The sequence below is a fragment of the Oncorhynchus kisutch genome, linkage group LG24 (assembly GCF_002021735.2).
Source record: "Oncorhynchus kisutch isolate 150728-3 linkage group LG24, Okis_V2, whole genome shotgun sequence".
NCBI lineage: Eukaryota > Metazoa > Chordata > Actinopteri > Salmoniformes > Salmonidae > Oncorhynchus > Oncorhynchus kisutch.
Genome location: NC_034197.2, coordinates 42,137,951 through 42,210,039, shown reverse-complemented (window position 1 = coordinate 42,210,039; position 72,089 = coordinate 42,137,951). Strand labels below are relative to the sequence as shown.

Genomic DNA, 72,089 nt, shown 5'->3' with positions numbered 1-72,089 from the left:
AAATCGTGTGGAGCCATACAGGGCAATGCAGGCCAGCTATGAAGCTTTACCCTCTTCTACCCTCCTCTAACCTCCTCTACTATCCTCTACTATCCTCTACTATCCTCTACCCTCCCCTACTATCCTCTACTATCCTCTACTATCCTCTACCCTCCTCTACCCTCCTCTACTATCCTCTACCCTCCTCTACTATCCTCTACTATCCTCTACCCTCCTCTACTATCCTCTACTATCCTCTACTATCCTCTAATATCCTCTGCCCTCCTCTACTATCCTCTACCCTCCTCTACTATCCTCTACCCTCCTCTACTATCCTCTACCCTCCTCTACCCTGGGTGTAGAGGTTAGAGTGTAGGGGTTAGGGTGTAGGGGCTAGGGTGTAGGGGCTAGGGTGTAGACGTTGGAGGTTAGGGTGTAGAGGTTAGGGTGTAGGGGTTAGGGTGTAGAGGTTAGGGTGTAGAGGTTAGGGTGTAGAGGTAAGGGTTTAGAGGTTAGAGGTTAGGGTGTAGGGGTTAGGGTGTAGAGGTTAGGGTGTAGAGGTTAGAGGTTAGGGTGTAGACGTTGGAGGTTAGGGTGTAGAGGTTAGGGTGTAGGGGTTAGGGCGTAGAGGTTAGGGTGTATACTATCCTCTACCCTCCTCTACTATCCTCTACTATCCTCTACCCTCCTCTACCCTCCTCTACTATCCTCTACTATCCTCTACCCTCCTCTACTATCCTCTACTATCCTCTACCCTCCTCTACTATCCTCTAATATCCTCTACTATCCTCTACTATCCTCTGCTATCCTATACCCTCCTCTACCCTCCTCTACCCTCCTCTACTATCCTCTACTATCCTCTACCCGTCTCTACTATCCTCTACCCTCCTCTACTATCCTCTACTATCCTCTACCCTCCTCTGCTATCCTCTACCCTCCTCTACTATCCTCTACTATCCTCTACTATCCTCTACCCTCCTCTACTATCCTCTACTATCCTCTACTATCCTCTAATAGCCTCTACTATCCTCTACTATCCTCTACCCTCCTCTACTATCCTCTACCCTCCTCTACTATCCTCTACCGTCCTCTACTATCCTCTACTATCCTCTACCCTCCTCTACTATCCTCTACCCTCCTCTACTATCCTCTACTATCCTCTACTATCCTCTAATATCTTCTACTATCCTCTACTATCCTCTACTATCCTCTACCCTCCTCTACTATCCTCTACCCTCCTCTACTATCCTCTACTATCCTCTACTATCCTCTACCCTCCTCTACTATCCTCTACTATCCTCTACTATCCTCTACCAACCTCTACCCTCCTCTACTATCCTCTACTATCCTCTACTATCCTCTACCCTCCTCTACCCTCCTCTACTATCCTCTACTATCCTCTACCCTCCTCTACCCTCCTCTACTATCCTCTACCCTCCTCTACTATCCTCTACCCTCCTCTACTATCCTCTACTATCCTCTAATATCCTCTACCCTCCTCTACTATCCTCTAATATCCTCTACTATCCTCTACTATCCTCTACTATCCTCTACCCTCCTCTACTATCCTCTACTATCCTTTACTATCCTCTACCCTCCTCTACTATCCTCTACCCTCCTCTACTATCCTCTACTATCCTCTACTATCCTCTACCCTCCTCTACTATCCTCTACCCTCCTCTACTATCCTCTACTATCCTCTACTATCCTCTACCCTCCTCTACTATCCTCTACTATCCTCTACTATCCTCTGCCCTCCTCTACTATCCTCTACCCTCCTCTACTATCCTCTACCCTCCTCTACTATCCTCTACCCTCCTCTACTATCCTCTACCCTCCTCTACTATCCTCTACTATCCTCTACTATCCTCTACTATCCTCTACCCTCCTCTACTATCCTCTACCCTCCTCTACTATCCTCTACCCTCCTCTACTATCCTCTACTATCCTCTACTATCCTCTACCCTCCTCTACTATCCTCTACCCTCCTCTAATCTCCTCTACTATCCTCTACTATCCTCTACTATCCTCTACTATCCTCTACCCTCCCCTACTATCCTCTACTATCCTCTACTATCCTCTACCCTCCTCTACCCTCCTCTACTATCCTCTACCCTCCTCTACTATCCTCTACTATCCTCTACCCTCCTCTACTATCCTCTACTATCCTCTACTATACTCTACTATCCTCTACTATACTCTACTATCCTCTGCCCTCCTCTACTATCCTCTACCCTCCTCTACTATCCTCTACCCTCCTCTACTATCCTCTACCCTCCTCTACCCTGGGTGTAGAGGTTAGAGTGTAGGGGTTAGGGTGTAGGGGCTAGGGTGTAGGGGCTAGGGTGTAGACGTTGGAGGTTAGGGTGTAGAGGTTAGGGTGTAGGGGTTAGGGTGTAGAGGTTAGGGTGTAGAGGTTAGGGTGTAGAGGTAAGGGTTTAGAGGTTAGAGGTTAGGGTGTAGGGGTTAGGGTGTAGAGGTTAGGGTGTAGAGGTTAGGGTGTAGACGTTGGAGGTTAGGGTGTAGAGGTTAGGGTGTAGGGGTTAGGGGTTAGGGCGTAGAGGTTAGGGTGTATACTATCCTCTACCCTCCTCTACTATCCTCTACTATCCTCTACCCTCCTCTACCCTCCTCTACTATCCTCTACTAACCTCTACCCTCCTCTACTATCCTCTACTATCCTCTACCCTCCTCTACTATCCTCTAATATCCTCTACTATCCTCTACTATCCTCTACTATCCTCTGCTATCCTATACCCTCCTCTACCCTCCTCTACTATCCTCTACTATCCTCTACTATCCTCTACCCTCCTCTACTATCCTCTACTATCCTCTACTATCCTCTACCCTCCTCTACTATCCTCTACCCTCCTCTACTATCCTCTACCCTCCTCTACTATCCTCTACCCTCCTCTACTATCCTCTACTATCCTCTACCCTCCTCTACTATCCTCTACTATCCTCTACTATCCTCTACTATCCTCTACCCTCCTCTACTATCCTCTACTATCCTCTACTATCCTCTACCCTCCTCTACTATCCTCTACTATCCTCTACTATCCTCTACCCTCCTCTACTATCCTCTACCCTCCTCTACTATCCTCTACCCTCCTCTACTATCCTCTACTATCCTCTACTATCCTCTACCCTCCTCTACTATCCTCTACCCTCCTCTAACCTCCTCTACTATCCTCTACTATCCTCTACTATCCTCTACTATCCTCTACCCTCCCCTACTATCCTCTACTATTCTCTACTATCCTCTACCCTCCTCTACCCTCCTCTACTATCCTCTACCCTCCTCTACTATCCTCTACTATCCTCTACTATACTCTACTATCCTCTGCCCTCCTCTACTATCCTCTACCCTCCTCTACTATCCTCTACCCTCCTCTACTATCCTCTACCCTCCTCTACTATCCTCTACCCTCCTCTACCCTGGGTGTAGAGGTTAGAGTGTAGGGGTTAGGGTGTAGGGGCTAGGGTGTAGGGGCTAGGGTGTAGACGTTGGAGGTTAGGGTGTAGAGGTTAGGGTGTAGGGGTTAGGGTGTAGAGGTTAGGGTGTAGAGGTTAGGGTGTAGAGGTAAGGGTTTAGAGGTTAGAGGTTAGGGTGTAGGGGTTAGGGTGTAGAGGTTAGGGTGTAGAGGTTAGAGGTTAGGGTGTAGACGTTGGAGGTTAGGGTGTAGAGGTTAGGGTGTAGGGGTTAGGGGTTAGGGCGTAGAGGTTAGGGTGTATACTATCCTCTACCCTCCTCTACCCTCCTCTACTATCCTCTACTATCCTCTACCCTCCTCTACCCTCCTCTACTATCCTCTACTAACCTCTACCCTCCTCTACTATCCTCTACCCTCCTCTACTATCCTCTAATATCCTCTACTATCCTCTACTATCCTCTGCTATCCTATACCCTCCTCTACTATCCTCTACTATCCTCTACCCTTCTCTACTATCCTCTACCCTCCTCTACTATCCTCTACCCTCCTCTACTATCCTCTACTATCCTCTACTATCCTCTACTATCCTCTACCCTCCTCTACTATCCTCTACCCTCCTCTACTATCCTCTACCCTCCTCTACTATCCTCTACCCTCCTCTACTATCCTCTACTATCCTCTACTATCCTCTACCCTCCTCTACTATCCTCTACTATCCTCTACCCTCCTCTACTATCCTCTACTATCCTCTACTATCCTCTACCCTCCTCTACTATCCTCTACTATCCTCTACTATCCTCTACCCTCCTCTACTATCCTCTACTATCCTCTACTATCCTCTACCCTCCTCTACCCTCCTCTACTATCCTCTACTATCCTCTACCCTCCTCTACCCTCCTCTACTATCCTCTACCCTCCTCTACTATCCTCTACTATCCTCTACCCTCCTCTACTATCCTCTACTATCCTCTAATATCCTCTACCCTCCTCTACTATCCTCTAATATCCTCTACTATCCTCTACTATCCTCTACCCTCCTCTACTATCCTCTACTATCCTCTACTATCCTCTACTATCCTCTACCCTCCTCTACTATCCTCTACCCTCCTCTACTATCCTCTACTATCCTCTACCCTCCTCTACTATCCTCTACCCTCCTCTACTATCCTCTACTATCATCTACCCTCCTCTACTATCCTCTACCCTCCTCTACTATCCTCTACTATCCTCTACCCTCCTCTACTATCCTCTACTATCCTCTACTATCCTCTACCCTCCTCTACTATCCTCTACCCTCCTCTACTATCCTCTACCCTCCTCTACTATCCTCTACTATCCTCTACCCTCCTCTAACCTCCTCTACTATCCTCTACTATCCTCTACCCTCCTCTACTATCCTCTACCCTCCTCTACTATCCTCTACCCTCCTCTACTATCCTCTACCCTCCTCTACCCTCCTCTACCCTCCTCTACCCTCCTCTACCCTCCTCTTCTGACCTCTACCCTCCTCTACCCTCCTCTACCCTCCTCTTCTGACCTCTACTATCTTTTTAATAATTTAGTGGCTTTTAATTGGCGTGTGTGTATTTTCTTTATTCAAATAGTTAAATAAGGGTAAAATAAATAATACAAATCATGTATCTTATTTTTCCAACACAACTAATCACACGTGATTGCTCCTCCTGCTCTTCAACTTGTTGTTGCTGGAGTAAAACAGGTACTTTTAAAAAGACTAATCGTTGCTCAACAATTCTAAATGCAATCGCGTGTTAAAAACTGTTTTGCATCAGAAAGTGCTTTGAATGTTTTTTTCCTCAACTGGTAATAGAAGGAGCACTTCCCCGTTCACCATTCAAGTCCAGGCTATTGCCTCGTCACCCACCACTTTACAATGTGAGCTGGAGGCAGTATGCATTTAGAAAACAGACTTAATTGTTTGAAACCGGTGTGTTTTATTTCATATTATGAGACACGTCTTACCTTGCTTCAAAGTAGCCTATTGGCAAAATTCAACCATGGAAACATGGAGGCAATTATCTTTATAAAAACTTCATAGGCGGGAGCGTGAGTTTGGGGAAGCTTACAATTTAAGAAATGAGCGCATGGAACTCATAGCCTGTAGGCCAATGCAGCAGCAAGCCTTTAACTTCCATTACACTGGTACAGCGAGACCGGAAACACATGGATAAATACACAGGGGGTGGAGACAATAATGAGGATAGGTGAAACAGATCAGGGGGTGACAGCAGCAAGCCTTTAACTTCCATTACTCTTTCACACTGAAGACTGGTGATTGTCGAAGGGGAGATTGTTGGAAATATTTTTCAAATAGCATACTGTCAGGAACTATATTTTTAATATATTATAATTTGTAATGTATCTTAAAAAAAGTTAACTTTTCTACATTTCTGGGCAGCATGTTCAGGCGTGCGTGCTCCCTCAACATTATCAGGACAGAGAGACCAGACACATGCTCCCTCAACATTATCAGGACAGAGAGACCAGACACATGCTCCCTCAACATTATCAGGACAGAGAGACCAGACACATGCTCCCTCAACATTATCAGGACAGAGAGACCAGACACATGCTCCCTCAACATTATCAGGACAGAGAGACCAGACACATGCTCCCTCAACATTATCAGGACAGAGAGACCAGACACATGCTCCCTCAACATTATCAGGACAGAGAGACCAGACACATGCTCCCTCAACATTATCAGGACAGAGAGACCAGACACATGCTCCCTCAACATTATCAGGACAGAGAGACCAGACACATGCTCCCTCAACATTATCAGGACAGAGAGACCAGACACATGCTCCCTCAACATTATCAGGACAGAGAGACCAGACACATGCTCCCTCAACATTATCAGGACAGAGAGACCAGACACATACACCCTCAACATTATCAGGACAGAGAGACCAGACACATGCTCCCCCAACATTATCAGGACAGAGAGACCAGACACATACACCCTCAACATTATCAGGACAGAGAGACCAGACACATGCTCCCCCAACATTATCAGGACAGAGAGACCAGACACATGCTCCCCCAACATTATCAGGACAGAGAGACCAGACACATACACCCTCAACATTATCAGGACAGAGAGACCAGACACATGCTCCCCCAACATTATCAGGACAGAGAGACCAGACACATACACCCTCAACATTATCAGGACAGAGAGACCAGACACATGCTCCCCCAACATTATCAGGACAGAGAGACCAGACACATGCTCCATCAATATTATCAGGACAGAGAGACCAGACACATGCTCCCTCAACATTATCAGGACAGAGAGACCAGACACATACACTCTCAACATTATCAGGACAGAGAGACCAGACACATGCTCCCTCAACATTATCAGGACAGAGACCAGACACATGCTCCCTCAACATAATCGGGACAGAGAGACCAGACACATGCTCCCTCAACATTATCAGGACAGAGAGACCAGACACATGCTCCCTCAACATTATCAGGACAGAGAGACCAGACACATGCTCCCTCAACATTATCAGGACAGAGAGACCAGACACATGCTCCCCCAACATTATCAGGACAGAGAGACCAGACACATACACCCTCAACATTATCAGGACAGAGAGACCAGACACATGCTCCCCCAACATTATCAGGACAGAGAGACCAGACACATGCTCCCCCAACATTATCAGGACAGAGAGACCAGACACATGCTCCATCAATATTATCAGGACAGAGAGACCAGACACATGCTCCCTCAACATTATCAGGGCAGAGAGACCAGACACATACACCCTCAACATTATCAGGACAGAGAGACCAGACACATGCTCCCTCAACATTATCAGGACAGAGACCAGACACATGCTCCCTCAACATAATCGGGACAGAGAGACCAGACACATGCTCCCTCAACATAATCGGGACAGAGAGACCAGACACATGACTGTGATTAATACATGCATGAAATGAATGTAACCAAATGATGGGGATTAACGTTATATTTAATACTGGTGACATATGTAATGGGGAATTGATACAAATCAAAGGGCAAACAATTCACACGATGAAACAACGCTAATGATCCTCGATTCCTTTGTGGCGAAGTCTTGCTTTTTGTTTTGGGCATTTTATTTCCATTTCCTTCCCTATTGGACCCACCACTATGTCATGTTTTCCCCAGGTGGGCTGTTTAGAATGGTGTTGTCCCAGGTGGGCTGTTTAGAATGGTGTTGTCCCAGGTGGGCTGTTTAGAATGGTGTTGTCCCAGGTGGGCTGTTTAGAATGGTGTTGTCCCAGGTGGGCTGTTTAGAATAGTGTTGTCCCAGGTGGGCTGTTTAGAATGGTGTTGTCCCAGGTGGGCTGTTTAGAATAGTGTTGTCCCAGGTGGGCTGTTTAGAATGGTGTTGTCCCAGGTGGGCTGTTTAGAATGGTGTTGTCTCAGGTGCTCTGTTTAGAATGGTGTTGTCTCAGGTGTGTTGTTTAGAATGGTGTTGTCCCAGGTGGGCTGTTTAGAATGGTGTTGTCCCAGGTGGGCTGTTTAGAATGGTGTTGTCTCAGGTGCTCTGTTTAGAATGGTGTTGTCTCAGGTGTGTTGTGTAGAATGGTGTTTCCCCAGGTGTGCTGTTTAGAATGGTGTTGTCTCAGGTGTGTTGTTTAGAATGGTGTTGTCCCAGGTGTGTTGTTTAGAATGGTGTTGTCTCAGGTGTGCTGTTTAGAATGGTGTTTCCCCAGGTGTGTTGTTTAGAATGGTGTTTCCCCAGGTGTGCTGTTTAGAATGTTGTTTCCCCAGGTGTGTTGTAATGCTAGTCTATCTCCTCAGTGAGACCACTCATCTAGTCTGTCTGTCTCCTCAGTGAGACCACTCATCTAGTCTGTCTGTCTCCTCAGTGAGACCACTCATCTAGTCTGTCTGTCTCATCAGTGAAACCACTCATCTAGTCTGTCTGTCTCATCAGTGAAACCACTCATCTAGTCTGTCTGTCTCCTCAGTGAGACCACTCATCTAGTCTGTCTGTCTCCTCAGTGAGAACACTCATCTAGTCTGTCTGTCTCCTCAGTGAGACCACTCATCTAGTCTGTCTGTCTCCTCAGTGAGACCACTCATCTAGTCTGTCTGTCTCCTCAGTGAGACCACTCATCTAGTCTGTCTGTCTCCTCAGTGAGGCCACTCATCTAGTCTGTCTGTCTCCTCAGTGAGACCACTCATCTAGTCTGTCTGTCTCCTCAGTGAGACCACTCATCTAGTCTGTCTGTCTCCTCAGTGAGACCACTCATCTAGTCTGTCTGTCTCCTCAGTGAGACCACTCATCTAGTCTGTCTGCCTCCTCAGTGAGAGACCACTCATCTAGTCTGTCTGCCTCCTCAGTGAGAGACCACTCATCTAGTCTGTCTGCCTCCTCAGTGAGAGACCACTCATCTAGTCTGTCTGCCTCCTCAGTGAGAGACCACTCATCTAGTCTGTCTGCCTCCTCAGTGAGAGACCACTCATCTAGTCTGTCTGCCTCCTCAGTGAGAGACCACTCATCTAGTCTGTCTGCCTCCTCAGTGAGAGACCACTCATCTAGTCTGTCTACCTCCTCAGTGAGAGACCACTCATCTAGTCTGTCTGCCTCCTCAGTGAGAGACCACTCATCTAGTCTGTCTGCCTCCTCAGTGAGAGACCACTCATCTAGTCTGTCGTCTGTCTGCCTCCTCAGTGAGAGACCACTCATCTAGTCTGTCTGCCTCCTCAGTGAGAGACCACTCATCTAGTCTGTCTGTTTCATCCTGGGGAAGGTACTATTGTATTGGTTTAGGCCCCTTCCTACCAGCAGCCCCTCTAGTCCCTTAGTCTGTCTGTCTCGTCCTGGGGGGGAAGGTACTATTGTATTGGTTAGGCCCCTTCCTACCAGCAGCCCCTCTAGTCCCTTAGTCTGTCTGTCTCGTCCTGGAGAAGGTACTATTGTATTGGTTAGGCCCCTTCCTACCAGCAGCCCCTCTAGTCCCTTAGTCTGTCTGTCTTGTCCTGGGGGGGAAGGTACTATTGTATTGGTTAGGCCCCTTCCTACCAGCAGCCCCTCTAGTCCCTTAGTCTGTCTGTCTCGTCCTGGAGAAGGTACTATTGTATTGGTTAGGCCCCTTCCTACCAGCAGCCCCTCTAGTCCCTTAGTCTGTCTGTCTCGTCCTGGAGAAGGTACTATTGTATTGGTTAGGCCCCTTCCTACCAGCAGCCCCTCTAGTCCCTTAGTCTGTCTGTCTCGTCCTGGAGAAGGTACTATTGTATTGGTTAGGCCCCTTCCTACCAGCAGCCCCTCTAGTCCCTTAGTCTGTCTGTCTCGTCCTGGAGAAGGTACTATTGTATTGGTTAGGCCCCTTCCTACCAGCAGCCCCTCTAGTCCCTTAGTCTGTCTGTCTCGTCCTGGGGGGGAAGGTACTATTGTATTGGTTAGGCCCCTTCCTACCAGCAGCCCCTCTAGTCCCTTAGTATGTCTGTCTCGTCCTGGGGGGAAGGTACTATTGTATTGGTTTAGGCCCCTTCCTACCAGCAGCCCCTCTAGTCCCTTAGTCTGTCTGTCTCATCCTGGAGAAGGTACTATTGTATTGGTTAGGCCCCTTCCTACCAGCAGCCCCTCTAGTCCCTTAGTCTGTCTGTCTCGTCCTGGAGAAGGTACTATTGTATTGGTTAGGCCCCTTCCTACCAGCAGCCCCTCTAGTCCCTTAGTCTGTCTGTCTCGTCCTGGAGAAGGTACTATTGTATTGGTTAGGCCCCTTCCTACCAGCAGCCCCTCTAGTCCCTTAGTCTGTCTGTCTCGTCCTGGAGAAGGTACTATTGTATTGGTTAGGCCCCTTCCTACCAGCAGCCCCTCTAGTCCCTTAGTCTGTCTGTCTCGTCCTGGGGGGGAAGGTACTATTGTATTGGTTAGGCCCCTTCCTACCAGCAGCCCCTCTAGTCCCTTAGTCTGTCTGTCTCGTCCTGGAGAAGGTACTATTGTATTGGTTAGGCCCCTTCCTACCAGCAGCCCCTCTAGTCCCTTAGTCTGTCTGTCTCGTCCTGGAGAAGGTACTATTGTATTGGTTAGGCCCCTTCCTACCAGCAGCCCCTCTAGTCCCTTAGTCTGTCTGTCTTGTCCTGGGGGGGAAGGTACTATTGTATTGGTTAGGCCCCTTCCTACCAGCAGCCCCTCTAGTCCCTTAGTCTGTCTGTCTCGTCCTGGAGAAGGTACTATTGTATTGGTTAGGCCCCTTCCTACCAGCAGCCCCTCTAGTCCCTTAGTCTGTCTGTCTCGTCCTGGAGAAGGTACTATTGTATTGGTTAGGCCCCTTCCTACCAGCAGCCCCTCTAGTCCCTTAGTCTGTCTGTCTCGTCCTGGAGAAGGTACTATTGTATTGGTTAGGCCCCTTCCTACCAGCAGCCCCTCTAGTCCCTTAGTCTGTCTGTCTCGTCCTGGGGGGGAAGGTACTATTGTATTGGTTAGGCCCCTTCCTACCAGCAGCCCCTCTAGTCCCTTAGTCTGTCTGTCTCGTCCTGGGGGGGAAGGTACTATTGTATTGGTTTAGGCCCCTTCCTACCAGCAGCCCCTCTAGTCCCTTAGTCTGTCTGTCTCGTCCTGGAGAAGGTACTATTGTATTGGTTAGGCCCCTTCCTACCAGCAGCCCCTCTAGTCCCTTAGTCTGTCTGTCTCGTCCTGGAGAAGGTACTATTGTATTGGTTAGGCCCCTTCCTACCAGCAGCCCCTCTAGTCCCTTAGTCTGTCTGTCTCGTCCTGGAGAAGGTACTATTGTATTGGTTAGGCCCCTTCCTACCAGCAGCCCCTCTAGTCCCTTAGTCTGTCTGTCTCGTCCTGGAGAAGGAAGGTACTATTGTATTGGTTAGGCCCCTTCCTACCAGCAGCCCCTCTAGTCCCTTAGTCTGTCTGTCTCGTCCTGGAGAAGGTACTATTGTATTGGTTATAGACGCTATGTTCCCTTCATCCCTCTAATATCTCTTTACTGTACAACTATAGAAACTCACTGGTTTGGAAATCCATTACAAATTCACTGTGATGTGGTGATGCTCTTTCCTTTCTTCTCTGGTATTTTGAGTGTTTTTTGACATTTTGTTTATTGAGAGTCAATGTCTAATCTCTGTCTTTCATCCTCTCTGTCCTTCATTCTGTCTGTCTGTCTGTCTGTCTGTCTGTCTGTCTGTCTGTCTGTCTGTCTGTCTGTCTGTCTGTCTGTCTCTCTGTCTGTCTCTCTGTCTCTCTGTCTGTCTCTCTGTCTGTCTCTCTGTCTCTCTCAGGTGAGTCTGGACTCCCGGGTGAGAGAGGTGATTAACAGGAAGATACAGGAGCCTACGCCCTACACCTTTGAGGACGCCCAGCTTCAGATCTATACCTTAATGCACAGAGACTCCTATCCTCGCTTCCTCAACTCGTCTCTCTACAGATCACTGGTTCACCCAGGCTCCCGCACCTCCTCAGAGTCCTAGGTTCACCCAGGCTCCTGCACCTCCTCAGAGTCCTAGCTTCACCCAGGCTCCTGCACCTCCTCAGAGTCCTAGCTTCACCCAGGCTCCTGCACCTCCTCAGAGTCCTAGCTTCACCCAGGCTCCTGCACCTCCTCAGAGTCCTAGCTTCACCCAGGCTCCCGCACCTCCTCAGAGTCCTAGCTTCACCCAGGCTCCCGCACCTCCTCAGAGTCCTAGCTTCACCCAGGCTCCCGCACCTCCTCAGAGTCCTAGCTTCACCCAGGCTCCCGCACCTCCTCAGAGTCCTAGCTTCACCCAGGCTCCCGCACCTCCTCAGAGTCCTAGCTTCACCCAGGCTCCCGCACCTCCTCAGAGTCCTAGCTTCACCAGGCTCCTGCACCTCCTCAGTCATAGGTTCACAACATTCTCTCTCTCTCTCTCTCTCTCTCTCTCTCTCTCTCTCTCTCTCTCTCTCTCTCTTCTCTCTCTCTCTCTCTCTCTCTCTCTCTCTCTCTCTCTCTCTCTCTCTCTCTCTCTCTCTCTCTCTCTCTCTCTCTCTCTCTCTCTCTCTCTCTCTCTCTCTCTCTCTCTCTCTCTCTGCTCTTCCTCGCTGTCTCTTTCACTCCTCTCTACCTCACTCTATCTCTACCCCTGGTCTCTGTCTCTCTCCATCCACTCCCCCTCTGTCTCTCTCCATCCACTCCCCCTCTGTCTCTCTCCATTGCACAACCACTAAAGGAGAAAATATTTCTCCTTTTGTGGATTTTTCTAATGATTGTTGTAGGAATTTTCTGTAGAATTTTTTGAGTTGCCAATTCCTTTCACAGTTGTTGTTTTTTACGATGAACTCACTTCGTCATGCCATATATGGATTTCCTGACTGCACAGACACCCACAAATGCTTCCCTATTCCCTGTATAGTGCACTACCCACATAGGGCTCTGGTCAAAAGTAGTGCACTATATAGGGAAAAGGGTTCCATTTGACAAGCCAAGTTAACTGGAAGACACAGGGTTTTTTTTTCACAGGAGGAGACAGACACATTATTTCTGTTGTATTTAACAGCTTGTGGTGACAGCTGCTTCAGCATCAACTACTGATTATTTGGATTTACAACAATTTACAACAAATCTGCTTTTGCTTTGTATAAACTGTATTTGTATATATATATATATACTTATATATACTTATATACTTATATATATTATATACTTCCTCCTGACAAATGTCCTAATTTTGGAAGAGCGCTCAGATAAGAGAAACTCGGCAATAAGACACTGGAGTGAGTCAGACTACTTTCCAACGTTCACACAATGTTCACACAACGTTCACACAACGTTAAAGACAACGTCCCCCGTCCCCCCCCTTTTGCCGGACTGCCTGGACACTGCTGCTCTAATCCGATTCTGACTTTTGAACTCTCACCTTTGACCTGGCCACTGTCTCCCTCACCTCACTGCTATGATTGGCATTGGGTTGAGCTGTGGTTGGTCGATCAATCAGGGAGTAGAGGGGCTTCGAGACTTTCCATCCCAGGTGGGGGGGGGGGGGGGGGGGGGACAAGAACAAGTAAAAAAAGAAATAAAAAGGCTATTGAATTGTTAGCTGCTTTATGGGAAATGGAGTTTGAGGACAACAGATGTCTGTAGTTAGACAGGAGATGATGCCTGGGTCTTAACTTGATTTATTGTCAGTCAAAATGCTTTAAAGTTAGTATTATTAAATGTTATTTATTTAAACATTTTTTTGTTAAACTGTGATAATGATTTCACTGTACCTATATAAACAAAAACCCAGAGACACAAACCATCACATCAACACAAACCATCACATCAACACAAACCATCACATCAACACAAACCATCACATCAACACAACATCAAGTGCTTTATGTGACATGCTATTCCATAAAGGTAAGGAGTCATTTGAGTGTTTCCAGATTGAAAGGCCTTGCCATTCTGGCACCACCTGTAGGTGGTATACGGTACTCTCTCACAAACTCTCATTTTATTTAATTAGGAAAGTCAATTAAGAACAAATTCTTATTTACAATGACAGCAATGACAGGGGAACAGTGGGTTAACTGCCTTGTTCAAGGGGCAGAACTACAGATATTTTACCTTGTCAGCTACGGGATTCGATTCGATCCAGCAACCTTTCGGTTACTAGTCCAACACTCTAACCACAAGGCTACCTGCCGCCCCTGTTATGGTGGCTCCCTGTGGAGTTTACACAGTCCCACTAATAAACACAACTCACTAATACTGTCAGAAAGAGCTATCTAGTAGACACAGAAGTAAATCAACAGGGGTCAATTATCAAAACTGTGTGTGCACGTGTACAGGGGTGGTGTGTGTGTGTGCTAGCATGTGTGTGTGTGCTAGCGTGTGTGTGTGTGTGTGTGCTAGCGTGTGTGTGTGTGTGTGTGCTAGCGTGTGTGTGTCTGTGTGTGTGCTAGCATGTGTGTGTGTGTGTGCTAGCATATGTGTGTGTGTGTGTGTGCTAGCGTGTGTGTGTGTGTGTGTGTGTGTGTGCTAGCGTGTGTGTGTGTGTGCGCTAGCATGTGTGTGTGTGTGCTAGCGTTTGTGTGTGTGTGTGCCAGCATGTGTGTGTGTGTGTGTGCTAGCGTGTGTGTGTGTGTGCTAGCGTGTGCACGTGTGTGCTAGCGTGTGTGTGTGTGTGCTAGCGTGTGTGCTAGCGTGTGCGCGTGTGTGCTAGCGTGTGTGTGTGTGTGTGTGTGTGCTAGCATGTGTGTAGATTGTCTGTGTGTTTGGAGTGTTTCCAGGTATGTTGGACAGGTGTATCTTAGATCTCATACAGTAGACGCCAACATTTACTCCAGACCATATCAGCTCTATGGTGAAATAAGGGAAGGCAGGGTGGCCTAGTGGTTAGAGCGTTGGGCCAGTAGATTGAATCCCCGAGCTGACAAGGTAAAAAATCTGTTGTTCTGCCCCTGAACAAGGCAGTTAACTCACTGTTCCCTGGAAGGCTGTCATTCTAAATAAGAATGTGTTCTCTAACTGACTTGCCTAGTAAAATAAAAGGTAACAGACATTTCATTTACACTGTCCCTGGTGCATCTGAGTAACATTCTGTAAACTGAACTGGGAAGTGGCCCAGCTCCAGAGGAGTTAAAAACTGAACTGGGAAGTGGCCCAGCTCCAGAGGAGTTGTAAACTGAACTGGGAAGTAGCCCAGCTCCAGAGGAGTTGTAAACTGAACTGGGAAGTGGCCCAACCCCAGCTCCAGTTGGAGTTGTAAACTGAACTGGGAAGTGGCCCAGCTCCAGTTGGAGTTGATAACTGAACTGGGAAGTGGCCCAACCCCAGCTCCAGTTGATAACTGAACTGGGAAGTGGCCCAACCCCAGCTCCAGTTTGAGTTGTAAACTGAACTGGGAAGTGGCCCAACCCCAGCTCCAGTTGGAGTTGTAAACTGAACTGGGAAGTGGCCCAACCCCAGCTCGAGTTGGAGTTGTAAACTGAACTGGGAAGTGGCCCAACCCCAGCTCCAGTTGGAGTTGTAAACTGAACTGGGAAGTGGCCCAGCTCCAGAGGAGTTGTAAACTGAACTGGGAAGTGGCCCAGCTCCAGTTGGAGTTGTAAACTGAACTGGGAAGTGGCCCAACCCCAGCTCCAGAGGACTTGTAAATTGAACTCCCATCTCTGGAACAGTCAACTGAATGGAAATGGTGCTGTACTGAACGACCAGTTGAAGAATGGGGAGGTGTTGGGGAACGCTGTAAGTACGTCACTCATTGCTTTCAAGTCACACCTCCCCCCACACCAACCAAACGGGAGCAAACTGTTAGGCTACGTAGCTAATGTTCAAACCCTCTGTGGAGCTGTGAACTGAACTCCTGCCATCACTGGTGGGAAGGACTAGAGGGGCTGCTGGTGGGCAGGACTAGAGGGGCTGCTGGTGGGAAGGACTAGATGGGCTGCTGGTGGGCAGGACTAGAGGGGCCGCTGGTGGGCAGGACTAGAGGGGCTGCTGGTGAAAAGGACTAGAGGGGCTGCTGGTGGGCAGGAATAGAGGGGCTGCTGGTGGAAAGGGGCATAACCAAGGACTAGAGGAGCTGCTGGTGGGCAGGACTAGAGGGGCTGCTGGTGGGCAGGACTAGAGGGGCTGCTGGTGAGAAGGACTAGAGGGGCTGCTGGTGGGCAGGAATAGAGGGGCTGCTGGTGGAAAGGGGCCTAACCAAGGACTAGAGGGGCTGCTGGTGGGAAGGACTAGAGGGGCTGCTGGTGGGAAGGACTAGAGGGGCTGCTGGTGGGCAGGACTAGAGGGGCTGCTGGTGGGAAGGACTAGAGGGGCTGCTGGTGGGAAGGACTAGAGGGGCTGCTGGTGGAAAGGGGCCTAACCAAGGACTAGAGGGGCTGCTGGTGGGAAGGACTAGAGGGGCTGCTGGTGGGAAGGACTAGAGGGGCTGCTGGTGGGAAGGACTAGATGGGCAGCTGGTGGGAAGGACTAGAGGGGCTACTGGTGGGAAGGACTAGAGGGGCTACTGGTGGGAAGGACTAGAGGGGCTACTGGTGGGAAGGACTAGAGGGGCTGCTGGTGGGAAGGGGCCTAACCAAGGACTAGAGGGGCTGCTGGTGGAAAGGACTAGATGGGCTGCTGGTGGGAAGGACTAGAGGGGCTGCTGGTGGGAAGGACTAGAGGGGCTGCTGGTGGGAAGGACTAGAGGGGCTGCTGGTGAGAAGGACTAGAGGGGCTGCTGGTGGGCAGGAATAGAGGGGCTGCTGGTGGAAAGGGGCCTAACCAAGGACTAGAGGGGCTGCTGGTGGGAAGGACTAGAGGGGCTGCTGGTGGGCAGGACTAGAGGGGCTGCTGGTGGGAAGGACTAGAGGGGCTGCTGGTGGGCAGGACTAGAGGGGCTGCTGGTGGAAAGGGGCCTAACCAAGGACTAGAGGGGCTGCTGGTGGGAAGGACTAGAGGGGCTGCTGGTGGGAAGGACTAGAGGGGCTGCTGGTGGGAAGGACTAGATGGGCTGCTGGTGGGAAGGACTAGAGGGGCTGCTGGTGGGAAGGGGCCTAACCAAGGACTAGAGGGGCTGCTGGTGGGAAGGACTAGATGGGCTGCTGGTGGGAAGGACTAGAGGGGCTGCTGGTCTGAAGGACTAGAGGGGCTGCTGTTGGGAACGGGCCTAACAAAGGACTAGAGGGGCTGCTGGTGGAAGGACTAGAGGGGCTGCTGGTGGGAAGGACTAGAGGGGCTGCTGGTGGGAAGGACTAGAGGGGCTGCTGGTGGGAAGGACTAGAGGGGCTGCTGGTAGGAAGGACTAGAGGGGATGCTGGTGGGAAGGACTAGAGGGGATGCTGGTGGGAAGGACTAGAGGGGATGCTGGTGGGAAGGACTAGAGGGGATGCTGGTGGGAAGGACTAGAGGGGCTGCTGGTGGGAAGGACTAGAGGGGCTGCTGGTGGGAAGGACTAGAGGGGCTGCTGGTGGGCAGGACTAGATGGGCTGCTGGTGGGAAGGACTAGAGGGGCTGCTGGAACAGTCAACTGAATGGAAATGGTGCTGTACTGAACGACCAGTTGAAGAATGGGGAGGTGTTGGGGAACGCTGTAAGTACGTCACTCATTGCTTTCAAGTCACACCTCCCCCCACACCAACCAAACGGGAGCAAACTGTTAGGCTACGTAGCTAATGTTCAAACCCTCTGTGGAGCTGTGAACTGAACTCCTGCCATCACTGGTGGGAAGGACTAGAGGGGCTGCTGGTGGGCAGGACTAGAGGGGCTGCTGGTGGGTAGGACTAGATGGGCTGCTGGTGGGCAGGACTAGAGGGGCTGCTGGTGGGCAGGACTAGAGGGGCTGCTGGTGAGGACTAGAGGGGCTGCTGGTGGGCAGGAATAGAGGGGCTGCTGGTGGAAAGGGGCCTAACCAAGGACTAGAGGGGCTGCTGGTGGGAAGGACTAGAGGGGCTGCTGGTGGGCAAGACTAGAGGGGCTGCTGGTGGGAAGGACTAGAGGGGCTGCTGGTGGGCAGGACTAGAGGGGCTGCTGGTGGAAAGGGGCCTAACCAAGGACTAGAGGGGCTGCTGGTGGGAAGGACTAGAGGGGCTGCTGGTGGGAAGGACTAGAGGGGCTGCTGGTGGGAAGGACTAGAGGGGCTGCTGGTGGGAAGGACTAGATGGGCTGCTGGTGGGAAGGACTAGAGGGGCTGCTGGTGGGAAGGGGCCTAACCAAGGACTAGAGGGGCTGCTGGTGGTAAGGACTAGATGGGCTGCTGGTGGGAAGGACTAGAGGGGCTGCTGGTGGGAAGGACTAGAGGGGCTGCTGGTGGGAAGGACTAGAGGGGCTGCTGGTGAGAAGCACTAGAGGGGCTGCTGGTGAGAAGGACTAGAGGGGCTGCTGGTGGGCAGGAATAGAGGGGCTGCTGGTGGAAAGGGGCCTAACCAAGGACTAGAGGGGCTGCTGGTGGGAAGGACTAGAGGGGCTGCTGGTGGGCAGGACTAGAGGGGCTGCTGGTGAGAAGGACTAGAGGGGCTGCTGGTGGGCAGGAATAGAGGGGCTGCTGGTGGAAAGGGGCCTAACCAAGGACTAGAGGGGCTGCTGGTGGGAAGGACTAGAGGGGCTGCTGGTGGGCAAGACTAGAGGGGCTGCTGGTGGGAAGGACTAGAGTGGCTGCTGGTGGGCAGGACTAGAGGGGCTGCTGGTGGAAAGGGGCCTAACCAAGGACTAGAGGGGCTGCTGGTGGGAAGGACTAGAGGGGCTGCTGGTGGGAAGGACTAGAGGGGCTGCTGGTGGGAAGGACTAGAGGGGCTGCTGGTGGGAAGGACTAGATGGGCTGCTGGTGGGAAGGACTAGAGGGGCTGCTGGTGGGAAGGGGCCTAACCAAGGACTAGAGGGGCTGCTGGTGGAAAGGACTAGATGGGCTGCTGGTGGGAAGGACTAGAGGGGCTGCTGGTGGGAAGGACTAGAGGGGCTGCTGGTGGGAAGGACTAGAGGGGCTGCTGGTGAGAAGCACTAGAGGGGCTGCTGGTGAGAAGGACTAGAGGGTCTGCTGGTGGGCAGGAATAGAGGGGCTGCTGGTGGAAAGGGGCCTAACCAAGGACTAGAGGGGCTGCTGGTGGGAAGGACTAGAGGGGCTGCTGGTGGGCAGGACTAGAGGGGCTGCTGGTGGGCAGGACTAGAGGGGCTGCTGGTGGAAAGGGGCCTAACCAAGGACTAGAGGGGCTGCTGGTGGGAAGGACTAGAGGGGCTGCTGGTGGGAAGGGGCCTAACCAAGGACTAGAGGGGCTGCTGGTGGAAAGGACTAGATGGGCTGCTGTTGGGAAGGACTAGAGGGGCTGCTGGTGGGAAGGACTAGAGGGACTGCTGGTGGGAAGGACTAGAGGGGCTGCTGGTGAGAAGGACTAGAGGGGCTGCTGTTGGGCAGGAATAGAGGGGCTGCTGGTGGGAAGGACTAGAGGGGCTGCTGGTGGGAAGGGGCCTAACCAAGGACTAGAGGGGCTGCTGGTGGAAAGGACTAGATGGGCTGCTGGTGGGAAGGACTAGAGGGGCTGCTGGTGGGAAGGACTAGAGGGACTGCTGGTGGGAAGGACTAGAGGGGCTGCTGGTGAGAAGGACTAGAGGGGCTGCTGGTGGGCAGGAATAGAGGGGCTGCTGGTGGAAAGGGGCCTAACCAAGGACTAGAGGGGCTGCTGGTGGGCAGGACTAGAGGGGCTGCTGGTGGGCAGGACTAGAGGGGATGCTGGTGGAAAGGGGCCTAACCAAGGACTAGAGGGGCTGCTGGTGGGAAGGACTAGAGGGGCTGCTGGTGGGAAGGACTAGAGGGGCTGCTGGTGGGAAGGACTAGAGGGCCTGCTGGTGGGAAGGACTAGATGGGCTGCTGGTGGGAAGGACTAGAGGGGCTGCTGGTGGGAAGGGGCCTAACCAAGGACTAGAGGGGCTGCTGGTGGGAAGGACTAGATGGGCTGCTGGTGGGAAGGACTAGATGGGCTGCTGGTGGGAAGGACTAGAGGGGCTGCTGGTGGGAAGTACTAGAGGGGCTGCTGGTGGGAAGGACTAGAGGGGCTGCTGTTGGGAACGGGCCTAACAAAGGACTAGAGGGGCTGCTGGTGGAAAGACTAGAGGGGCTGCTGGTGGGAAGGACTAGAGGGGCTGCTGGTGGGAAGGACTAGAGGGGCTGCTGGTGGGAAGGACTAGAGGGGCTGCTGGTAGGAAGGACTAGAGGGGATGCTGGTGGGAAGGACTAGAGGGGATGCTGGTGGGAAGGACTAGAGGGGATGCTGGTGGGAAGGACTAGAGGGGCTGCTGGTGGGCAGGACTAGAGGGGCTGCTGGTGGGAAGGACTAGAGGGGCTGCTGGTGGGCAGGACTAGAGGGGCTGCTGGTGGGAAGGACTAGAGGGGCTGCTGGAACAGTCAACTGAATGGAAATGGTGCTGTACTGAACGACCAGTTGAAGAATGGGGAGGTGTTGGGGAACGCTGTAAGTACGTCACTCATTGCTTTCAAGCCACACCTCCCCCCACACCAACCAAACGGGAGCAAACTGTTCGGCTACGTAGCTAATGTTCAAACCCTCTGTTGAGCTGTGAACTGAACTCCTGCCATCACTGGTGGGAAGGACTAGAGGGGCTGCTGGTGGGCAGGACTAGAGGGGCTGCTGGTGGGAAGGACTAGATGGGCTGCTGGTGGGCAGGACTAGAGGGGCTGCTAGTGGGCAGGACTAGAGGGGCTGCTGGTGGAAAGGGGCCTAACCAAGGACTAGAGGGGCTGCTGGTGGGAAGGACTAGAGGGGCTGCTGGTGGGAAGGACTAGAGGGGCTGCTGGTGTGCAGGACTAGAGGGGCTGCTGGTGGAAAGGGGCCTAACCAAGGACTAGAGGGGCTGCTGGTGGGAAGGACTAGAGGGGCTGCTGGTGGGCAGGACTAGAGGGGCTGCTGGTGGGAAGGACTAGAGGGGCTGCTGGTGGGCAGGACTAGAGGGGCTGCTGGTGGAAAGGGGTCTAACCAAGGACTAGAGGGGCTGCTGGTGGGAAGGACTAGAGGGGCTGCTGGTGGGAAGGACTAGAGGGGCTGCTGGTGGGAAGGACTAGATGGGCTGCTGGTGGGAAGGACTAGAGGGGCTGCTGGTGGGAAGGGGCCTAACCAAGGACTAGAGGGGCTGCTGGTGGGAAGGACTAGATGGGCTGCTGGTGGGAAGGACTAGAGGGGCTGCTGGTGGGAAGGACTAGAGGGGCTGCTGTTGGGAACGGGCCTAACAAAGGACTAGAGGGGCTGCTGGTGGAAGGACTAGAGGGGCTGCTGGTGGGAAGGACTAGAGGGGCTGCTGGTGGGAAGGACTAGAGGGGCTGCTGGTGGGAAGGACTAGAGGGGCTGCTGGTAGGAAGGACTAGAGGGGATGCTGGTGGGAAGGACTAGAGGGGATGCTGGTGGGAAGGACTAGAGGGGATGCTGGTGGGAAGGACTAGAGGGGATGCTGGTGGGAAGGACTAGAGGGGCTGCTGGTGGGAAGGACTAGAGGGGCTGCTGGTGGGAAGGACTAGAGGGGCTGCTGGTGGGCAGGACTAGATGGGCTGCTGGTGGGAAGGACTAGAGGGGCTGCTGGAACAGTCAACTGAATGGAAATGGTGCTGTACTGAACGACCAGTTGAAGAATGGGGAGGTGTTGGGGAACGCTGTAAGTACGTCACTCATTGCTTTCAAGTCACACCTCCCCCCACAATAACCAAACGGGAGCAAACTGTTAGGCTACGTAGCTAATGTTCAAACCCTCTGTGGAGCTGTGAACTGAACTCCTGCCATCACTGGTGGGAAGGACTAGAGGGGCTGCTGGTGGGCAGGACTAGAGGGGCTGCTGGTGGGCAGGACTAGAGGGGCTGCTGGTGGGAAGGACTAGATGGGCTGCTGGTGGGCAGGACTAGAGGGGCTGCTGGTGGGCAGAACTAGAGGGGCTGCTGGTGAGAAGGACTAGAGGGGCTGCTGGTGGGCAGGAATAGAGGGGCTGCTGGTGGAAAGGGGCCTAACCAAGGACTAGAGGGGCTGCTGGTGGGAAGGACTAGAGGGGCTGCTGGTGGGCAGGACTAGAGGGGCTGCTGGTGGGAAGGACTAGAGGGGCTGCTGGTGGGCAGGACTAGAGGGGCTGCTGGTGGAAAGGGGCCTAACCAAGGACTAGAGGGGCTGCTGGTGGGAAGGACTAGAGGGGCTGCTGGTGGGAGGGCTAGAGGGGCTGCTGGTGGGAAGGACTAGAGGGGCTGCTGGTGGGAAGGACTAAATGGGCTGCTGGTGGGAAGGACTAGAGGGGCTGCTGGTGGGAAGGGGCCTAACCAAGGACTAGAGGGGCTGCTGGTGGAATGGACTAGATGCGCTGCTGGTGGGAAGGACTAGAGGGGCTGCTGGTGGGAAGGACTAGAGGGGCTGCTGGTGGGAAGGACTAGAGGGGCTGCTGGTGGGAAGGACTAGAGGGGCTGCTGGTGAGAAGGACTAGAGGGGCTGCTGGTGGGCAGGAATAGAGGGGCTGCTGGTGGAAAGGGGCCTAACCAAGGACTAGAGGGGCTGCTGGTGGGAAGGACTAGATGGGCTGCTGGTGGGCAGGACTAGAGGGGCTGCTGGTGGAAAGGGGCCTAACCAAGGACTAGAGGGGCTGCTGGTGGGAAGGACTAGAGGGGCTGCTGGTGGGAAGGGGCCTAACCAAGTACTAGAGGGGCTGCTGGTGGAAAGGACTAGATGGGCTGCTGGTGGGAAGGACTAGAGGGGCTGCTGGTGGGAAGGACTAGAGGGACTGCTGGTGGGAAGGACTAGAGGGGCTGCTGGTGAGAAGGACTAGAGGGGCTGCTGGTGGGCAGGAATAGAGGGGCTGCTGGTGGAAAGGGGCCTAACCAAGGACTAGAGGGGCTGCTGGTGGGAAGGACTAGAGGGGCTGCTGGTGGGCAGGACTAGAGGGGATGCTGGTGGAAAGGGGCCTAACCAAGGACTAGAGGGGCTGCTGGTGGGAAGGACTAGAGGGGCTGCTGGTGGGAAGGACTAGAGGGGCTGCTGGTGGGAAGGACTAGAGGGGCTGCTGGTGGGAAGGACTAGAGGGGCTGCTGGTGGGCAGGACTAGATGATCTGCTGGTGGGAAGGACTAGAGGGGCTGCGGGTGGTAAGGACTAGAGGGGCTGCTGGTGGGAAGGACTAGATGGGGCTGCTGGTGATTAAATTAGATGTTTTTGTCAAAACGTCCCCTTCCTGTCCCTTCACACTGTCTGGTCCCGTCACACTGTCTGGTCTCCTTCCTGTCCCTTCACACTGTCTGATCTCCTTCCTGTCCCGTCACACTGTCTGGTCCCCTTCCTGTCCCGTCACACTGTCTGGTCCCCTCCTGTCCCTTCACACTGTCTGGTCCCCTTCCTGTCCCTTCACACTGTCTGGTCCCCTTCCTGTCCCTTCACACTGTCTGGTCCCCTTCCTGTCCCTTCACACTGTCTGGTCCCCTTCCTGTCCCGTCACACTGTCTGCTCCCATCACACTGTCTGGTCCCCTTCCTTTCCCTTCACACTGTCTGGTCCCCTTCCTGTCCCGTCACACTGTCTGGTCCCCTTCCTGTCCCTTCACACTGTCTGGTCTCCTTCACACTGTCTGGTCCCCTTCCTGTCCCTTCACACTGTCTGGTCCCTCTCCTGTCCCGTCATACTGTCTGGTCCCCTTCCTGTCCCTTCACACTGTCTGGTCCCCTTCCTGTCCCTTCACACTGTCTGGTCCCCTTCCTGTCCCGTCACACTGTCTGCTCCCATCACACTGTCTGGTCCCCTTCCTGTCCCTTCACACTGTCTGGTCCCCTTCCTGTCCCGTCACACTGTCTGGTCCCCTTCCTGTCCCGTCACACTGTCTGGTCCCCTTCCTGTCCCTTCACACTGTCTGGTCCCCTTCCTTTCCCTTCACACTGTCTGGTCTCCTTCACACTGTCTGGTCCCCTTCCTGTCCCTTCACACTGTCTGGTCCCCTTCACACTGTCTGGTCCCCTTCCTGTCCCTTCACACTGTCTGGTCCCCTTCCTGTCCCTTCACACTGTCTGGTCCCCTTCCTGTCCCTTCACACTGTCTGGTCCCCTTCCTGTCCCTTCACACTGTCTGGTCCCCTTCCTGTCCCTTCACACTGTCTGGTCCCCTTCCTGTCCCTTCACACTGTCCGGTCCCCTTCCTGTCCCTTCATACTGTCTGACCCCTTTACTCTCTCAGCCACTCTTAATGTAGTCAATACTGTAGAGTGTCCAACACACAGATTTAGCCTTGTCCTGGACTAAAACAAATGCTGAATATAAATTTCTATGAAATGTACATTTTAGTCAAAAGGACTAGACTTGTTCCATGTCCGGGAAACCAACCGTAGCTGTTTATTCATAATGACCTTTATTTTCAGACAGGATGTCCGTCAGGCCACAAATTGCATTTTTCCTTAAAAAAACTACAAAATGTTTGTAAGTACAAATGGAACTGTACATATTTATACATAATACGTACAGTTTTCAGACCCCTTCCCCTTTTTTTTACACATTTTGTTACGTTACAGCCTAATACTAAAATTGATTACATTAATTTATTCCTCATAAATTTACACACAACACCCCACAATGACTAAGCTAACATTTAGCTTTCTAACAGGTTTTTAGAAATGCAAATGTATAAAAACATTTATAAAAATAAATAAATACAAAACAGAAATACCTAATTTACATAAGTATTCAGACCCTTTACTATGAGACTCGATATTGAGCTCAGGTGCATCCTGTTTCCATTGATCATCCTCGACATGTTTCTACAACTTGACTAGAGTCCACCTGTGGTAAATTCAATTGATTGGACATGATTTGTAAAAGGCACACACCTGTCTATATAAAGGTCCCACAGTTGACAGTGCATGTCAGAGCAAAAACCAAGACATGAGGTCGAAGGACTTGTCGGTAGAGCGCCGAGACAGGATTGTGTCAAGGCACAGATCTGGGGAAGGGTAGCAAAACATTTCTACAGCATTGAAGGTCCCCAAGAACACAGGGGCCTCCATCATTCTTAAATGGAAGAAGTTTGGAACCACCAAGACTCTTCCTAGTGTTGTGGTTAAACTAAAATATACTAATTGATAAAACATAAAATAATTAAATAAAAAGTATAATCTTTGTAAATTATATCATAAATAGGACTTGTGAAGTTATGTCACACATCCAGCTAACAAAAACTACAACCAACTAATTGCAGGAGTACTGCAAAAATGGAAGAGGCAAGTGGAAGGGGGGTGTTTATATATAAGGGGGATACAACCTTACCAGCTTTGCACATTTTCCTGCAAAGAGAATCATTAGATCATTTATTTTGGTACTGTCCATATGTAGCTTGTTTTTGGTCACAGGTCCAGGAATGTCTGAGGAATTGCAACATTTACCTGGAGCTAACTCGGCAGATAACAATAGTGAGTGATTTGAAAAGTCATAGTCAATCTGTCAATAATATAATTATTATTTTAGCAAAACATTTCATCTTTAATTTACAATCTGTAGAAACTATGAGAATAGAAAGGTTCAGTACTTCTTGTGAAACATCACAGCACAGTTGAAACATATGTCAAATAGAAATGGATGGTGTTGAGATACAGTGAGGGGGGAAAAGTATTTGATCCCCTGCTGATTTTGTACGTTTGCACACTGACAAAGAAATTATCAAATCAAATCAAATTTATTTATATAGCCCTTCGTACATCAGCTGATATCTCAAAGTGCTGTACAGAAACCCAGCCTAAAACCCCAAACAGCAAGCAATGCAGGTGGAGAAGCACGGTGGCTAGGAAAAACTCCCTAGAAAGGCCAATACCTAGGAAGAAACCTAGAGAGGAACCAGGCTATGTGGGGTGGCCAGTCCTCTTCTGGCTGTGCCGGGTGGAGATTATAACAGAACATGGTCAAGATGTTCAATGTTCATAAATGACCAGCATGGTCGAATAATAATAAGGCAGAACAGTTGAAACTAGAGCAGCAGCACAGTCAGGTGGAAGTTGAAACTGGAGCAGCAGCATGGCCAGGTAGACTGGGGACAGCAAGGAGTCATCATGTCAGGTAGTCCTGGGGCATGGTCCTAGGGCTCAGGTCAGTTGAAACTGGAACAGCAGCATGGCCAGGTGGACTGGGGACAGCAAGGAGTCATCATGTCAGGTAGTCCTGGGGCATGGTCCTAGGGCTCAGGTCCTCCGAGAGAGAGAAAGAAAGAGAGAAGGAGAGAATTATCCGTCTATAATTTTAATGGCAGGTTTATTTGAACATTGAGAGACAGAATAACAACAACAAACATCCAGAAAAACACATGTCAACAATGTTCCGAATTGCTTTGCATTTTAATGAGGGAAATAAATATTTGACCCCTTAGATTCTGTGAGGACTTAACACATCTAGAAACACACACACAGGATATCCATGAGGACATCAAAGATGATGACAAAAAGGGGGAGAGATCTGAAGTCAGTGTTCTCCATCACCACAGATGGAGGTCCAGACATGACAGGAAGGGGACTGGTTGCATGTTTGAAAGAGGAGCACCTGACATCAATCTGTCCTGTGTGTCGGTCTGGGGAAAAAAAAGTATTCTGAGGTCATGACAACGATGATGAAACTGATCAACTTTTTTTTTTTTTGAGGGCATCATCATCCCTACAACACCGCCTGCTACGAGGCTTTCTGACCGAGGCCAATGCTAGTTTTAATGACCTACTACTGTACGACAATGTCAGATGGCTCAGCAAAGGCAGGGTTTTGGAATGCTTTTGGGACATTCAGGACAAAAGAGTCACAAGGCAACTCCAGTCTTCTGAGTTTTTTGGAAGACGAGGAGAAGATGGAAACAGTTGGACTTTTGACAGACATTACATCACATTTTAAATCAACTGAACGTTAAGCTGCAGGGACAGCTGCAGTGATACGATACGGGACAACAGTGATACGATAACAGCAGTCCGGGCTTCCCTGAAGACATCGGGAGCTTTTCAAGCATAATCTCCAGAGAGAACTTGTCCACTTCGCAGATCTTCTGGTGCAAAGCAGGGAGACAAAGATGTTCATTACATCCAGAAGCTGATGAATAACGTCAAGGCTCGCTTTGATGACATCACGGTTGGAAGAGAACTGCTGCTGCTCAGGAACCCTTTTTTTGGCCACAAATATGTGACCCCCCCAAAAAAGGAGAAGAAGACGCAAAACAGATCTTCAGATGGGTAGATGTTGCATCACTGCAGATGGACTTGATTGAGCTGCAAGAAAATGTGTCTTTGAAGGAGCAGGTTGGTGAAAGATGCAGCTGTTCTCCCTGTCAAAGGTTTGGACACACCTACTCATTCAAGGTTTTTTATTTTTATTTTTTTATTACTATTTTCTACTTTGTAGAATAATAGTGAAGACATCAAAACTATGAAATAACACATATGGAATCATGTAGTAACCAAAAAAAGTGTTAAACAAATCAAAATATATTTTATATTTGCATTGATGACAGCGTTGCACACTCTTGGCATTCTCTCAACCAGCTTCATGATGTAGTCACCTGGAATGCATTTAAATTAACAGGTGAGCCTTGTTAAAAGATCATTTGTGGAATTTCTTTCCTTCTTAATGTATTCAAACCAATCAGTTTTGTTGTGACAAGGTAGGGTTGGTATACAGAAGATAGCCCTATTTGGTAAAATACCATAAAGTCCATATTATGGCAAGAACAGCTCAAATAAGCAAAGAAAGACGACAGTCCATCATTACTTTAAGACATGAAGGTCAGTCAATCCAGAAAATGTCAAGAACTTTGACAGTTTCTTCAAGTGCAGTTGCAAAAACCATCAAGCGCTATGATGAAACTGGCTCTCATGAGGACCGCCACAGGAAAGGAAGACCCAGAGTTACCTCTGCTGCAGAGGATCAGTTCATTAGAGAGTTAACTGGCTCCCATGAGGACCGCCACAGGAAAGGAAGACCCAGAGTTACCTCTGCTGCAGAAGATGGGTCTAATTGCACCTTAGATTGCAGCACAAATAAATGCTTCACAGAGTTCAAGTAAAAGACACATCAACATCAACTGTTCAAATCAACAATTATTGGCCACATGTTTAGATGTTATTGCAGGTGTAGCGAAATGTTTGTGTTTCTCGCTCCAACAGTGCAGTAGTATCTAACAATTAATATCTAACAATTTCACAACATATGCCCAACACACAAATCTAAGTAAAGGAATTAGGAATATATAATATATGGACGAGCAATGTCAGAGCAGCATAGGCTAAGATACAGTAGATAATACAGTATGAGATGAGTAATGCAAGACATGTAAACATTATTAAAGTGACTAGTGTTCCATTTATTAAAGTGGCCAATGATTTCAAGTCTGTATGTAGGCAGCAGCCTCTTTGTGTTAGTGATGGCTGTTTTCGGTCTGATGGCCTCAGTCTCTCGTTCCCAGCTTTGATGCACCTGTACTGACCTCACCTTCTGGATGATAGCGGGGTGAACAGGCAGTGGCTCGGGTGGTTGTTGTCCTTGATGATCTTTTTGGCCTTCCTGTGACATCGGGTGGTGTAGGTGTCCTGGAGGGCAGGTAGTTTGCTCCTGGTGATGCGTCCTTTAGTCTGATGAGTCCAAATTTGAGATTTTTGGTTCCAACCGCCAAGTCTTTGTGAGATGCAGAGTAGGTGAACAGATGATCTCCGCATGTGTGGTTCCCACCGTGAAGCAAGGAGGTGTTTTTTAAATTTAAATTTGACCTTTATTTAACCAGGCAAGTCAGTTAAGAACAAATTCTTATTTTCAATGACGGCCTAGGAACAGTGGGTTAACTGCCTGTTCAGGGGCAGAACGACAGTACCTTGTCAGCTCGGGGGTTTGAACTTGCAACCTTCCGGTTCCTAGTCCAACTCTCTAACCACTAGGCTACCCTGCCGGGTGCTTTGCTGGTGACACTGTCAGTGATTTATTTAGAATTGAAGGCATGGCAACCACAGCATTCTGCAGCGATACGCCATCCCATCTGGTTTGCGCTTAGTGGGACTATCATTTGTTTTTTAACAGGACAATGACCCAACACACCTCCAGGCTGTGTGATTGAGTGCTGCATCAAATGACCTGACCTCCACAATCACCTGACTTCAACCCAATTGAGATGAGTGAAGTAAAAGCAGCCAACAAGTGCTCAGCATATGTGGGAACTCCTTCAAGACTGTTGAAAAATAATTCCTCATGAAGCCGGTTGAGAGAATGTCAAGTGTCACTCCCTGACCTGTTTCACCTGTCTTTATGCTTGTCTCCACCCCCCTCCAGGTGTCACCCATCTTCCCCTTTACAGTAACCTATAGCATGGGCCTCATTCAATAGTGACCTCATCATATAGTAACCTATAGCATGGACCTCATTCAATAGTGACCTCATCATATAGTAACCGATAGCATGGACCTCATTCAATAGTGACCTCATCATACAGTAACCTATAGCATGGGCCTCATTCAATAGTGACCTCAACATACAGTAATCTATAGCATGGGCCTCATTCAATAGTGACCTCAACATACAGTAACCTATAGCATGAACCTCACATTCAGTAGTGATCTCAACAGATAGAGGTTGCCTGTCACAAGAGAGAGGGAGAGAGGGGCTGTGGGAGAGCGAGATGGAGAGAGAATCAATCAAAAAACAATTAGGCAACAACAAATTCAATCCCTTCTAGACAATTTCCTGGACAAAATGTTTCACTGTGAAGGTGTAAACTTGGCAGTAGAAAACCTAAACAGTATATTTGACCTCTCAGCTTCCCTATCAAATCTAAACATTTCAAGCAGACAACCTAAGAAAATTAACAACAATGACAAATGGTTTGATGAAGAATGCAAAACATAAAAACCTAAGAAATAAATTGAGAAACCTGTCCAACCAAAAACACAGAGACCCAGAAAACCTACACCTTTACTATGGTGAATCACTAAAACAATACAGAAATACACTACGGAAAAAGAAGGAACAGCACGTCGGAAGTCAGTTCAATATAATTGAAGAATCCATAGACTCTAACCACTTCTGGGAAAATTGGAAAACACTAAACAAACAACAACACAAAGAATTATCTATCCAAAATGGAGATGTATGGATAAACCACTTCTCTAGTCTTTGTGGCTCTATAACAAAGAACAAACAGCATCAAACATATACATTATCAAATACAAATATTAGAATCAACTATGAAAGACGACCAGAACCCACTGGATTATCCAATTAAAAAATTATAATTCGTAAAAATCCAAATAACTTCACAGATCTTCATTGTAAAGGGTTTAAACACTGTTTTCCAATGCTTGTTCAAGGAACCATAAACAATTAATGAACATGCACCTGTGGAACGGTCGATTAAAACACTAACAGCTTACAGACGGTAGGCAATTAAGGTCACAGTTATGAAAACTTAGGACACTAAAGAGGCCTTTCTACTGACTCTGATAAACACCAAAAGAAAGATGCCAAGGGTCCCTGCTCATCTGCGTGCCTTGGGCATGCTGCAAGGAGGCATGAGGACAGCAGCGGATGTGGCCAGGGCAATAAATTGCAATGTCCGTACTGTGAGATGCATAACAACTGCCCAAGTTACACCAGGAACACATAATCCCTCAATCAGTACTCAGACTGTCCGCAATAAACTGAGAGAGGCTGGATTGAGGGCTTGTAGGCCTGTTGTAAGGCAGGTCCTCACCAGACACCACTGGCAACATCGTCACCTATGGTCGCAAACCCACCGTCGCCGGATCAGACAGGACTGGCAAAGAGTGATGGTCTGGGGCGGTGTGTCACAGCATCATCGGACTGAGCTTGTTGTCATTGCAGACAATCTCAACGCTGTGCATTACAGGGACGACATCCTCCTCCCTCATGTGGTACTCTTCCTGCAGACTCAAATACCAGCAACAGTGTGTGAAAACCTTGTGAAGACTTACAGAAAACGTTTGACCTCTGTCATTGCCAACAAAGGGTATATAACAAAGTATTGAGAAACTTTTGTTATTGACCAAATACTTATTTTCCACCATAATTTGCAAAAAAACTCATTAAAAATCCTACAATGTGACTTTCTGTATTTTCTTCTCTCATTTTGTCTGTCATAGTTGAAGTGTACCTATGATGAAAATTACAGGCCTCTCATCTTTTTAAGTGGGAGAACTTGCACAATTGGTGGCTGACTAAATACTTTTTTGCCCCACTGTATATGTTACCTGCAAGAGAGAGGGGGTTAACATGTTACCTGCAAGAGAGAGGGGATTAAAATGTTACCTGCCAGAGAGAGGGGGTTAACATGTTACCTGCCAGAGAGAGGGGGTTAAAATGTTACCTGCTAAATGGGCTGAATACTTCACCACAAGGACAGGGCCAGTCTGAATATATCCACTGATCCCTAATCCGACTACAGTAATTAAGCATCTAGTCTTGCAGCTCTTTAGACTTAAGTCAGCTTGTGCCTCTGTGTGTCTGTAAGACAGATATTTGACAGGCTGATCTGATCCCACTCTGCATTCACAGGTATGGAAATAACCTGCTAGTGCTGAAATAAGCAGAGCTCCACAAACACCACAGAGCTCCACAAACACCACAGAGCTCCAAACACCACAGAGCTCCACAAACACCACAGAGCTCCACAAACACCACAGAGCTCCACAAACACCACAGAGCTCCACAAACAACAGAGCTCCACAAACAACACAGAGCTCCACAAACAACACAGAGCTCCACAAACACCACAGAGCTCCAAACACCACAGAGCTCCACAAACAACACAGAGCTCCGCAGACACCAGCACCACACACTCATATTCCTGAGCAGGACGCTAGACCGAGAAACGGGCTCATTACTGCACATTGTAGCAAAACAAATGTGCAAAGGGAAACAAGCGTTTCTTATTGGACAAGTCTAGATATTAGGCCACCTCCCCGTTTTCACCGTCTAGCAAACAGTTTTGGTCCGTTTCCTACATCATGAACCCGGGTCTCGGCTGAGGAGAGATGGCTCTGTACCGTTACATTACGGTAGGACTACCTCATAATGATCTCTACAGCATTTAGTAATTCATAGATGTTCATTACAGTTAGTTTTCATCAATGATGAGGTCAACAGAAGACTTTTAGGAGAACCTAGTAAGTGTCATGGAAAGGAGCTGAGAAGTAATGGATAACAAGGCAGGTGTATTGGCTAGCGGTTTGTTCCTCTTTGTGGGTTTTCTTCTTCTCCTCCACAGCAAACTTTCAGTTGATCCAGTGGGACGTGATGGGAAATGTACATCAACTTCTGGAAAGTATCTCTCTAGTTCTCCCAAATTGTTTATATGGAGAGTGTGTTCTCAGGCATTAAAATTGGCTTCCTCTTTCAGGCTACCCCCAGAAAACATTGTCATGACGATAGAACTTTAAAATGGGTCTTTCATGTGCATAAGGGGGGTGTGTTCAGCTGGACAAGTTGTAGAACAAACATGTTTTACAACAAGGAATCATGGTCTGCTCTATTCATGACATCTGTATTTGTAACGTTAAAAACAACGTTTGGCTAGTGAACTGATCGTGTTGATAAGCCCAGTGCTAACAAGAACTCACCAGGACCCCTCCCCCAGTCTCTTTCCACACTCCTTACATCCGTTTTTAATTCAAATTGACACAAGTTCCCATTGGGAGGACAAAATGTTAACAATACAAAATAAATCACTTGCATGACAAAACTTTTCAAACCAGTCGATAGTTTGTCAGGAGGCTCTTTTGCTCCAGTAGTCTGAACTACATTTTATAATTGTTTTAACAGAAAGGAGAAAAAGTAGCAAACTCGATTTGGATATCAGGCTACTTCTCCGCTAACCTTTTAGTAAAGGGCAAGCAGAGAAGAAAAAGAGAAACGGTCCTCAAACCTCTCATTCTATATCTTCTAGCAGATCCTCCTGTTTCTCTCATTTGTTTCTGGAAGAACCAAAACAGAACTAAGAATCTGTGTATTTTATTCATACAGTACCAGTCAAAAGATTGAACACTCCTACTCATTCAAGGGTTTTTAACCAAATTAACAAGGCACACCTGTTAATTGAAATGCATTCCAGGTGACTACCTCATGAAGCTGGTTGAGAGAATGCCAAGAGTGTGCAAAAGCTGTCAAGGCAACGGGTGGCTACTTTGAAGAATCTAAAAAAAAATAATTAAAAACTATTTTGATTTGTTACTACATGATTCCATATTCGTCAACTTCAGAGTTTTGAGTGGTACTGAATATGTAAGACTGTAGATTCAGAAGAGAGTGAAACAACGGCTTGTTCTATATACAGCAAGTATGTATCCAAATGTTACCTCATTCCCTTTATAGTGCACTACAGGGAATAGGGTGGCATTTGGGACTTATACTAAGAGTGTATAAACCCTCGAAATACAGCAAGTGTATAAAACGAACAGTAAAATGATCATTTGTGGCACAGAGGGGCAAAGAAAGGCACCCCCAAAATTAAGTTTTTTTTTTTAGTAAGATAGCGCTTCAACTAATGAACAGCAAACCAAAATGTTGTTTTAAGAGCAAGTGTTCAACTTCGGCCTGGTCCCAGAACAGTTTGTGCTCTTGCCAACCTGTTGTCAAACCAAACATGACATTCCATAAGAGGTTGAGGCAAGTGAACAGAACCAGAAAAGGCACCCAGGCTAGTGTGATTTAATATTTAAAAAAAAAAGGATATTAAATCAAAATGGCAAAATATTTTCTACAGATTTATGAGTTAAATGTAAAAAGAAATATATAAAAAAAACAGTCTGCAGTTGTAACAAAATTAGGTCCAGGTTTATTTCTTCATCCAGGTCAGCTCTTCTACTAGCAAATCCAGAATCTCTTCTCCTCAACAGAACTGGGGAGGAGGGAGACAAAGTGGTAAAGATTTGACTTGCAATGATCATGGCATGTGGTTGATTTACTTTAGTTCAATACACTGATTGCAAGTCACTGAGTAAGAGTGTCTGTTAAAACAACTCAAATATGGAGGGTACAGGACAACAACAAACGTGTCTGGTAGGTGTGTTGTATTATATTGGATGTGAGAGAATGTATAACATCATTAGAAGAAGTCGGCATGGTTACCACCACAGTAGCACCAGTAAAGTCAGCAGTGCTTGACAATGTCTGCTGCCATCTTGTGGTGACACTGTGGTACTGCAGGAGTACTGAGCAGCCAAGCCATTAAAAGCACCATGTTCCCCCTTACCTTCTAGCCCATATTTACATCTCACAACCAAGTCAGGGTTAGGTAACCTCTGATCAAGCAAACCACTGGTCTCTACCCTTATACACATGGCTGTAGATCTGACAGGACTGGACAAGTGGGAGCACTATGGTGCAATTCTCCACCTCACCAAATCAGAAAGGTGAACCAGCATACTACTTACACCGTTCAAATCATTTAAGATCTACAGAAATACATAGAAGCTAGGGAGCCGGGGGCCCACCAAGCTAGGGAGGCGGGGGCCCACCAAGCTAGGGAGGCGGGGGCCCACCAAGCTAGGGAGGCGGGGGCCCACCAAGCTAGGGAGCGGGGGCCCACCAAGCTAGGGAGCGGGGGCCCACCAAGCTAGGGAGCGGGGGCCCACCAAGCTAGGGAGCGGGGGCCCACCAAGCTAGGGAGCGGGGGCCCACCAAGCTAGGGAGCGGGGGCCCACCAAGCTAGGGAGCGGTGGCCCACCAAGCTAGGGAGCGGGGGCCCACCAAGCTAGGGAGCGGGGGCCCACCAAGCTAGGGAGCGGGGGCCCACCAAGCTAGGGAGCGGGGGCCCACCAAGCTAGGGAGCGGGGGCCCACCAAGCTAGGGAGCGGGGGCCCACCAAGCTAGGGAGCGGGGCCCACCAAGCTAGGAAGCGGGACATCAAACCTGGGCTCAAGGTAGTCCAATGTAGTTGCTAACTATTTTCTTTGATATTCAAATTAAGCATAGATAAAAAACTAATTATCCCAGGAATGTACCAGACAGTGGGTACACAGCCTACCTTCCAGCGGTTTCCACAGCCGTTGCACAGTACAAAGGTGGTCATGGGCTCATCAGCACTGCGCGTCTGCACCTACAACACACAGGGAGAGACAGCATGTACAGTTGAAGTCAGAAGTTTACATACACCTTGGCCAAATACATTTAAACTCAGTTTCACACAATTACTGACATTTAATCCTAGTAAAAATTCCCTGTCTTAGGTCAGTTAGAATCACCACCTCATTTTAAGAATGTGAAATGTCAGAATAATAGTAGAGGGAATGATTTATTTCAGCTTTTATTTCTTTCATCACATTCCCAGTGGGTCAGAAGTTTACATATACTCAATTAGTATTTGGTAGCATTGCCTTGAAATTGTTTAACTTGGGTCAAACGTTTCGGGTAGCCTTCCACAAGCTTCCCACAATAAGTTGGGTGAATTTTGACCCATTCCTCCTGACAGAGCTGGTGTAACTGGATCAGGTTTGTAGGCCTCCTTGCTCGCACAAATTTTCTATGGGATTGAGATCAGGGCTTTGTGATGGCCACTCCAATACCTTGACTTTGTTGTCCTTAAGCCATTTTGCCACAACTTTGGAAGTATGCTTGGGGTCATTGTCCATTTGGAAGACCCATTTACGACCAAGCTTTCACTTCCTGACTGATGTCTTGAGATGTTGATTCAATATATCCATATAACTTTCCATCCTCATGATGCCATCTTTTTTTGTGAAGTGCACCAGTCCCTCCTGCAGCAAAACACCCCCACAACATGATGCTGCCACCCCCGTGCTTCACGGTTGGGATGGTGATCTTCTGCTTACAAGCCTCCCCCTTTTCCTCCAAACATAACAATGGTCATTATGGCCAAACAGTTATATTTTTGTTTCATCAGACCAGAGGACATTTCTCCAAAAAGTACAATCTTTGTCCCCATGTGCAGTTGCAAAAAGTAGTCTGGCTTTTTTAATGGTGGTTTTGGAGAAGTGGCTTCTTCCTTGCTGAGCGGCATTTCAGGTTATGTCGATATAGGACTCGTTTTACTGTGGATAGAGATACTTTTGTACCTGTTTCCTCCAGCATCTTCACAAGGTCCTTTGCTGTTGTTCTGGGATCGATTTGTACTTTTCGCACCAAAGTACATTCATATCTAGGAGACAGAACCACATCTCCTTCCTGAACGGTATGACCGCTGCATGGTCCCATGGTGTTTATACTTGCGTACTATTGTTTTTACAGATGAACGTGGTTCCACAGGTGTTTGGAAATTGCTCCCAAGGACGAACCAGACTTATGGAGGTCTACAATGTTTTTTCTGAGGTCTTGGCTTATTCCTTTAGATTTTCCCATGATGTCAAGCAAAGAGGCACTGAGTTTGAAGGTAGGCCTTGAAATAAATCCACAGGTACACCTCCAATTGACTCAACGGATGTCAATATGCCTACCAGAGGCTTCTAAAGCTATGACATACATTTCTAGAATTTTCCAAGTTGTTTAAAGGCACAGTCAACTTAGTGTATGTAAACTTCTGACCCACTGGAATTGTGATACAGTGAATTACAAGTGAAATAATCTGTCTGTAAACAATTGTTGGAAAAATTACTTGCGTCATGCATAAAGTAGTTGTCCTAACAGACTTGCCAAAACTATAGTTTTGTTATCAAGAAATTTGTGGAGTGGTTGAAAACTAGTTTTAATGACTCCAACCTAAGATTATGTAAACTTCCGACTTCAACTGTATTTACACAAGCCACACACAGGAGCTCTCTCTGTGTCTCTCTGTGTCTCTCTGTGTGTAGAATCAACACATTCTGCTCTAACCTGCAGAAGCGTGTTCTTTTCTCTGATTTTACCCCAGGGGGAAACTACACTGAACTGACAACATGTGATTTTACCCCAGGGGGAAACTACACTGAACTGACAACATGCGATTTTACCCCAGGGGGAAACTACACTGAGCTGACTACATGTGATTTTACCCCAGGGGGAAACTACACTGAACTGACTACCTGTGATTTTACCCCAGGGGGAAACTACACTGAACTGACTACCTGTGATTTTACCCCAGGGGGAAACTACACTGAACTGACTACCTGTGATTTTACCCCAGGGGGAAACTACACTGAACTGACTACCTGTGATTTTACCCCAGGTGGAAACTACACTGAGCTGACTAGAGTTCACTATGTCGGTACCTGTGTGTAGAGGTCTAGTTCACTATGTCGGTGCCTGTGTGTAGAGGTCCAGTTCACTATGTCGGTGCCTGTGTGTAGAGGTCTAGTTCACTATGTCGGTGCCTGTGTGTAGAGGTCTAGTTCACTATGTCGGTGCCTGTGTGTAGAGGTCTAGTTCACTATGTCGGTACCTGTGTGTAGGTGCAGTTCTTGCCCCTGCATTTGCCACATTGAAACATGTCAGTCTCGGTCCCGCCCACTTTAGACAGCTGGTGCTCTCTGATGGCGTCTTTGGTCAAAGCCTTCCTCATCTCTTTCAGCTCCGCGCTCGCCATCTCCTGGTTGGTACACACAGAGAATTGACCTTACAGAATCGTCTCAGTGTCAGATGTGAAGCGCGTGAATGCTATTAAAAAATTTTTTTTAAGAGTATTTCAACTGTATGGAGTTCACGGTCAAAACATGAAACACACAGACCCCCCCCCCCCCCGCATTGTACCTCAGCAGCCATGCTAGAGATGCCCCCCCCCCCACATCGTACCTCAGCAGCCATGTTAGCGATGCCCCCCCCCCCCCCCCCCCATCGTACCTCAGCAGCCATGCTAGCGATGCCCCCCCCCATCGTACCTCAGCAGCCATGCTAGCGATGCCCCCCCCCATCGTACCTCAGCAGCCATGCTAGCGATGCCCCCCCCATCGTACCTCAGCGGCCATGCTAGCGATGCCCCCCCCCCATCGTACCTCAGCGGCCATGCTAGCGATGCCCCCCCCCATCGTACCTCAGCGGCCATGCTAGCGATGCCGCCCCCCCCCCCCCCCATCGTACCTCAGCGGCCATGTTAGCGATGCCCCCCCCCCCCCCATCGTACCTCAGCAGCCATGTTAGCGATGCCCCCCCATCGTACCTCAGCAGCCATGTTAGCGATGCCCACCCCATCGTACCTCAGCAGCCATGCTAGCGATGCCCCCCCCATCGTACGTCAGCAGCCATGCTAGCGATGCCCCCCCCCCCCCATCGTACCTCAGCAGCCATGCTAGCGATGCCCCCCCCCCCCCCATCGTACCTCAGCAGCCATGCTAGCGATGCCCCCCCCCCCCCCCCATCGTACCTCAGCAGCCATGCTAGCGATGCCCCCCCCGCATCGTACCTCAGCAGCCATGCTAGCGATGCCCCCCCCCGCATCGTACCTCAGCAGCCATGCTAGCGATGCCCCCCCCGCATCGTACCTCAGCAGCCATGCTAGCGATGCCCCCCCCGCATCGTACCTCAGCAGCCATGCTAGCGATGCCCCCCCCGCATCGTACCTCAGCAGCCATGCTAGCGATGCCCCCCCCGCATCGTACCTCAGCAGCCATGCTAGCGATGCCCCCCCCGCATCGTACCTCAGCAGCCATGCTAGCGATGCCCCCCCCCCCCCATCGTACCTCAGCAGCCATGCTAGCGATGCCCCCCCCCCCCCATCGTACCTCAGCAGCCATGCTAGCGATGCCCCCCCCCCCCCCCCATCGTACCTCAGCAGCCATGCTAGCGATGCCCCCCCCCCCCCCCCATCGTACCTCAGCAGCCATGCTAGCGATGCTCCCCCCGCATCGTACCTCAGCAGCCATGCTAGCGATGCCCCCCCCGCATCGTACCTCAGCAGCCATGCTAGCGATGCCCCCCCCCCCCCCCCCATCGTACCTCAGCAGCCATGCTAGCGATGCCCCCCCCCCCCATCGTACCTCAGCAGCCATGCTAGCGATGCGGTCAGCAGAGATGTTTCCAGCGAGGACGTTGCGTCGGAGGTCTGGGTTCTTCTGGTCCTTCAGGTTGGAGATACGGCTCCTCAGTCTGGACTTGTACTTCTGGTCTGTAGACTTAAACTCCTGGTAGATACGTGAAGCAGGGAGAGTGAAGGAGAACGACACTGCACGCACACACACACCGTAAGACAGTCTTAGACATGCAGAGTCCTATAAAAATGATCCAGAAACCTTGATTACCACACATCTGTCTGGTCCTCATCACCAGACACTGACAGAGACAAGCGGACAGGCGAAAGGATATAGTCCTCAATCTGAGCAGCCAAGTTGTCAGTGTCTGCTCCAATGGTCTTGTGGTCATCTGACATACGAAAACAGAGTGGTCATTCGTTTTTTTAAATTTATTTTTAAACAAAAATTACACATCCAAATAATGTACTTAAAAAAATTAAATGTCCCTCCAGCCACCCCATATCTTAGATCCCTCCTTATGATTGGGCTCCGTCTCACCCAGAGATGTATAATACTAGAGTTGCTGAAGTCATCAACCTATACAGCTGTAGAATGTGCCGATAATGGCGGCCATCTTTGTAGGGTCTGTCTCACCGTCGGTCTGCAGGGCAGCCACCAGCAGCTCTCGGCACTTGGTGCGTACGCTGTCAGTGGTGACGGGGGCTTGGGGGAAGGAGGTGAACTTTGGAGAGGTGGGGGTCGTAGGGGTGGTGGGGGTCGTAGGGGGCTCAGGCAGTTTCTTGCTGGGGTAGACAAGAAGAGAATGTTACATCATGTTAGGAGTGACCCTGATCCATTTATTCCAAAACAGTAACATAAGTGTGTTTATTTTTCTCTTCGATTTATTATGGATCCCCATTAGTTCCTGTCAAGACAACAGCTACTCTTCCTGGGGTTTATTATGGATCCCCATTAGTTCCTGTCAAGACAACAGCTACTCTTCCTGGGGTTTATTATGGATCCCCATTAGTTCCTGCCAAGGCAGCAGCTACTCTTCCTGGGGTTTATTATGGATCCCCATTAGTTCCTGTCAAGACAACAGCTACTCTTCCTGGGGTTTATTATGGATCCCCATTAGTTCCTGTCAAGGCAGCAGCTACTCTTCCTGGGTTTTATTATGGATCCCCATTAGTTCCTGCCAAGGCAGCAGCTACTCTTCCTGGGGTTTATTATGGATCCCCATTAGTTCCTGTCAAGGCAGCAGCTACTCTTCCTGGGGTTTATTATGGATCCCCATTAGTTCCTGCCAAGGCAGCAGCTACTCTTCCTGGTGTTTATTATGGATCCTCATTAGTTCCTGCCAAGGCAGCAGCTACTCTTCCTGGGGTTTATTATGGATCCTCATTAGTTCTGTCTGAAGACCATCCATATTGGATTTCTATTTGCCGTTTCACCTTTCGATTCTATACTCGAAGCGGTTTAGTCACCTCAACTTCCACATTGTTTATTACAATATTTAGTTGATGTTTAAGGTATAGTGAATGATTTGTCCCGAATACAATGCTTTTAGTTAGAAAAATTTAGGCCTAACTTATTCCTTGCCACCCATTCTGAAACTAACTGCAGCTCTTTGTTAAGTGTTGCAGTCATTTCAGTCGCTGTAGGAGCTGACGTGTTGAGTCATCAGCATACATAGACATACTGGATTTAGTCATTAGTAAGTGTTGTTAGTTAAGATTTTAAAAACAGGCCTAGACACCTGCCCTGGGGGGGTATAATGACAATTACAACAATACTGAATGAACACTTAAATTTACTATAATACAAAATATAATAAAAATCGATTTAGTCTCAAATAAATAATGAAACATGCTCAATTTGGTTTAAATAATGCAAAGGTGTTGGAGGAGAAAGTAAAAGTGCAATATGTGCCATGTAAAAAAGCTAATATTTAAGTTCCTTGCTCAGAACAAATGAAAGCTGGTGGTTCAATATTCCCAGTTCTTCAATTTTCCCCAGTTAAGAAGTTTTAGGTTGTAGTTATTATAGGAATTATGCCGTGTCGACCATCTCTCTATACCATTTGTATTTCATATACCTTTGACTATTGGATGTTCTAATACACTAACTTGTTGCCGCTACCCATCCCGGTAGCAGGATAATGATCATCAGCAACCGCTGAATAGCATAGCGCCACAGTCAAATAATATTACAAAAAAATATTCATGAAATCACAAGTGCAATATAGGAAAACACAGCTTAGCCTTTTGTTAATCCACCTGTCGTCTCAGATTTAGAAATGATGCTTTATAGCGAAAGCAATCCAAGCGTTTGTGTAAGTTTATCGATAGCATTATGTACACTAAGCATCAAGTAGCTAGGTCACAAAAAAATCAGAAAAGCAATAAAAAAAAAATGGTTTACCTTTGATGATCTTCGGATGTTTTCACTCACGAGACTCCCAATTACACAACAAATGTTCCTTTTTTCCTTTTGTTCCATAAAGATTATTTTTATACCCAAAATACAGACGTTTGTTTGTTGCGTTATGTTCAGAAATCCACAGGAAAGAGCGGTCACGACAACGCAGATATTCCAAATAATATCCATGATGATGTCGACAGAAACATGTCAAACGTTTTTTATAATCAATCTTCATGTTGTTTTTAAAATATATATTCGATAATATATCAACCGAGTGTGTAGGTTTTTCCACTAACACTAACAGTGACTGGGGGGGCAGTATTGAGTATCTTGGATGAATAAGGTGCCCAGAGTAAACTGCCTGCTACTCTGTCCCAGATGCAAATATATGCATATTGTTTGTGATATTGGATAGAAAACACTCAGAAGTGTCTAAAACTGTTTAAATGATGTCTGTGTATAATAGAAATCATATGGCAGGTGAAAACCTGAGAAAAATCCAATCAGGAAGTGGGAAATCTTTGTAGTTTTTCAACTCTTTGCCATTCCAATATACAGTGTAAATGGGGTCATATTGCACTTCCTAAGGCTTCCACTAGATGGCAACAGTCTTTAGAACTTTGTTTCGGGCTTCTACTATGAAGGAGTTAGCTCTCGTTCCATTGCTATTCTACAGACAATGGAATTCTCCGGTTGGAACATTATTGAACATTTATGATAAAAACATCCTAAAGATTGATTCTATACTTCGTAGAATCTTGTCCAACTACCTGTAATATAACTTGTTGAACTTTTCGTCTGACGTTCGGCTGGACCGGCACGAGCGTTTGGATTTGTTTACCAACAAAAGAAGCTATTTGGACATAAATGATTAACTTTATCGAACAAAATCAAACATTTATTGTGGAACTGGGATTCCTGGGAGTGCAATCTGAGGTAGGTGAGTGAATATTTATATTGCTATTTCTAAGTATTGTTGACTACACAATATGGCGGATATCGTTTTGGCTAGTTTGTTGTCTGAACGCTGTACTCAGATTAATCACATGGTTTGCTTTTTCCATCGTTTTTAAAAATGTATTTATTGTTTTTTAATCGGACACAGCGGTCGCATTAAGGAGAAGTACATCTCTCCTTCCATGTAATAACACTTGTATTTTCATCAACATTTATGAGTATTTCTGTAAATTGACGTGGCTCTCTGCACAATTGCTGCATGTTTTAGAACTAGTGAATGTAACACGCCAACGTAAAATTTGACTTTTGGATATAAATATACACATTATCGAACAAAACATACATGTCATGTGTAACGGCAGGGTAGCCTAGTGGTTAGAGTGGCAGGGTAGCCTAGTGGTTAGAGTGGCAGGGTAGCCTGGTGGTTAGAGTGGCAGGGTAGCCTAGTGGTTAGAGTGGCAGGGTAGCCTAGTGGTTAGAGTGGCAGGGTAGCCTAGTGGTTAGAGTGGCAGGGTAGCCTAGTGGTTAGAGTGGCAGGGTAGCCTAGTGGTTAGAGTGGCAGGGTAGCCTAGTGGTTAGAGTGGCAGGGTAGCCTAGTGGTTAGAGTGGCAGGGTAGCCTAGTGGTTAGAGTGGCAGGGTAGCCTAGTGGTTAGAGTGGCAGGGTAGCCTAGTGGTTAGAGTGGCAGGGTAGCCTAGTGGTTAGAGTGGCAGGGTAGCCTAGTGGTTAGAGTGGCAGGGTAGCCTAGTGGTTAGAGTGGCAGGGTAGCCTAGTGGTTAGAGTGGCAGGGTAGCCTAGTGGTTAGAGTGGCAGGGTAGCCTAGTGGTTAGAGTGGCAGGGTAGCCTAGTGGTTAGAGTGGCAGGGTAGCCAAGTGGTTAGAGTGGCAGGGTAGCCAAGTGGTTAGAGTGGAGGGTAGCCTAGTGGTTAGAGTGGAGGGTAGCCTAGTGGTTAGAGTGGAGGGTAGCCTAGTGGTTAGAGTGGAGGGTAGCCTAGTGGTTAGAGGCAGGGTAGCCTAGTGGTTAGAGCGTTGGACTAGTAACCGTTCAAACCCCCAACCCCCCGTTCTGCCCCCTGAACAGGCAGTTAACCCACTGTTCCTAGGCCGTCATTGAAAATAAGAATTTGTTCTTAACTGACTTGCCTGGTTAAATAAAAGGTCCTATGAGTGTCATCTGTGATTCATTTTCTCCCTCTCTATTTGATCTATTTTAATTATGGCATTTCTGTTGTTTTGAATTTGGCGCCCTGCAATTTCACTGGCTGTTGTCGTGGTGGGACGCTACCGTCCCACTTGTACCAGAGAGGTTAAAAACATAGGTGTCCATGTATGCTGATGACTCTAGTTTTATGTGGTGTGTCGTGGTGGGACGCTAGCAGAGGTTTTATATGGTCAAATCCGGAAAATGTTCCAAATGAGAGAAAACATTTTTTTATTCTTTCAGTGAAATATGGATTTGTTCCCTATTTTATCTAACGGGTGGCAACCCTAAGTCTAAATAATGCTGTAGCCTTCAATGTTATGTCATAATTATGTAAAGTTCTGGCAAATTAGTTCACAACGAGCCAGACGGCCCAAACTGTTGCAATATACCCTGACTCTGCGTGCAATGAATGCAAGAGAAGTGACACAATTTCCCTAGTTAATATTGACTTGCTAACATGAATTTCTTTTAACTAAATATGCAGGTTTAAAAATATATACTTCTGTACATTGATTTTAAGAAAGGCATTGATGTTTATGGTTTGGTACGTTCATACAACAGGAAATACAAATAGAGTGGGATACCTCTGCGCCCACAGGGGCTAACCGCGTCACAGGCTGTTTGTGGAAAACCCTGCCAGTTTGATACGGATCACTACCAGCTAGGCTAGTAGCTAGCTTAGAAAACCAACTTCAGACGTTTTGGTCTGGCAGGATCCCGTGACAGATAGTAGAGGTCACAGTAACTCAGGATAACCGCGTTGCGGGATCCAAATTGAAACGTACATAAAATCAAACTCTGCAAGGAAACGGCATCACAACTTGGCAAAAAACAGAGGTCACTCATTCAGCGTTAAACATATATGTTATGCTTTGATGGCATGTGGAGAGAGGTAGCCCTTGTGTTCACCTGTCAAGTCATATTTGATGTGTGAGTGAGTGAGTCAAACCCATGTCTTTTGGGCTCAAGATAGATTACGCATCACCCAAGAGTAGTTCATTGAACTGCCTCTGGTACATGGACTACACATTAGCCTGCTGAGCTAAACGCCTAGACATTAGTTCAGGGAGCTCACACAAGTCTTCAAGAGGTCAGACAAGGTTATTCACTGAACTACCTCTGGTATAGGACTGACACGACGTCTCACCTCTGGTCGCTGGATCCAGGACTGTCCTTGGACGTTGATGACCTCAGAGGAGAGCCCTCCCTCCTCTTCTCCTCCGCAGCCTTCCCCTCAGCACCATCTGTAGAGAGAACATATCAGCGGTATGAACAAGACAGCGGTACGAGGCAGACCTGCAGGTCAGACAAGACAGCGGTACGAGGCAGACCTGCAGGTCAGACAAGACAGTGGTACGAGGCAGACCTGCAGGTCAGACAAGACAGCGGTACGAGGCAGACCTGTAGCAGACAAGACAGCGGTACGAGGCAGACCTGTAGCAGACATACCCAGTAGTTTCTTCCAGGACTTGATGAGTGACTTGGCCAGAGTCTGGACCTCTTCCTCTGAACTCTGCTTCCTCACCGCGTTCACCGACATGCCGATCCTGGTGGACTAACAGACAGCATCTTAGCTTTAATCATTACGGCCAGCGATTGTTTGGGAATTTTTACCTCATTTACTGCATTTTTACATTTCATATTAAAAAACTATTTGGAACGTCCATTAATGATCACTATCTGGTTTACAGGGCTGTGGAACGTCCCATTAATGATCACTATCTGGTTTACAGGGCTGTGGAACGTCCCATTAATGATCACTATCTGGTTTACAGGGCTGTGGAACGTCCCATTAATGATCACTATCTGGTTTACAGGGCTGTGGAACGTCCCATTAATGATCACTATCTGGTTTACAGGGCTGTGGAACGTCCCATTAATGATCACTATCGGGTTTACAGGGCTGTGGAACGTCCCATTAATGATCACTATCTGGTTTACAGGGCTGTGGAACGTCCCATTAATGATCACTATCTGGTTTACAGGGCTGTGGAACGTCCCTTAATGATCACTATCTGGTTTACAGGGCTGTGGAACGTCCATTAATGATCACTATCTGGTTTACAGGGCTGTGGAACGTCCATTAATGATCACTATCTGGTTTACAGGGCTGTGGAACGTCCATTAATGATCACTATATGGTTTACAGGGCTGTGGAACGTCCCATTAATGATCACTATCTGGTTTACAGGGCTGTGGAACGTCCCATTAATGATCACTATCGGGTTTACAGGGCTGTGGAACGTCCCATTAATGATCACTATCTGGTTTACAGGGCTGTGGAACGTCCATTAATGATCACTATATGGTTTACAGGGCTGTGGAACGTCCCATTAATGATCACTATCTGGTTTACAGGGCTGTGGAACGTCCCATTAATGATCACTATCTGGTTTACAGGGCTGTGGAACGTCCCATTAATGATCACTATCTGGTTTACAGGGCTGTGGAACGTCCCATTAATGATCACTATCTGGTTTACAGGGCTGTGGAACGGCCCATTAATGATCACTATCTGGTTTACAGGGCTGTGGAACGTCCCATTAATGATCACTATCTGGTTTACAGGGCTGTGGAACGGCCCATTAATGATCACTATCTGGTTTACAGGGCTGTGGAACGTCCCATTAATGATCACTATCTGGTTTACAGGGCTGTGGAACGTCCCATTAATGATCACTATCTGGTTTACAGGGCTGTGGAACGTCCCATTAATGATCACTATCTGGTTTACAGGGCTGTGGAACGTCCCTTAATGATCACTATCTGGTTTACAGGGCTGTGGAACGTCCCATTAATGATCACTATCGGGTTTACAGGGCTGTGGAACGTCCCTTAATGATCACTATCTGGTTTACAGGGCTGTGGAACGTCCCTTAATGATCACTATCTGGTTTACAGGGCTGTGGAACGTCCCATTAATGATCACTATCTGGTTTACAGGGCTGTGGAACGTCCCATTAATGATCACTATCTGGTTTACAGGGCTGTGGAACGTCTCATTAATGATCACTATCTGGTTTACAGGGCTGTGGAACGTCCCTTAATGATCACTATCTGGTTTACAGGGTTGTGGAACGTCCCATTAATGATCACTATCTGGTTTACAGGGCTGTGGAACGTCCCTTAATGATCACTATCTGGTTTACAGGGCTGTGGAACGTCCCATTAATGATCACTATCTGGTTTACAGGGCTGTGGAACGTCCCATTAATGATCACTATCGGGTTTACAGGGCTGTGGAACGTCCCATTAATGATCACTATCTGGTTTACAGGGCTGTGGAACGTCCCATTAATGATCACTATCGGGTTTACAGGGCTGTGGAACGTCACATTAATGATCACTATCGGGTTTACAGGGCTGTGGAACGTCACATTAATGATCACTATCGGGTTTACAGGGCTGTGGAACGTCACATTAATGATCACTATCGGGTTTACAGGGCTGTGGAACAGATGTATAATACACACTATCAAGTCACAACAAGACTGACTTCAAACGCTGACATCCATAGGCGGAGCACGAATTCAGTTTCTGGGAAGCACTTTTTTTCACAATAAAATTGCTGCTTTAAAAAAAAAATTAAAAGGGTTGCGTGCATCTAGTTAAGTTTCATTAGTCGTACGGGATAAGCACATAATAACATCGCCCAATGAAATGCTTCCTTGCAGGTTCCTTCTGGACAACAATACGAAATAATATAAGATAACAAACAAAGTTAATGTAATTATTTTCTTTAGCATCAGTATAATACAGGAAGGTACAATTTATAACCTAATATTTACACGTGTTTTAGGGAAGGTGGGGAAGGGGGGGGGGGCAGTGTATAAACTGAGCAGTATAATACAGGAAGGTACAATTTATAACCTAATATTTACACGTGTTTTAGGGAAGGTGGGCAGTGTATAAACTGAGCAGTATAATACAGGAAGGTACAATTTATAACCTAATATTTACACGTGTTTTAGGGAAGGTGGGCAGTGTATAAACTGAGCAGTATAATACAGGAAGGTACAATTTATAACCTAATAGTTACGTGTTTTAGGGAAGGTGGGCAGTGTATAAACTGAGCAGTATAATACAGGAAGGTACAATTTATAGCCTAATATTTACACGTGTTTTAGGGAAGGTGGGCAGTGTATAAACTGAGCAGTATAATACAGGAAGGTACAATTTATAGCCTAATATTTACACGTGTTTAGGGAAGGTGGGGATGAGGAGGGGGGCAGTGTATAAACTGACCAGTATCATAAGAGTCTGGGAGCAGCATTTGTGATGTGAGTGTGTGTGGGTGTGTGGATATGTGCCAAGTTGTGGGAGGGATATTATTTTTTTTATCAAAGCAGGTGTTCAGTCCAGTTGAAGTGTTCAGCAGTCTGATGATTTGTAGACAGAAACGGTCTCTGAGCCCGTTGGTATCGGACCAACAAATAGTAGCCTGCTGACACTGACAAACAGAGATCAATGAAAACCACCTCATCTTAAAATGCAACCCTCTAATTTATGGAAAACAACATATGTTTCCAGTGGTACTGATCCAATAACACTGAATATGTTCACTCACCAGGGATATTCATTTATTATTTATTTAACAAGGCAAGTCAGTTAAAGAACAAATTCTTATTTTCAAAGACTTGCCTAGGAACAGTGGGTTAACTGCCTTGTTCAGGGGCAGAACGACAGATTTGTACCATGTCAGCTCGGGGGAGTTGAACTTGCAACCTTTTGGTTAACTAGCCCAACGCTCTAACCACTAGGCTACCCTGTCGCCCCAATATGGCCGATGCTCTCAGCTGGTGTCAATTCAGAGTTGAAAATTAAAGAGAGATCGACTAGTCTTTTCATCATCTTCTCAGCAATAGCCATTTGAGTTTTATAGATTTTTTTGCCTGTTTTTCCTATGATTGTATTTTGGAATACAGGATAGGACTAGACCTGTTGAACTGCTTTTCACCGACAGCTGCAACTAAATCAGTAGGCTATTTGCAACTCACTGCCCAAATTTCACACGCCGCATGGTCCTAAAGCCAGCCAAGTTAAGTGAACAGCCATTGCATTTATTTATTTATTTTTTAAAGGGGAGGGTTGGAATAACCGAATGTACTTTTTTTGTAGCCTACTTTACATCTTGAGCTATGCTCTGACCCTCCCCAACTGACATCGATCCTGGACTGACACATTGTATTGTATAAACTATGGTCAATACTATACTATTTTCCCTCAGGTGGTACAGAAAGAGAGGCCTACAGGGTCTACCTGTAGAGTCTCCAGAGACATCTTCATGCTCTTCAGTTCCCTCAGCAGATATATGGCACCATCCTGTGAAGAAAGGAGACAGCTAAAATTATTGACACCTGTTGAATTGAATGGATGTTGTATACAAATCTATTTTTAGTTACCAAACATTATGCATGTGTTAATTATCCCAACAAAATAATAGTGGGCTAGAATCTAGATGATAAGACACATCAAAACTGGATTGTGTTGGCCTATAGTGATATGGGAAAGAATGTGGGCACAGCACAGAGGCCTTAATGGTCAGTTGTAATGGCTGGTCATCCGTGTGGCATATGGATTTAGGGAGTTTATCTCCAGATTAAATATTTCGGTTCCGCCTCCGGGCAAGGGTCAACAGAAGAGGTGGAAATGTCGACAAATGTAATTATCTACGCTGAAGTTGAATCTACACAGATATCAAAACGATCCCAGTTGATAAACCTGAGTAGCCATGCTTGGACTTAACTAGGAGAACGGAGGGGCGGAACCTGCTTTTCGTGTCAATGGCGTGGACACCCGTTCATAACAAAAACACAGCGTGAATGCAACAATGTTTCAATATGTTGCCATTACAACCTACGCTGACACATAGTAGTAGTGAAGTGCAACAATTCACTTTCACGTCAAGTCGACAGCGCAATCAACTAGTTATTTATTTTTGTTTTAAAGTTCAGAACCCCTGAAAAACAAATAACCAACATTTCTGTAGCTTGCCAGAATGTTCGATGTCTTACAAAGAGGCATCACACGACCACCACAACACCCCTGCTCTGCCAAGCCTACCTGACTTCTGCCACCGAGCAAACTCAAACTTACCGTGTTTTTCTTGTGCACCATTTTGTCCAGCGTTTTAGCAATGCGTTCGACCTCCTGCTCTTTCGCCATTTTGACTTGTATTTTTTATTTTTTTTTGCAGCTGCTCTTCTCTCACCGCTACGGATGAACCTCCATTTATGTTGAAAAACCTCGTCTCTTTCCCTTCCCCTACTGTGTCCCCAACGCATCCACTTCTTTCCCTACGGCGCAAGTGTGGCTTTGCTTGTCTGTTAAAGGCGAGAGAGGTTGGGATTTGTAGTTTGTGGACTACAGAAAATCTGCTGTTTGACGCTTGTTCATTTCTCGAATATTTCACCCAACCGTTACCTCACCAAATGCTGTCCAAACGTGTGCAAACATCTGTCTAATCACGTTATATTAGTTGGATAGTTGTGATTTTTTTTAATAAACAGCATGAAACTGTAATCCGTTGAACTCACCTCCCTGACCTCGATAAATAACACCTTTCTTTCATCAGCCAGTAGGTGTCGCTGTTTCCATTCTTTTGGGGTTTAACTAGAGGCGGGCCAACCTTAAAATAGTAGGTTGAAAAAGAAACGTCTAGTGGATTATTTTCCAAAGACATTAAGTAGTACAGTATGAAGATAGACAAACGGATTTTCCAATGATAAAAAGAAATCGCCGATCGCGCTTGTAGATGACGTCATTTTGACGTTGGATAGCTAAACACCTCGTCCGGTATAACTGCGCATGTGCATGCCGTCAAATCAAAGGCATTCATTCCTTCGATATAAAGTAGTTTTTTTTTCCCTTAATATAAAAAACGTGTCAATTTGTTACTTTCACGAGGTCTGAGTAATACAATGTTTAACTACGTATGATATTGGCTCGAATCTAGGTTGTGCCTTTAGATGTGAGAAGAAGAAAACATCTACTTAATTAAGGAAGAATCTTTTCACTTGTCTCATTCACTGGTTTGGCAATCTCGCCTCTGGATTTAGAAACTCTGCCATTCTTTCTTTTTGGGGGGCCCTGACGAGAGAGAAAAAAACTTTCGAGGGAGGTTATCATCTGCACTGTTCATCCAATCCCGTAAACGTGCAAAAATAGTTAAAATGGAGTTTCGCCAGGCTTTGCCTCTTCCACTCTGATGTCACCTTTGTTAACCCAGAGAGGAAGAGGCGAAGCGAGAGGATTTACTCCGTCCAAAATTTTGTCCGAGTGAGACAAGCCCGTTTGTTTGTAAGGAGGTCTATGAGAGAGTGTCGAAATACGTCAGGCTTATTTGATCAAATATACGTTTTGTAATGTTTAGGCTGTTACAAATGTAATATATAATATATAAGTGGATGAACGCGGTATTCCGGCAACTTTGAGAAAAACGATTTAGTTGTGGTTTTTGTGCACATACTGCCCTCTCATTGGCTAGAATGGCATTCCTTCAATCATTGAGGACATGTATTTCCATTGTCAAGCAGTATATCTTGTCAATATAATAAATAATCTGTGGTTAACGTCCGAAAGTGTAAAAGGCGTCATTGTCTCTTTCAATTTCCCCTGAAAACCGGATGTACATTTTATAGATTATATTGACCATATTCTCTAGTGGCCGTTTTAACAATGAAAATAAATGTCTTCAAAAATGGAAGACAGCAGAGAGGAGGCAAGATCAGGTGGGACCATTCTAGCCAATGAGAGGGCGGATATGGGTGTGGGGCGCAACGGTGTCCACTAGTTACCACAGCCACAAAGTCACAATTGGCTCTAGCTTAAAAAAATATTATAAAAATGGTTTTTAGTCTTAATTTCAGGTTATTATTAGGCATACAGTTAGCAGTGTGATTAAGGCTAGTCTTAAATGTATATAAATTGTAGGAAAGGGGGTGGGGGGGGTTGACTTTGTGGCTGTGGTAACTAGGGACGATCAGGCACAACTCCCGAAAAAAGTGTTTTTTTCTCAAAAAATTACCGAGATGTCACGTGTCCTACTTATTACGGTACACTCAATCATTACAGCACTTATATTCATTGCAGCACTTAGACACTTCAAAGAATCTACACGTAGAAAATAAGTAATTACATGCATTGTTAACCAATTTCGACACTCATGACCTCCATATAAAAACTCCTTAAAAAAAGACTAGAAAAACCTTCTAGTGCATCAACTGGTACAACGCTTCCAGTGTGAAGTAAATATTGAGGTTTCGCAACCTAATATAAACTCAGCAAAAAAAGAAACCTCCCCTTTTTCAGGACCCTGTCTTTCAAAGATAATTCGTAAAAATCCAAATAACTTCACAGATCTTCCTTGAAAAGGGTTTAAACACTGTTTCCCATTGCTTGTTCAATGAACCATAAACAATTAATGAACATGCACCTGTGGAACGGTCGCTAAGACACTAACAGCTTACAGACGGAAGGCAATTAAGGTCACAGTTATGAAAACTTAGGACACTAAAGAGAACTTTCTACTGACTCTGAAAAACACCAAAAGAAAGATGTCCAGGGTCCCTGCTCATCTGCGTTAACGTGCTTCAAGCATGCTGCAAGGAAGCATGAGGACTGCAGATGGGGCCAGAGAAATAAATAGCAATATCCGTATTGTGATACGCCTAAGACAGCACTACAGGGAGACTTGACGGACAGCTGATCGTCCTCACAGTGGCAGACCCTGTGTAACAATACCTGCACAGGATCGGTACAGCTGAACATCACACCTGCGGGACAGGTACAGGATGGCAACAACTGCCCGGGTTGCACCAGGAACGCACAATCCCTCCATCATTGCTCAGACTGTCCGCAATAGGTTGAGAGAGGCTGGACTGAGGGCTTGTAGGCCTGTTGTAAAGGCAGGTCCTCACCAGACATCACTGCCTATGGGCACAAACCCACCATCGCTGGACCAGACAGGACTGGCAAAAAGTGCTCTTCACTGACAAGTCACGGTTTTGTCTCACAAGGGGTGACGGTCGGATTGGCGTTTATCATCGAAGGAATGAGCGTAACACCGAGGCCTGTACTCTGAAGCGTGATCGATTTGGAGGTGGAGGGTCTGTCGTGGTCGGGGGCGGTGTGTCACAGCATCATCAGACTGAGCTTGTTGTTATTGCAAGCAATCTCAACACTGTGCGTTTCAGGGAAGACGCTCATGTGGTACCCTTCCTGCAGGCTCATCCTGACATGACCCTCCAGCCTGACAATGCCACCAGCCATACTGCTCGGTCTGTGTGTGATTCACTGCAAGACAGGAATGTCAGTATATATACTGTATATATATGGTAAGCTGAGTAACTTTTTATCTACCAAGATAATTCTCATCCACAATTATCGCGGCTGTCTACATCTCTACACAAGCTAACACCACTTTGGCACCCATTGAACTGCGTGGGGCTCAAAAACAAATCATATCCAATTGTATTTGTCACATGCTTCGTAAACAACATGTGGAGACTAACAGTGAAATGCTGACTTGCTGGCCTTTCCCAACAATGCAGAGAGAGAAAAAAAGAGAAATAGAAGAAAAAAAGAGAAAAATAACAAGTCAGCGGAGGAGGAAAAAGTAAATTAATTGTCCAACTTGAGTAAAAGTAAAGATACCATAATAGAAAATGAAGTAAAATAGAAAGTAACCCAGTAAAATACTACTTGAGTAAAAGTCTAAAATTATCAGATTTTAAATATACTTACACAAGAAAAAAGTGGAAAGAAGTACTCAATTGTGAGTAAAAGTACAATGTAAAAGTAAATGCATTAACCAGACGGCACAATTTCCTTTTTATTGCATTTTTTTGACAGCTAGGCACAGTCCAACACTCAGACATCATTTACAAAGGAAGCATTTATGTTTAGTGAATCCACCAGATCAGAGGCTAGTAGGGATGACCAGAGAAGTTCTCTGTTTAGTGAGTCCTCCAGATCAGAGGTAGTAGGGATGACCAGAGAAGTTCTCTGTTTAGTGAGTCCTCCAGATCAGAGGCTAGTAGGGATGACCAGAGAAGTTCTCTTGATAAGTGTGTGAATTTGACCATTTCCCTGTCCTGCTAAGCATTCAAAATGTAGCGAGTACTTTTGGGTGTCAGGGAAAATGTATGGAGTAAAAAAAAAGTACATCATTTTCTTTAGGAACGTAGTGAAGTAAGAGTAAAAGTTGTCCAAATATAAATGGTAAAGCATAGATACCCCCAAAAAACTACTGAAGTAGTACTTAAAATGATTTTTACTTAAGAACTTTAAACCACTGCAAGTCAGTAAGACGAAGGAGCTGATTGTGGACTACAGGAGAAAGCGGGACGAGGGAATACAACCCCATCCAGGCTGTAGTGGAACAGGTTGAGAGCCTCAAGTTCCTTTGCACCCACATACACACCCGCACAGTCATGACGAGCACTCTACAGAGCCTTTTCCCTCTCAGGAGGCTGAAAAGATTTGGCATTTGGTTCCTTAACAAGGTCTACAGCTGCACCATCGAGAGCATTTAGACTGGCTGCATCCCCGCTTGGTATGGCAAATGCACCGCCCTCGACCGCAAAGCACTAAAGAGCAGTGGTGGAAAAAGTACCCAATTGTCATACTCAAATTAAATGTTATTTGTAACATACGCCGAATACAACAGGTGTAGGACCTTTCCGTGAAATGCTTACTTACAAGCCCTTAACCAACAATGCAGTTTTAGGAGAACAGAGTTAAGAAAATATTTACTAAATAAACTAAAGTCAAAAAATAAAATAAAAAAAGTCAAAACTAAAATAACAATAATGAGGCTATATACAGGAAATACCAGTACCAAGTCAATGTGTAGAGATACAGGTTAGTCGAGGTAATTTGTACATGTAGGTCGGGGTAAAGTGATTCTGCATATATAATAAACAGCCAGTAGCAGCAGTGTACATGTAGGTAGGGGTAAAGTGACTCTGCATAGATAATAAACAGCGAGTAGCAGCAGTGTACATGTAGGTCGGGGTAAAGTGATTATGCATATATAATAAACAGCCAGTAGCAGCAGTGTACATGTAGGTAGGGGTAAAGTGACTCTGCATAGATAATAAACAGAGAGTAGCAGCAGTGTAAAAACAAATGGGGGTCAATGTAAATAGTCCTGGTGGCCATTGGATTAATTGTTCATCAGTCTTATGGCTTGGGGGGTAGATTCTGTTAAGGAGCTTTTTGGACCTAGACTTGGCGCTCTGGTACTGCTTGCCGTGTGGTAGCAGAGAGAACAGTCTATGACTAGGGTGACTGGAGTCTTTCACAATTTTTTGGGCCATCTTCTAATAACGCTTAGTTTACAGATCCTGGATGGCAGGAAGCTAGGCCCCGGTGATGTACTGGGCTGTACGCACTACCCTCTGTAGCACCTTACGGTCAGATGCTGAGCAGTTTTCATAACAGGCGGTGATGCAATCGGTCAGAATACTCTCAGTGGTGCAGCTGGAGAACTTTTTGAGGATCTGGGGACCCATGCCAAATCTTTTCAGTCTCCTGAGGGGGAAAAGGCATTGTTGTGCCATATTCATGACTTTATTGGTGTGTTTGGACCATGATAGTTTGTTGGCCCTCCTTTTCCTGTAGTCCGCAATCATCTTCTTTGTCTTGCTCATGTTGAGGGAGTGGTTAATGTCCTGGCACCGAACTGCCAGGTCTCTGAACTCCTCCCTATAGGCTGTCTCATCGTTGTCGACGATCAGGCCTACCACCATTGTGTCGTCAGCAAACGTAATGATGGTGTTGGAGTGGTGCTTGGCCACACAGTCCTGGGTAAACAGGGAGTACAGGAGGGGACTAAGCACGCACCACTGAGGGGCCCCGGTATTGAGAATCAGTGTGGCAGATGTGTTGTTGCCTACACTTACCACCTAGGGGCGCCCCGTCAGGAAGTACAGGATCCAGTTGCAAAGGGAGGTGTTTAGTCCCAGAGTCCTTAGCTTGGTGATGATCTTTTTGGGCACTATGGTGTTGAACGCTAAGCTGTCGTGAATAAACAGCATTCTCACATAGGTGTTCCTTTTGTTCAGATGGAAATGGAGAGTGTGGAGTGCAATTGAGATTGAGTCATCTGCGGATCTGTTGGGGCGGTATGCGAATTGGAGTGTGTCTAGGGTTTCCGGGATGATGGTGTTGATGTGAGCCATGACCAACCTTTCAAAGGACTTCAAGGCTACAGACGTGAGTACTACAGCTCAGTAGTCATTTAGGCAGTTTACCTGAGATTTCTTGCACAATGAAATGCTCTAACCACTAGGCTACCTGCCGCCCCAAATGCTTGGAGTACACTTGTGAATGTTGACCTGTTTAAAGGTCTTGCTCACATCGGCTACGGAGAGTGTGATCACACAGTTGTCTGGAACAGTTGGTGCTCTCATGCATGCTTCAGTGTTGCTTGCCTCGAAGCGAGCACAAAAGGCATTTAGCCTGTCTGGTAGGCTTGTTTCACTGGGCAGCTCACGGCTGGGTTTCCCTACATAGACAGTAATAGTTTGCGAGCCCTGCCACATCCGACGAGCGTCAGAGCCCGTGTAGTTGGATTCAATCTTAGTCCTGTATTGACGCTTTGCCTGTTTGATGGTTCGTCTGAGAGCGTATTGGCATTTTTTTAGAAGCGTCCAGATTAGTGTCCCGCCCCTTGAAAGAGGCAGCTCAGGGGGGGGGGGGGGGGGGGGGGGGGCGTCGTCGATGTACTTATTGATGAAGCCGGTGACTGAAGTGGCATACTCCTCAGTGCCATTGGATAAATCCTGGAACTTATTCCAGTCTGTGCTGCAAAACCGTGCTGTAAAGTTGCATCTGCGTCATCAGACCACTTCCGTATTGAGCGTGTCATTGGTACTTCCTGCTTTAGTTTTACCTTGTAAGCAGGAATCAGGAGGATAGAATTATGATCAGATTTTCCAAATGGAGGGAGAGGGAGAGTTTTGTACGTGTCTCTGTGTGTGGAGTAAAGGTGGTCTAGAGTTTTTTTCTACCTCTGGTTGCACATGTGACATGCTGGTAGAAATGAGATAAAATTGATTTAAATTTGACTGCATTAAAGTCCCCGGCCACTAGGAGCGCTGCTTCTGCATGAGAATTGTATTGCTTAGGGCCTCATACAGATGATTGGTCTTAGTGCCAGCGGCGGTTTGTGGTGGTAAATATACAGCCAGGAAAAAATACAGAATAAAAATCTCTTGGTAGATAGTGTGGTCTACAGCTTATCATGAGATACTCTACCTCAGGCGAGCAATACCTCGAGACAACCTTAATATTAGACATTGACCATATTAGGTCAGTTAGGATCACCACTTTATTTTAAGAAGGTGAAATGTCAGAATAATAGTAGAGAGTGATTTATTTCAGTTTTTATTTCTATCATCACATTCCCAGAGGGTCAGAAGTTTACATACACTCAATTAGTATTTGGTAGCATTGCATTTAAATTGTTTAACTTTGGTCAAATGTTTCTGGTAGCCTTCCACAAGCTTCCCACAAAAAAGTTTGGTGAATTTTGTTCCATTCCTCATTACAGAGCAGGTGTAACTGAGTCAGGTTTGTAGGCCTCCTTGCTCGCACACTCTTTTTCAGTTCTGCCCACACATTTTCTATAGGATTGAGGTCAGGGCTTTGTGAGGGCCACTCCAATACCTTGACTTTGTTGTTCTTAAGCCATTTGCCACAACTTTGGAAGTATGCTTGGGGTCATTGTCCATTTGGAAGACCCATTTGCGACCAAGCTTTAACTTCCTGACTGATGTCTTGAGATGTTGCTTCAATATATCCACATCATTTTCCTCCCTCATGATGCCATCTTTTTTTGTGAAGTGCACCAGTCCCTACTGCAAGCAAAACACCCTCACAACATGATGCTGCCACCCCCGTGCTTCACGGTTGGGATGGTGTTCTTCAGCTTGCAAGCCTCCCCCCTTTTCCTCCAAACATAACGATGGTCATTATAGTCAAACAGATATATTTTTGTTTCATAAGACCAGAGGACATCTCTCCAAAAAGTACGATCTTTGTCCCAATGTGCAAACCTTAGTCTGTCTTTTTTAAGGCTGTTTTGGAGCAGTGGCTTCTTTCTTGCTGAACAGCCTTTCACGTTATGTCGATATAGGACTCATTTCACTGTGGATAGAGATACTTTTGTACCTGTTTTCTCCAGCATCTTCACAAGGTCATTTGCTGTTGTTCTGGGATTGATTTGCACTTTTCGCACCAAAGTATGTTAATCTCTAGTCAAATCAAAGTTTATTTGTCACGTGCGCAGAAACCTTACAGTGAAATGCTTACTTACAGGCTCTAACCAAAAACAAATGTATGTGTGTGTGTGTGTGTGTGTGTGTGTGTGTGTGTGTGTGTGTGTGTGTGTGTGTGTGTGTGTGTGTGTGTGTGTGTGTGTGTGTGTGTGTGTGTGTGTGTGTGTGTGTAGGTAAGTAAATAAATAAAACAACAGTAAAAAGACATTTGGAACAGTAGCACCGGTTAGTCAGGATTATTGAGGTAGTATGTACATGTAGGAATGATTGGAATGGGTAATGTGACTGTATGACGCCTGCGTGGTCCCATGGTGTTTATACTTGTGTACTATTGTTTGTACAGATGAACGTGGTACCTTCAGGAGTTTGGAAATTGCTCCCAAGGATTTTTCTGAGGCTGATTTCTTTTGATTTTCCCATGATGTCAAGCAAAGAGGCACTGAGTTTGAAGGCAGGCCTTGAAATACATCCACAGCTACACCTCCAATTGACGTCAATTAGCCTATCAGAAGCTTCTAAAGCCATGACATCATTTTCTGGAATTTTCCAAGCTGTTTAAAGGCACAGTCAACTTAGTGTATGTAAAGTTCTGACCCACTGGAATTGTGATACAGTGAATTATAAGTGAAATAATCTGTCTTTAAACAATTGTTGGAAAAACGACTTGTGTCATGCACAAAGAAGACGTCTTAACGGACTTGCCAAAACTATAGTTTGTGGAGTGTTTGAAAAACTAGTTTTAATGACTCCAACCTAAGTGTATGTAAACTTCTTACTTCAACTTTTACTTTGTACTTTTACTCAAGTTTGACAATTAATTACTTTTTCCTCCGCTGACTTATTATTTTTCAATTTTTTTCTTCTATTTCTCTTTTTTCTCTCTCTGCATTGTTGGGAAAGACCAGCAAGTCAGCATTTCACTGTTAGTCTCCACACGTTGTTTACGAAGCATGTGACAAAATTGGATTTGGCTTGTTTTTGGCCCCACATGCTTCCTTAGTTTAGCATTCATAGATAAATGTACTTCCTTAGTCCACTGACTTTCTGACCTCTGATTGGAAGCTATAGTTAGTCATTCCTTCCTCGTTATGTTACTGTCATTACTAGTCATCAACTTCCCATGAACTATTAGACAAGATTGGAATGATATCCAGGAAGTAGCCAATGTTGACTCAGAGACACTTCTGTAGTGCAACTCAACTAAAACCTGGACGCAACATAAAAAAACATGTTTTGTCTGATGTGTCTCCTGGCCTGTGGTCTGATGTGTCTCCTAGCCTGTGGTCTGATGTGTCTCCTGGCCTGTGGTCTGATGTGTCTCCTGGCCTGTGGTCTGATGTGTCTCCTGGCCTGTGGTCAGATGTGTCTCCTGGCCTGTGGTCAGATGTGTCTCCTGGCCTGTGGTCAGATGTGTCTCCTGGCCTGTGGTCTGATGTGTCTCCTGGCCTGTGGTCTGATGTGTCTCCTGGCCTGTGGTCGGATGTGTCTCCTGGCCTGTAGTCAGATGTGTCTCCTGTCCTGTGGTCAGATGTGTCTCCTGGCCTGTGGTCAGATGTGTCTCCTGGCCTGTGGTCTGCTGTGTCTCCTGGCCTGTAGTCAGATGTGTCTCCTGGCCTGTAGTCAGATGTGTCTCCTGGCCTGTGGTCTGATGTGTCTTCTGGCCTGTGGTCTGATGTGTCTCCTGGCCTGTGGTCTGCTGTGTCTCCTGGCCTGTGGTCTGCTGTGTCTCCTGGCCTGTGGTCAGATGTGTCTCCTGGCCTGTAGTCAGATGTGTCTCCTGTCCTGTGGTCAGATGTGTCTCCTGGCCTGTGGTCAGATGTGTCTCCTGGCCTGTGGTCTGCTGTGTCTCCTGGCCTGTGGTCAGATGTGTCTCCTGGCCTGTGGTCTGCTGTGTCTTCTGGCCTGTGGTCAGATGTGTCTCCTGGCCTGTGGTCAGATGTGTTTTTTTGTGAATCAGTGTGTGTGTGTGTGTGTGTGTGTGTGTGTGTGTGTGTGTGTGTGTGTGTGTGTGTGTGTGTGTGTGTGTGTGTGTGTGTGTGTGTGTGTGTAAACTTCCGACTTCAACTGTACATATTCTTATTCCATCCCTTTAGATTTGTGTGTACTAGGTAGTTGTCTTGGAATTGTTAGATTAGATGTTAGATATTACTGCGCTGTCAGAAACTAGAAGCACAAGCATTTCGCTACACTTACATGAACATCTGCTAACCATGTGTATGTGACCAATAACATCTGCTAACCATGTGTATGTGACCAATAACATCTGCTAACCATGTGTACGTGACCAATAACATCTGCTAACCATGTGTATGTGACCAATAACATCTGCTAACCATGTGTATGTGACCAATAACATCTGCTAACCATGTGTACGTGACCAATAACATCTGCTAACCATGTGACCAATAACATCTGCTAACCATGTGTATGTGACCAATAACATCTGCTAACCATGTGACCAATAACATCTGTTAACCATGTGACCATTAACATCTGCTAACCATGTGACCAATAACATCTGCTAACCATGTGACCAATAACATCTGCTAACCATGTGACCATTAACATCTGCTAACCATGTGACCATTAACATCTGCTAACCATGTGACCAATAACATCTGCTAACCATGTGACCAATAACATCTGCTAACCATGTGACCAATAACATCTGCTAACCATGTGACCAATAACATCTGCTAACCATGTGACCAATAACACCTGCTAACCATGTGTATGTGACCAATAACATCTGCTAACCATGTGACCATTAACATCTGCTAACCATGTGACCAATAACATCTGCTAACCATGTGACCAATAACATCTGATTTGATTTGATAACAGGGATGTGAACACATTTCTGGATTATTTTAGTTCATTTTATTAAACATGGGACCAACACTTTACATGTTGTGTTGATATTTTTGTTATATTTGTGCGTGTGTGCTATTGACATTTGTCCATAGAATCAATGACCCCAAAAAATACATATTTTTGACATCCAGTATGTACCTTTCATTCAGCACCAGAAATACATGTCATGCCAACGTCTTTTCAACGTCATTTTGTTTCCTGTGATAGGATAGGCTGTCGGAATGGGCATGGTGGGGGTGTGTGGGCCTCTAATCACATGGAATGGTATGAGGTGTGTGTGTGTGTGTGTTTATACTTTGTAAGGAAACTCCACCTCTCCCTAGTGGAAGTCCCTCTCTGCCACTGTTCTACTCACTCACACAAACACATTGGGAGGAAGCTCTCCCATGATGCCCGTGAGATAATGTATTTTAGACTGGTATGAGGTGTCTCTGGCTCCCTCCCAGTTAGGGGGAGTGGTGAGCTCTACAGCAGATTCTCACAACTCAATCGCTGGTTGAAAACTGTTTTCTGCCCCTCCCAAAAGATAGAATTTGTAGATAATTGGCCCTCTTTCTGGGACTCACCCACAAACAGGACCAACCCTGGCCTGTTGAGGAGTGACGGACTCCATCCTAGCTGGAGGGGTGCTCTCATCTTATCTACCAACATAGACAGGGCTCTAACTCCTCTAGCTCCACAATGAAATTAGGTTGCAGGCCAGGCAGCAGGCTGTTAGCCAGCCTGCCAGCTTAGTGGAGTCTGCCACTAGAAAAGTCAGTGTAGTCAGCTCAGCTATCCCCATTGAGACCGTGTCTGTGCCTCGACCTAGGTTGGGCAAAACTAAACATGGCGGTGTTTGCCTTAGCAATCTCACTGGAATAAAGACCTCCTCCATTCCTGTCATTATTGTAAGAGATCATGATACCTCACATCTCAAAATAGGTTTTTACTTAATGTTAGATCCCTCACTTCCAAGGCAGTTAGAGTCAATGAACTAATCACTGATCATAATCTTGATGTGATTGGCCTGACTGAAACATGGCTTAAGCCTGATGAATTTACTGTGTTAAATGAGGCCTCACCTCCTGGCTACACTAGTGACCATATCCCCCGTGCATCCCGCAAAGGCGGAGGTGTTGCTAACATTTACGATAGCAAATTTCAATTGACTATAATCTAAAGTTATAGTAGGCCTGTAGTAGCTAATAGACCGTAGGCTAAAGTTATAGCAGTCCTATAGTAGCTAATACACCATAGGCTAAAGTTATAGTAGGCCTGTAGTAGCTAATAGACCGTAGGCTAAAGTTATAAAGTTATAGTAGGCCTGTAGTAGCTAATAGACCGTAGGCTAAAGTTATAGTAGGCCTATAGTAGCTAATAGACCGTAGGCTAAAGTTATAGTAGGCCTGTAGTAGCTAATACACCATAGGCTAAAGTTATAGCAGTCCTATAGTAGCTAATACACCGTAGGCTAAAGTTATAGTAGGCCTGTAGTAGCTAATAGACCATAGGCTAAAGTTATAAAGTTATAGTAGGCCTGTAGTAGCTAATAGACCGTAGGCTAAAGTTATAGTAGGCCTGTAGTAGCTAATACACCGTAGGCTAAAATTATAGCAGTCCTATAGTAGCTAATACGCCATAGGCTAAAGTTGGGGCGGCAGATAGCCTAGTGGTTAGAGCGTTTAGTAACCGAAAGGTTGCAAGATTGAATCCCCGAGCTGACCAGGTAAAAATCTGTCATTCTGCCCCTGAACAAGGCAGTTAACCCACTGTTCCTAGACCAGTTAACCCACTGTTCCTAGAGCAGTTAACCCACTGTTCCTAGACCAGTTAACCCACTGTTCCTAGACCAGTTAACCCACTGTTCCTAGACCAGTTAACCCACTGTTCCTAGACCAGTTAACCCACTGTTCCCAGGCCAGTTAACCCACTGTTCCTAGACCAGTTAACCCACTGTTCCTAGACCAGTTAACCCACTGTTCCTAGAGCAGTTAACCCACTGTTCCTAGACCAGTTAACCCACTGTTCCTAGACCAGTTAACCCACCGTTCCTAGACCAGTTAACCCACCATTCCTAGACCAGTTAACCCACCGTTCCTAGACCAGTTAACCCACCGTTCCTAGACCAGTTAACCCACTGTTCCTAGACCAGTTAACCCACCATTCCTAGACCAGTTAACCCACCATTCCTAGACCAGTTAACCCACTGTTCCTAGACCAGTTAACCCACTGTTCCTAGAGCAGTTAACCTACTGTTCCTAGACCAGTTAACCCACTGTTCCTAGACCAGTTAACCCACCATTCCTAGACCAGTTAACCCACCATTCCTAGACCAGTTAACCCACCATTCCTAGACCAGTTAACCCACCGTTCCTAGACCAGTTAACCCACTGTTCCTAGACCAGTTAACCCACCGTTCCTAGACCAGTTAACCCACCGTTCCTAGACCAGTTAACCCACCGTTCCTAGACCAGTTAACCCACCGTTCCTAGACCAGTTAACCCACTGTTCCCATGTAGGTCGTTATTGCAAATAAGACATTTCTTCTTAATTGACTTGCCTTGTTAAAAAAAAAGTACAAAATAAATACAAGCCCTATAGCAGACTAAATTGTAATACATTTATCTAAATGTATTGGACTCCAACAAACGATCTGGTCGATCAATTGTTATGTGAACAGTTATTGGCATGTTGACATTTTTTATTATGCCAACTTTTACTGTGGGGCATTTGAACATGTCACAGAATGCTTGGGAATAATTACAAGCAGTCCTTTCAGACGGTCTCCAATGGCAGTTACTGTATTCCACCACAAGATGGAAGTGTTTTGAGATTCTTCATGACAAATTATTACTTTTTTTATTTTCGTGTGACAATTTCAAACACATACACGCACTGATCCACACAGAATTACATGCGATTAGAAAGGTTCAGAAGTTTGGACGTGGGTATACAGACCCACGAGACACTGCGGCCTCGTGATGAGTTCATCTTTTTCTTTTGTGGCCCCACCACCCTCATCAAAGTTGCCCTTGATCCCTTGATCACATGTGTGATTTTGTTGTTGTTGTGCTTAACCTTCAGAGTAGGCATTTGTAAAAGACAGCGTGGTTTATAGAATATGATAAAGAGTTGATACTCATTCAAATGCAAATCAATTTATAACATTTTTTTGACATTCGTTTTTCTGTAGTTTTTTTTGTGTCGTTATTCTGTCTCTCACTGTTCAAATAAACATACCATTAAAATTATAGACTGGTCATTTCTTTGTCAGTGGGCAAATGTACAAAATCAGCAGGGGATCAAATTCTCTCTCTCTTCCCACCCCCCCCCCCCCCCCTTACTGTATAAGGACAGATTTTACACTGAGAATGAACAAAGCTCTCTGTCTCAAAAAAAGACAGTCAGGGCGGATAAATTGAAATCAGACCAGTCTTTTTTCTTTAGAGAGCGTTCCTGTTTCACTCTCACAGAATACATTCGATGTCCGCAGCCCCCTCTCATAAAACAAAAACTAAATATAAGGGAGCTTGAAGGTTTTTTTTGGGAGGGGGGGGGGGATAGAGGGCTTAACTGTATCCCAAAAGAAATGAAAACATGTTCCGGACTGAACTCATTCACATAGACATACAAAGGTGCTGTAGATTAGTATGCCAACAGCTTGATTGTACAAATAGTGTCCCGCACAACCAGGTCTCCAGTACTGCCATCATGGGCCAGTATCATCGTGAAGTATCTGATGATAAGTCTTCTATTTAGTCATTGATTTAGTTGTCTAAAATTGTTTCTGTTTTAAGCTACATAGTGGTGGTTTCTCACCTAAAGCAGCGGTTTTGAGAAGCTCTAAGCCTGTTTTCACCCTTCCTGCTTTTACTGACAAGGATTTGCACAATTCTCTCTCTCTCTGTCCCACTCTCTAATCCCTGATACAGTGGAAACAGTTCTCTTTCTCTCTCTCTTTCCCGCTCTCTAATCCCTGATACAGTGGAAACAGTTCTCTCTCTCTCTCTCTTTCCCGCTCTCTAATCCCTGATACAGTGGAAACAGTTCTCTTTCTCTCTCTCTGTCCCACTCTCTAATCCCTGATACAGTGGAAACAGTTCTCTTTCTCTCTCTCTGTCCCGCTCTCTAATCCCTGATACAGTGGAAACAATTCTCTCTCTCTCTTTCCCGCTCTCTGATCCCTGATACAGTGGAAACAATTCTCTCTCTCTCTTTCCCGCTCTCTAATCCCTGATACAGTGGAAACAGTTCCCTTTCTCTCTCTCTTTCCCGCTCTCTAATCCCTGATACAGTGGAAACAGTTCTCTTTCTCTCTCTCTTTCCCGCTCTCTAATCCCTGATACAGTGGAAACAGTTATCTTTCTCTCTCTCTGTCCCACTCTCTAATCCCTGATACAGTGGAAACAGTTCTCTCTCTCTCTCTCTGTCCCACTCTCTAATCCCTGATACAGTGGAAACAGTTCTCTTTCTTTCTCTCCTTCCCGCTCTCTAATCCCTGATACAGTGGAAACAGTTCTCTTTCTCTCTCTCTGTCCCGCTCTCTAATCCCTGATACAGTGGAAACAGTTCTCTTTCTTTCTCTCTTTCCCGCTCTCTAATCCCTGATACAGTGGAAACAGTTCTCTCTCTCTCTCTCTTTCCCGCTCTCTAATCCCTGATACAGTGGAAACAGTTCTCTTTCTCTCTCTCTGTCCCGCTCTCTAATCCCTGATACAGTGGAAACAGTTCTCTTTCTCTCTCTCTGTCCCGCTCTCTAATCCCTGATACAGTGGAAACAATTCTCTCTCTCTCTTTCCCGCTCTCTGATCCCTGATACAGTGGAAACAATTCTCTCTCTCTCTTTCCCGCTCTCTAATCCCTGATACAGTGGAAACAGTTCCCTTTCTCTCTCTCTTTCCCGCTCTCTAATCCCTGATACAGTGGAAACAGTTCTCTTTCTCTCTCTCTTTCCCGCTCTCTAATCCCTGATACAGTGGAAACAGTTATCTTTCTCTCTCTCTGTCCCGCTCTCTAATCCCTGATACAGTGGAAACAGTTCTCTCTCTCTCTCTCTGTCCCGCTCTCTAATCCCTGATACAGTGGAAACAGTTCTCTTTCTCTCTCTCTGTCCCGCTCTCTAATCCCTGATACAGTGGAAACAGTTCTCTTTCTTTCTCTCCTTCCCGCTCTCTAATCCCTGATACAGTGGAAACAGTTCTCTTTCTCTCTCTCTGTCCCACTCTCTAATCCCTGATACAGTGGAAACAATGTGGTAGATTAAAATGTAAGCACAGAACAGTACAGTAAATGGACTCAGCTGAGATTTTACATGAATTATTAAAAAGGGAGACATCCAAGATGATTTGAGAAACAAAGAGACATTATCCTCCCTGCCTCTCCTCTGTCTAGAGTCAACTCTGTCTGAGAAGAGGAGAGCATGATTCCTAACACATGTACTGGTACACACACACACACACACACTGGTACACACACACACACACACACTGGTACACACACACACACACACACACTGGTACACACACACACACACACACACACACACACACACACACACACACACACACACACACACACACACACACACACACACACACACACACACACACACACAGGTAAAAAAAAATAAAAAATCTGACCACAGGCCAGGAGACACATCTGACCACAGGCCAGGAGACACATCTGACCACAGGCCAGGAGACACATCTGACCACAGGCCAGGAGACACATCTGACCACAGGCCAGGAGACACAGCAGACCACAGGCCAGGAGACACATCTGACCACAGGCCAGGAGACACATCTGACCACAGGCCAGGAGACACAGCAGACCACAGGCAGGAGACACATCTGACCACAGGCCAGGAGACACATCTGACCACAGGCCAGGAGACACATCTGACCACAGGCCAGGAGACACATCAGACCACAGGCCAGGAGACACATCTGACCACAGGCCAGGAGACACATCTGACCACAGGCCAGGAGACACATCAGACCACAGGCCAGGAGACACATCTGACCACAGGCCAGGAGACACATCTGACCACAGGCCAGGAGACACATCTGACCACAGGCCAGGAGACACATCTGACCACAGGCCAGGAGACACATCTGACCACAGGCCAGGAGACACATCAGACCACAGGCCAGGAGACACATCTGACCACAGGCCAGGAGACACATCTGACCACAGGCCAGGAGACACATCTGACCACAGGCCAGGAGACACATCTGACCACAGGCCAGGAGACACATCTGACCACAGGCCAGGAGACACATCTGACCACAGGCCAGGAGACACATCTGACCACAGGCCAGGAGACACATCTGACCACAGGCCAGGAGACACATCTGACCACAGGCCAGGAGACACATCTGACCACAGGCCAGGAGACACAGCAGACCACAGGCCAGGAGACACATCTGACCACAGGCCAGGAGACACATCTGACCACAGGCCAGGAGACACAGCAGACCACAGGCCAGGAGACACATCTGACCACAGGCCAGGAGACACATCTGACCACAGGCCAGGAGACACATCTGACCACAGGCCAGGAGACACATCAGACCACAGGCCAGGAGACACATCTGACCACAGGCCAGGAGACACATCTGACCACAGGCCAGGAGACACATCTGACCACAGGCCAGGAGACACATCTGACCACAGGCCAGGAGACACATCTGACCACAGGCCAGGAGACACATCAGACCACAGGCCAGGAGACACATCTGACCACAGGCCAGGAGACACATCTGACCACAGGCCAGGAGACACATCTGACCACAGGCCAGGAGACACATCTGACCACAGGCCAGGAGACACATCTGACCACAGGCCAGGAGACACATCTGACCACAGGCCAGGAGACACATCTGACCACAGGCCAGGAGCCACATCTGACCACAGGCCAGGAGACACATCTGACCACAGGCCAGGAGACACATCAGACCACAGGCCAGGAGACACATCTGACCACAGGCCAGGAGACACATCTGACCACAGGCCAGGAGACACATCTGACCACAGCCCAGGAGACACAGCAGACCACAGGCCAGGAGACACATCTGACCACAGGCCAGGAGACACATCTGACCACAGGCCAGGAGACACAGCAGACCACAGGCCAGGGGACACATCTGACCACAGGCCAGGAGACACATCTGACCACAGGCCAGGAGACACATCTGACCACAGGCCAGGAGACACATCAGACCACAGGCCAGGAGACACATCTGACCACAGGCCAGGAGACACATCTGACCACAGGCCAGGAGACACATCTGACCACAGGCCAGGAGACACATCTGACCACAGGCCAGGAGACACATCTGACCACAGGCCAGGAGACACATCAGACCACAGGCCAGGAGACACATCTGACCACAGGCCAGGAGACACATCTGACCACAGGCCAGGAGACACATCTGACCACAGGCCAGGAGACACATCTGACCACAGGCCAGGAGACACATCTGACCACAGGCCAGGAGACACATCTGACCACAGGCCAGGAGACACATCTGACCACAGGCCAGGAGACACATCTGACCACAGGCCAGGAGACACATCTGACCACAGGCCAGGAGACACATCTGACCACAGGCCAGGAGACACATCAGACCACAGGCCAGGAGACACATCTGACCACAGGCCAGGAGACACATCTGACCACAGGCCAGGAGACACATCTGACCACAGGCCAGGAGACACATCAAACCACAGGCCAGGAGACACATCAAACCACAGGCCAGGAGACACATCAGACCACAGGCCAGGAGACACATCAAACCACAGGCCAGGAGAAACATCTGACCACAGGCCAGGAGACACAGCAGACCACAGGCCAGGAGACACATCAGACCACAGGCCAGGAGACACATTTGACCACAGGCCAGGAGACACATCTGACCACAGGCCAGGAGACACAGCAGACCACAGGCCAGGAGACACAGCAGACCACAGGCCAGGAGACACATCAGACCACAGGCCAGGAGACACATTTGACCACAGGCCAGGAGACACATCTGAGCACAGGCCAGGAGACACAGCAGACCACAGGCCAGGAGACACAGCAGTTCACAGGCCAGGAGACACATCAGACCACAGGCCAGGAGACACATCTGACCACAGGCCAGGAGACACATCAAACCACAGGCCAGGAGACACATCTGACCACAGGCCAGGAGACACAGCAGACCACAGGCCAGGAGACACATTTGACCACAGGCCAGGAGACACATCTGACCACAGGCCAGGAGACACAGCAGACCACAGGCCAGGAGACACATCTGACCACAGGCCAGGAGACACATTTGACCACAGGCCAGGAGACACATCTGACCACAGGCCAGGAGACACAGCAGACCACAGGCCAGGAGACACAGCTGACCACAGGCCGGGAGACACATCAGACCACAGGCCAGGAGACACATCAGACCACAGGCCAGGAGACACATCAGACCACAGGCCAGGAGACACAGCTGACCACAGGCCGGGAGACACATCTGACCACAGGCCAGGAGACACATCAGACCACAGGCCAGGAGACACATCAGACCACAGGCCAGGAGACACATCAGACCACAGGCCAGGAGACACATCAGACCACAGGCCAGGAGACACATCAGACCACAGGCCAGGAGACACATCTGACCACAGGCCAGGAGACACATCTGACCACAGGCCAGGAGACACAGCAGACCACAGGCCAGGAGACACATCTGACAAGACAAAACATGTTTTTTTAATGTTGCGTCCAGGTTTTAGTTGAGTTGCACTACAGAAGAGTCTCTGAGTCAACATTGGCTACTTCCTGGATATCATTCCAATCTTTCCTAATAGTTCATGGGAAGTTAATGACTAGTAATGACAGTAACATAACGAGGAAGGAATGACTAGCTATAGCTTCCAATCAGAGGTCAGAAAGTCAGTGGACTAAGGAAGGATATTTATCTATGAATGCTAAACTAAGGAAGTATATTTATCTATGAATGCTAAACTAAGGAAGTATATTTATCTATGAATGCTAACCTAAGGAAGTATATTTATCTATGAATGCTAACCTAAGGAAGTATATTTATCTATGAATGCTAACCTAAGGAAGTATATTTATCTATGAATGCTAACCTAAGGAAGTATATTTATCTATGAATGCTAACCTAAGGAAGTATATTTATCTATGAATGCTAACCTAAGGAAGTATATTTATCTATGAATGCTAACCTAAGGAAGTATATTTATCTATGAATGCTAAACTAAGGAAGTATATTTATCTATGAATGCTAAACTAAGGAAGTATATTTATCTATGAATGCTAAACTAAGGAAGTATATTTATCTATGAATGCTAACCTAAGGAAGTATATTTATCTATGAATGCTAAACTAAGGAAGTATATTTATCTATGAATGCTAAACTAAGGAAGTATATTTATCTATGAATGCTAACCTAAGGAAGTATATTTATCTATGAATGCTAACCTAAGGAAGTATATTTATCTATGAATGCTAAACTAAGGAAGTATACAGTGCCTTGCAAAAGTATTCATCCCCCTTGGCATTCTTCCGATTTTGTTGCATTACAATCTGTAATTTAAATTGATTTTTATTTGGATTTCATGTAATGGACAAACACCAAATACTCCAAATTGGTGAAGCGAAATTTAAAAAATAACTTATTTCCAAAAATTCTAAAAATATTCCAACGACAAGTGCTGCGTGTATTCACCCCCTTTACGATGAAGCCTCTAAATTAGATTTGGTGCAACCAATTACCTTCAGAAGTCACATAATTGAACGAGTGGAAATACAAAAGCTATATGGACCTTTTTTAGGATATGAAAAATTATTTTATCTAACAAAACGACACTTCATGTTATCTTTGGGACACTTTGTGTGGTAGGTGGGGTAGGTTGAGCCTATAGACATGGGGTAGGTTGAGCCTATGGACATGGGGTAGGTTGAGCCTATAGACATGGGGTAGGTTGAGCCTAGGTTTCCTAGAAAGAACTTACCCTACTCTCCCCTACAGGTAACATAAACAAGGTTCTCTCTCCCGAGAATTGTTAGCTGGGTTTATCACGGACGTTTCAGCACTTCTGCTTCCTGATTATCTTGCTAGCGTAGTGTTAAGTCTGTTTTATTTAGACTAGTATATAGCAGTGTACCAGAAAAAAACTTGAAATACATATTTCTTTCAGAATGCCTCATTGTTCTAGACTGGTGCCATGTCATTGTTGTCTAGTGCGCTGTGGGTGTGTGTGTTTGCGTGTGTGTGTCTGTGTGTATAGGACGGAGTGCTGAAAGGCCTGACGGTCACACAGCAGACACAATGGCATTTTAATCTCATCAATGTAAAGTGAAAATCATCCTCCCACCTCCCAGTCTCCTTTGTTCAGCCTCCCACTCTACCCAGTCTCCTATCTTCAGCCTCCCACTCCACCCAGTCTCCTATCTTCAGCCTCCCACTCCACCCAGTCTCCTATCTTCAGCCTCCCACTCCACCCAGTCTCCTATCTTCAGCCTCCCACTCCTCCCAGTCTCCTATCTTCAGCCTCCCACTCCACCCAGTCTCCTATCTTCAGCCTCCCACTCCACCCAGTCTCCTATCTTCAGCCTCCCACTCCACCCAGTCTCCTATCTTCAGCCTCCCACTCCACCCAGTCTCCTATCTTCAGCCTCCCACTCCACCCAGTCTCCTATCTTCAGCCTCCCACTCCACCCAGTCTCCTATCTTCAGCCTCCCACTCCACCCAGTCTCCTATCTTCAGCCTCCCACTCCACCCAGTCTCCTTTGTTCAGCCCCCCACTCCACCCAGTCTCCTATCTTCAGCCTCCCACTCCACCCAGTCTCCTATCTTCAGCCTCCCACTCTACCCAGTCTCCTTTGTTCAGCCTCCCACTCCACCCAGTCTCCTTTGTTCAGCCTCCCACTCCACCCAGTCTCCTATCTTCAGCCTCCCACTCCACCCAGTCTCCTATCTTCAGCCTCCCACTCCACCCAGTCTCCTATCTTCAGCCTCCCACTCCACCCAGTCTCCTATCTTCAGCCTCCCACTCCACCCAGTCTCCTATCTTCAGCCTCCCACTCCACCCAGTCTCCTATCTTCAGCCTCCCACTCCACCCAGTCTCCTATCTTCAGCCTCCCACTCCACCCAGTCTCCTTTGTTCAGCCTCCCACTCCACCCAGTCTCCTATCTTCAGCCTCCCACTTTACCCAGTCTCCTATCTTCAGCCTCCCACTCCACCCAGTCTCCTATCTTCAGCCTCCCACTCCACCCAGTCTCCTATCTTCAGCCTCCCACTCTACCCAGTCTCCTTTGTTCAGCCTCCCACTCCACCCAGTCTCCTTTGTTCAGCCTCCCACTCCACCCAGTCTCCTATCTTCAGCCTCCCACTCCACCCAGTCTCCTATCTTCAGCCTCCCACTCCACCCAGTCTCCAATCTTCAGCCTCCCTCTGTGGCAGAACAATCCCCCCCCCCCCCCCCCCCCCCCCCCCCACCGCCATTCCCTCCACCGTCAGCAACAGTAGCAGTCTGGGTCTAACCCTGTCCGGGGGTGTCCTCGGATGGGGCCACAGTGTCTCCTGACCCCTCCTGTCTCAGCCTCCAGTATTTATGCTGCAGTAGTTTATGTGTCGTGGGGCTAGGGTCAGTTTGTTATATCTGGAGTACTTCTCCTGT

At 47.3% G+C, this 72,089-nt stretch overlaps 2 protein-coding genes across 5 annotated transcripts in view; one reads left to right on the top strand and one right to left on the bottom strand.

Annotated features, from left to right (window-relative positions):
• The window catches only part of LOC109884454 (regulator of G-protein signaling 17-like), a 108,511-nt gene extending 96,188 nt beyond the window's left edge, over positions 1 to 12,323 (top strand). For 3 of the 4 annotated variants that reach the window (XM_031804198.1, XM_031804200.1, XM_031804197.1), the window contains exon 6: positions 11,683 to 12,323. In XM_031804198.1, the coding sequence (XP_031660058.1) occupies positions 11,683 to 11,871 (189 nt within the window). In that variant the 3' untranslated portion in view covers positions 11,872 to 12,323. The remainder of the gene's footprint in view (positions 1 to 11,682) is intronic. The other variant, XM_031804199.1, reaches the window with a different exon arrangement.
• A 20,108-nt stretch (positions 12,324 to 32,431) lies between these two features.
• On the bottom strand, positions 32,432 to 49,841 carry LOC109884455 (transcription elongation factor A protein 2-like). The gene is made up of 10 exons (XM_031803841.1): positions 49,354 to 49,841; positions 48,517 to 48,579; positions 44,707 to 44,812; positions 44,405 to 44,501; positions 39,329 to 39,477; positions 39,027 to 39,083; positions 38,702 to 38,856; positions 37,171 to 37,317; positions 34,825 to 34,896; positions 32,432 to 33,696 (listed from the first exon to the last, which is right to left on the bottom strand). The coding sequence occupies exons 1-10, from the start codon at positions 49,420 to 49,422 to the stop codon at positions 33,688 to 33,690; spliced, it is 924 nt and encodes a 307-aa protein (XP_031659701.1). The 5' UTR covers positions 49,423 to 49,841; the 3' UTR covers positions 32,432 to 33,687.
• Between the last annotated feature and the right edge of the window lie 22,248 nt (positions 49,842 to 72,089).

Bases quoted from the DNA above. Each gene is read 5' to 3' on its own strand.
- LOC109884455 (XM_031803841.1), bottom strand. From the start codon at position 49,422: ATGGCGAAAGAGCAGGAGGTCGAACGCATTGCTAAAACGCTGGACAAA. The intron at 48,580-49,353 runs GTAAGTTTGAGT...CTTTCTTCACAG, and splicing joins TGGTGCACAAGAAAAACACG to GATGGTGCCATATATCTGCT. The intron at 34,897-37,170 runs GTACCGACATAG...TGTGTGTTGTAG, and splicing joins AGAACTGCACCTACACACAG to GTGCAGACGCGCAGTGCTGA.